General features: G+C 38.1%; 2 protein-coding genes and 3 long non-coding RNA genes across 12 annotated transcripts; 4 read left to right on the top strand and 1 right to left on the bottom strand.

Moving 5' to 3' along the window:
• Nucleotides 1-9,100: 9,100 nt before the first annotated feature.
• Nucleotides 9,101-25,374, top strand: LOC122065672 (jasmonate-induced oxygenase 4). 4 transcript variants are annotated; one of them, XM_042629499.1, is made up of 4 exons: nucleotides 9,101-9,287; nucleotides 14,918-15,439; nucleotides 15,644-15,965; nucleotides 24,887-25,374. In XM_042629499.1, exons 2-4 carry the CDS (start codon nucleotides 14,955-14,957, stop codon nucleotides 25,133-25,135), a joined length of 1,056 nt encoding a protein of 351 aa, XP_042485433.1. In that variant the 5' UTR covers nucleotides 9,101-9,287; nucleotides 14,918-14,954; the 3' UTR covers nucleotides 25,136-25,374. The 4 variants fall into 4 exon arrangements, with proteins under 4 accessions (XP_042485433.1, XP_042485435.1, XP_042485434.1 ...); XM_042629500.1 differs by lacking the exon at nucleotides 9,101-9,287 and adding an exon at nucleotides 9,316-13,748; XM_042629501.1 differs by lacking the exons at nucleotides 9,101-9,287; nucleotides 24,887-25,374 and adding an exon at nucleotides 21,076-22,580 and having other exon boundaries at nucleotides 9,314-15,439.
• A 4,194-nt stretch (nucleotides 25,375-29,568) lies between these two features.
• On the bottom strand, nucleotides 29,569-44,656 carry LOC122065670. 5 transcript variants are annotated; one of them, XR_006136069.1, is made up of 3 exons: nucleotides 44,062-44,656; nucleotides 43,629-43,702; nucleotides 29,569-36,730 (listed from the first exon to the last, which is right to left on the bottom strand). It is a non-coding gene; the product is annotated as an uncharacterized LOC122065670 (long non-coding RNA). The 5 variants fall into 5 exon arrangements; XR_006136068.1 differs by lacking the exon at nucleotides 29,569-36,730 and adding an exon at nucleotides 40,294-40,792; XR_006136070.1 differs by lacking the exon at nucleotides 29,569-36,730 and adding an exon at nucleotides 40,793-40,920.
• Nucleotides 44,657-44,844: 188 nt separating this feature from the next.
• LOC122065671 lies at nucleotides 44,845-52,078 on the top strand. Its single transcript, XR_006136071.1, has 5 exons — nucleotides 44,845-44,958; nucleotides 45,284-45,324; nucleotides 45,418-45,507; nucleotides 51,540-51,791; nucleotides 51,907-52,078. It is a non-coding gene; the product is annotated as an uncharacterized LOC122065671 (long non-coding RNA).
• A 1,082-nt stretch (nucleotides 52,079-53,160) lies between these two features.
• LOC122065667 lies at nucleotides 53,161-53,965 on the top strand. Its single transcript, XR_006136065.1, has 3 exons — nucleotides 53,161-53,274; nucleotides 53,573-53,613; nucleotides 53,707-53,965. It is a non-coding gene; the product is annotated as an uncharacterized LOC122065667 (long non-coding RNA).
• A 5,923-nt stretch (nucleotides 53,966-59,888) lies between these two features.
• On the top strand, nucleotides 59,889-60,655 carry LOC122065668. Its single transcript, XM_042629496.1, has 2 exons — nucleotides 59,889-60,094; nucleotides 60,210-60,655. The coding sequence occupies exons 1-2, from the start codon at nucleotides 59,960-59,962 to the stop codon at nucleotides 60,450-60,452; spliced, it is 378 nt and encodes a 125-aa protein (XP_042485430.1). The 5' UTR covers nucleotides 59,889-59,959; the 3' UTR covers nucleotides 60,453-60,655.
• Nucleotides 60,656-63,667: the final 3,012 nt, after the last annotated feature.

The following is a 63,667-nucleotide window of genomic DNA, read 5'->3' as shown; positions in this document are numbered from 1 at the left end:
CTCTCTCTCTATAATTCTCTTACTCTCACTCACTCTCTCTAAACATGGAGGAGAAATGGGTGTCATTAATTATAATTATTACATATTAAAGGAAAAAAAAATTGGCACAAAATTATGGAGAGATTTATTACATAAAAACGGTATCTTTCAATGATCTTTCATCGACTTTAAAGGTTTTTACTGCATGGAATTCTTCCTTATATATACCACAGAGAAGACAAAAAAATCAACTACAATATCTTAGGATTTTTCAATTTTTTGTCTCTTACAACAATAGCTCAGAATATTAGCACTCAATCTTTCTCTTATGGCATATAATATTCCTCCTTAAATCTCTCTCTCTCTCTCTCTCTCTCTCTCTCTCTCTCTCTCTCTCTCATCCTCTTTGAAAAAAAAACGTGGAGCACAATGGAGGGAGTTTCTCCATAGAGAGAATTATAAATAATTATGGAAATATTAAAAAGGTGACTATAGAGAGAGATATACCATAAAAAAAAAAACCGCTCATAAAATCTCTCATTCCATCCCTTACAAAATCTAAACATGGAGGAAAGGGGTATTTTCTCTCTATAATTCTCTTACTCTCACTCACTCTCTCTAAACATGGAGGAGAAATGGGTGTCATTAATTATAATTATTATATATTAAAGGGATAAAAAAATAGGCACAAAATTATGGAGAGATTTATTGTATAAAAACGGTATCTTTCAATGATCTTTCATCGACTTTAAAGGTTTTTACTACATGGAATTCTTCCTTATATATACCACAGAGAAGACAAAAAAATCAACTACAATATCTCAGGATTTTTCAATTTTTGTCTCTTACAACAATAGCTCAGAATATTTGCACTCAATCTTTCTGTATCCTATTTATTAGTAAAGAAACGCTTCCCTCTCCTTTATTAGGAAATAGAATCTCTCTCCCCCCATGTATTTATTAATTTTTTGAAACGTTTCTTTTTTTATTTATTAGTAAATAAAATATTTCCTCTTCTCTCCCCTTTATTAAAAAGCAAAATCAGAAATCTTTTTTTCTCTCTCACACACATGTTCCTATCTCTACCCATCAGAAAGCAAAACCAGAAATATTTTTTCTCTCTCTCACACACGTTCCGTTCCTATCTCTACCCAACATCCATTATTTCTCTCTCTCTCTCTCTCTCTCTCTCTCTCTCTCTCTCATACACGTTCCCAATCTTTCTCTTATCCTATTTATTAGTAAAGAAACTCTTCCCTCTTCTCTCTCCTTCATTAGGAAATAAAATCTCTCCCCCCCCCAAGTATTTATTACGTCTCTTATCTTATTTATTAGTACATAAAATCTTCCCTCTTCTCTCCCCTTTATTAGGTAACAAAATCAGAGAGTTGTGTCAACTCTTTGGTCTTCTCTCCCAAAGCCCACAATCTGCTCTAAGAAAGCTCTAAGAGCCCCCTTTCTCTGTTATTTCTTTGGCTCCCAGTAAGCTATTGCAAGGTTTCTTATACAGTTCTTTAGTTTCTTCTTTTCCTATCTAATGATTTAATTTAAGGTATTCATCTTTGCTCCTTGATCCTATAATGCACTTCTTATCTTCTAAATTTTTTTTTTTAATCTCAAATTTTTTTTAATCCATACTTTTTAAATGTTCGATTTTCTTCGTTCATTTATGGGTTTATCGTATCTAATGTTGGGTTAACCCTCTAACTTGTCTCAGGTATGAAAGGACCTCAGGGCTTCATAATCCTCGATCGGTTGAAGAAGTCTTTAAGGATTTCAGATGAAGGCACGCTAGGACAATCAAGGCTCTCACCACTCGTTGGGTTTTGTTTCGTTGCTTCTCTCATTCTTATTTTGAGGATTTTTTGCTTCGTTGGTTTTGATGTTTATGTTGTTGTTTTTCTTTTGCAAATGTTGAGAAATTCTTTCAATAATGTGATCCTCATGAGTTTTGTTTCTTATATGGGTTTGGCAGTGTTTTGGTTTTAAAAAAGTAATAGTGACTACGGTATTAGTTTGGTTTATGGATGCTGTTAAATTATATATTTTGAGTATTTGAGGGTTGCAATTACTAAGGTTTCACTTTAGAGTTGGTTGGATCTCAGATTCAGAGATATCTCCAATTCTATTCCTTATTTTATTTTCATGCAATATGACCAACTCTTACTTTTCTTTGAGTCCTAAATTCCCAATAACCATTGCTTAATTGGAGATTTAATTGAGCACGTAGGACTTACATTAGATGCTCTAATAATTTCTAATGGACAAACTTTTTATACTGGATGCATGTGATTGCCTTTAAATCTGTCTGAAAAAAGAAATGGCTAAAAAGGGATTCCTTCAACATTGGATATCTGTAACAAAGTGACCCTAAATTACCAAGTAAAATAATCTATCAAAGAAAGAGTTGAGACTATCAAGCAACCCATTAATACAAAGAATTAATATGTTCTACAAGTTTTTCAATCATGTTCAATTGATTTTTCTATTTTTGTGATATGCTCTCTTACATGAAAGCATTACATTGTTGTTTTTATGAACCTTATAAGAAACTCATTTTTGATTACACAATGATGAAATTGGTTATTGTGATTGCATTATCGTTAACAAGCTTCTGAACTCTAGATTTCTCTGGTTGTAACCAAGGCTATAGAAAGAGCTTAAAAAGAAAGTGCGTCAATGTCGTTCCCTCTTCAGAGACTCCAAGATTGTTTTCATCCACATTCAAGGTTCCTAAACTAAAGAACCCATCCTCGATAGCTTGTAACTAAATCTCTTAGAAAGAGAGACATAGAATCATTTTACTAAAGAGAGGCCTCTTTCTTACCATTGATTGTCTAAAAATATGTTGTAATTGTCTATCATTATTTGAAATTTAATAGTCATCTTAAATTATTAATTGCTTCAATGGATATCATATATGATAGAAATACATCTTTCTCTCTCTCAACCACGTGCATTTGCATGTGTTCTTTTATTAGTATATATATATATGATACCAGATTACAGGATCGAGATATACCAAAATCCAGGGAAATAGAGATCTCCTAGTTCTGTATGGCAATCAGGACGAGATAGGTGCAATACCTTACTCCGATCCAGCAATGAGACAATCACTAAGATAGGTACAATACCTTACTTAGAACTAATTCATGCTTGAAATTAAAATAAACAAATACAATCATAAACTTAAAACAAAGGATTGCAGAAAATAAAAGCTGCTTGACCGGATCTATTTTTCACAGTCGAGAGGCACTACTGTAGGCTTCCCTGTGAAGATAGAACAAGAAGCTGCTATATGCAGATGCAGATGCATAAAGCTAATAATGCAATCAAAAGTAATAGATTTGAAAATAAAATTTATACAATATTTGGAGATTTTGATCCAGAGTTCTTGAGTCTTTGGGTAGGCTTGGGTTGGAAGGTTTGAGAAGAAGAAGGTTGTTTAGTCTATGGTTTGAGGTGTAGCTAGCTAACCTTTGAAGGACGATCAGACTTGAAATGATCGGAGCCTGTTGTTGAAGTCCGGTGGAGCACTTGGAGGTCCGGCGGAATACTTTGGAGATCTTGGAAGAACTTGGGAGGACAAAGCTTGCTTCGGAGCTTCTCTCTCTCTAAGTTTACAATTTGGAGAAAAAAAATTTCAAGTGCTTTGGGTAGTGGGGTGGTGCTCCTTTTATAATGTAAGGATGCTCATTTGGATTATATGTGAGTTTGGATAAAATTTGGATTACATTTGGTACTGTACCAAATTAGGTACTATTTGACATTTCATTTGGCACTATTTGGAACTGTGCACTTGAATTTGTATTTTGAAGTGAACAGTTACTGCCGACAATTGTGGAACTGTTGGCGCCGAAAGATGGAGTTGTTGTCAACAAATGATTTGGAATCTTCTATGATCTTACCACGGCATTCCACGTGTCAGAGACACTGTTCTCCGTATTGGTGTGATCAAGGGGTTTATATCCTATTTGTTTGAGCCGGATAATGGCCGGACTATCCTTTGACCTGGGACAGTAACAGTACCTCCTTTCCTTAATAGGTCATCCGAGGTTATTTGACTAGGTGTGGTTTCTTCGACTACACCGGTCGACTAGTTTATGACCGTCCTAGCAGACGTTTAAGGACCAAATTAGGGTTTGGTCGAAGAAGACTTTGATTTTGTAGCCCGACGAGATCTTCGTGAGGTTACTTCTTTGAATTTGCTGGAGGAGGATGCCTTGGAGCTGGCAAGCTCAAAGTCAGGATCATCTTCATATGGATCTTGGCCATAGCATTGTTCATGGACGGGCATTGATCCTTTGAGGGAGTTGAGGCTATAGGCACCATCACTAGAACCTTCTTTGTTTGAATCGGAACCGAGTTCAACCAATCGGGCAAGGAGGGCTTCCTTCTCACTTTTAATACTTGATTTTGATGTACTTTGAAGTGTTGGAACAAGCTTGAGATCTGTGAGGCTTTTGATGAGGGACGTCCTTTCACATTTGGAGACGTCACAGTTATCCCACCATTTTACGTTGAAGGTCCGGCAAAGAACTGGGGCAATCCAGTCAGGTGACTGGTAATCATAAATTTGATATTCCCAGAAAAATATCCATGCCAATCGGCAGTGGAGAAAGAACTGGAGGAGGTGAGGTTGGAGGGTTGTATTTTGACAAAATATTTGGAAAGAATCATGGATTTGTGATGGTAGGATCTCAATCATAGGGCCATATTGATCCCACCATTTGGGAAACCAGAGGGGAGTTTGGTTATTGAATATGTACTCAAAACAGAAGAACCAAGAGTGGCGGTTGATTCTGTTTTGAAAGCAGAAAGCTTTGAACCAGGTGTCCTGGTAATCAAAGTATGTAAAGGTTTGTGGGGTAAAGGTATTTGAAAAACTTCTTGTATTAAGAGGATGACTGCCCCAATCTTGGAGTGTGAGAATTTTGCATATGGTTATAGTCGTATGTGTAACCAAAGTTTGATCATTTCTGTCATAGTTGGGTTTGAATCTGACAGAGTCAGTTTCTACGATGATATATTCGTAGAATTCTTGATTTTTTGAAGGGGAGGTGGAATGGTGATGCCATCCTTTGTAGAAAATTTGTTGTGCCATCATAATAGGTGAGTCAGCATATTCGAACAGGGGTTCTTCAATGGTGAAGAGGTCTTCTTTGCATGGTTTTTCATGGTATTGGCTTTTGAGTTTAGAACCTTGGGCTGTTTGGAGTGGTTTGGCTTGAGTAGTTTGTAAGCTAGAGCTAGCCTTGTTTGTGGTTTGGAGGGGACCAACGGCTGAGGAAATGACCACAGCATGGGAATAGGGCTTATTTGCAGAGGTCAACTGGGATTGGCTTCGAGTAACTATCTGGTTGGATGGTGCTGCAGAGGCTGCGGAGGCACCATAGCTAGATTTGGTTTTGACAATAGAAATTGAGGAGGTGGACTCCTTAGGGGGAGCCATCCTGATAAGGTTGATTTGAAGAGTCTAGCCCTGTAGGAATTCACGGGTAAGAAAGTCAGGGACAGAGTTAGATTCTCCTTTAATATATTCTATTCGAAATTCAAAAATTGACAATAAAGCTTGCCATCAGGCATATATTTGTTTTGATGCAAGATTTGAAACATCATTTTGTAAAACATATTTAGCTGCGCTACAATCAACATGAACTAAAAATGGTTTATTTAATAAAGAATTTTGAAATTTTTGTATGCAAAGAACAATTGATAAGATTTCTTTTTTAATGGTACTGTAATTCTTTTGAGTGGAGTTCCAGATATCGGAAGTAAATTGGACTAGTTGTTCTTTGTTATCATTGGGAATTTTTTGTTTGAGAATTCCACCGTACCCAATATCTGAGGCATCGGTCTCAATAATTTTAAAAGCCTCTGGGTTAGGAATGAACATACAAGGAATCTCTTTGACTAATTTTTTGATAGTTTGAATGGTCGTGGTTTGGGCCGTAGACCAGGGAGTTGGTTTCTTTTTAAGCCGAAGATATAAAGGTTCAGCAATCTTACTATTTTGAGGAAGAAAATCATGAACGTAATTTAGACTTCCTAAAAACCTTTGTAATTGGGTTTTATCAAGAATTTGATCAGGGAATTTTTCTCCAAAGGTAATAGCACGATCGATGGGAGTAAGAGTACCATTTTCGATTAGGTGACCAAGAAATCTGACTTTGGTAAGAAAAAATTCCATTTTTCTTTTGGATAATACTAGACCATTTGTTTTAATAATTTGATAGAACGTTCTTAGATGTTTGAAATGTTGTTCAATAGAATTTGAGAAAACCAAAACCTCATCAATATAGACAATGGTGAATTGCCCATAAGCATTAAAGATGTCATTCATGATTTTCTGAAATTCGCTGGGGGCATTTTTGAGGCCGAATGGCATGACATTCCATTCATACAGGCCAAAGGGAGTTGTGAAGGCAGTTTTGTAGCGATCTTTTTCTTGGATCTGGATCTGCCAAAAACTAGATTTCATATCAAATTTTGAAAAGATTTTTGCCTGATAAATTCTTTGTAAAAGGTCTTTTTGATTTGGAATTGGATATCTAACCCATTGAAGGGCGTCATTTAAGGGTTTGTAATTAACTACTAACCTAGGAGTACCACATTCTATTTCGGTAGCTTTGCGAACATAGAAAGCTGTACAACTCCAAGGAGAAGTACTGGGCCGAATGAGGTTTTTGATCAGGAGGTCACTAATTTCTTCTTTGCAAGTCTCAAGGAGAGATTGATTCATTTGAGGTGGTCTGGCTTTAGTTGGAATTTGGAGATCTGAGAGCCCAGAAGCATATGGTAAGGAAACCATATGCTGCTTACGGTGCCAAAAGGCATCAGGAAAATTAGAACAAATATTGGATTCGAATTTTGTTTTGATTTGATTAATTTGGTGAGATTTGGGATTTTTAAGACGTTCAGAGATTCTTTCATGGAGAAGCTCTGTTTTAAGAAAGTTTAATTGCTTGATTTTGTTAACGCTTTGGTTATCAGAATTTTGGGCTTGTAAGAATGGGAAGACAATCTTTTGTCCTTGAAATTTTGTGGAAATCCCATCTTGGGTTATTTTGAATGGTTTGATTTTTTCTAAGAAAGGTTGACCAAGGATTATGGTTTGGTCAAGGTCTTTGGTGAGGATAAAGGTTTGGGGAATGCAAAGGCCTTGGTTACAAACATGGGTGTTTGAAAGTTTGTATTGGACATTTAACCCAGATCCATTAGCCGTGTTAAGGCGTTGGGTGGTTCTTTTATAGAACTGGGTTGGAATAGCACCTTCGTTGATACAATTGGCATTTGCACCAGAATCAACTAAGGCAATGGCAGAGAATTTGAATGAGGCATTAACAACTAGGGTTATGCGTACATACCAATTTTGAGAAGTTATGGTAGACACAAACCCAGGTATAGTAGGGTTAGGTTCAGTAAGAACCTGATATGCAAAAGGATTTGTTAATGGTTCATCATTTGAAGTTGAGGCTTGCTGATTTTGCTTATTGAGGAAGGCAAGTTGTTGTTTGATATGTTTAATTTCATACTGCAAAGATGCAGTGGTAGTTTCAAGAGATTTGATTCGGCCAGAATGGTCGGGAATCAAAGGTTTTGATATGTTGTCAAATTTTCTCATGATTTGTTGAAGGTTATATGGTTGGGGAGAATTTTGAGTAGCAACATTATTTTTGAGATGTTCTAGACTAGCCTTTTTATGTTCAGGGTCTGTGAAATTATCAATATAATCAAATATATTTGAATTTGGTGATGCACGAAGCATTCGGATAGATTTGGAAACACAATCTTCATAACTGAGACCAATAATGCAAGATTCACAAGTGCATGCTTGAAAATTCTCATTATTAGATGAGCTGGAAGTAGTATGTTCAGAAGCTTGGATTTGATTAAGTTTGCAATTTTCATCTTCAGAGGAGGATGAAGAAGTTTCTTGAAATAGGGCAAGAATTTGAGTTTTATCTTGCTCAGAGATTTGTAAAGAATTTATTTTATTTGAGACTCTGCAAAATTTGGCGATATGGTCAGGTTTGCCACATTGAAAACATCCTTGAGAGGATTTGTCAGGTTTTGGATATTTGAAATTTTTAGGTGTCTTGAAAGGCTTCCTGTATTTATTATACTTGGGTTTTGGAAGTGAATGGTCTGTGTAACACATATTTTTTGGATTTGTGAAAATTTTTATAGTATTTGCGAGAAGACTTGTGTTTATATTTTGTTGGAGGTCTAAGAGGAGGAAAACCAAACCGTTCGCAGAATCCTCCTAATTCTTGTTTGTAAAATTTGTTTTCCTTATGAATTTGTTTCTTTAATCTAATATCAGTACAAAGGGTGAGACCCTCTTCATGGATTAGACTAATGATTTGGTCATAGGACATTTGATCATAGGGAATAATCCCATCATTTTCTTTCCTAAGGTGTTGTTTGATTTTTTTTAGAAAACAAAGTTGGTAATCCTGTAAGAAATTTTTCTTTCCAACAGGGAAGGTTTGCGTCAGGTCTGGTCAGGATTTTGGTTAAGAAGGTGTTTTTGTACCATTTGAAATCATGTAATTTCTTACATCGAAGGTTTGATAATTGTTCAACTGTTCTATCTTTGAGATGAGAAGGGTTTCCTAGAAAGTAATTTGCAATGCTAAAAATAAGAGTATTAACAGTATCTTCAATTGGAATACCTTCATTATCAAGAAGGGGAACCCCTTCGGGTGTGATTTGGAAAGCCATAAGGATTTTAGTTTTTTGGACATCGGTCAAGACATAATCCCACCAACCTTTGAGTTGGCCAGTGAAGCCTGAAACAAGCAAGGTGGCAACAACAGTATCAGGAGTATTTTTGATACGATGTGCGTTGCTAACCATGGTCATTTCTTGGAGTTTGTTCATGAGATTATGTTCAGACAGACTATCTATATTCCATTCATAGATGATGCCACTTTGGTAGGAAGCCTGAGGAGCAGTTCCTCTGGCTTCAATTTGGAGGTCAGGGAAGACCGGATGTTGGGTTGAACTTTGACCAATTTGGTTAATTTGGGGAAAGACTTATTCTTTAGAACTCGAGGAAGAGTCCGAAAAACATCCTATAATGGTGTGAATAGCTCTGTTATTAGATTCAGCCGAAGGTTCAGCTGAGAGTTGATTTTGGACTGGTGTTTGAGAGGGTATGATCTCATTTGTAGGTAAATCAGTCCTTGGCTCTCTCATTAGCTCTTAACGGCTAGATCTTGGCTTCCTACTTTTTGGCGCTGAAGCACACGCTCCCCATCCCCCTTTCTCAGGCAGCTGCGGTCGGTGGGGACAAATACCAGGTAATACTCATCTCCCGTTAACCCACCTCTCTCCTCTCCTCCATTTCTTTTCCTCACCCTAATTTTTCTCTGTAACCTTATCTGATCGATTCTATCCCTCTCTCACCATATCCTCTCCCCCCAATCTCTCTCCGCTCCTCTCTGCGTTCTCTATCTCACCCTATCTTCTTGCCTCAATCACTCTCTTACCCTACCCCTTGGCAGGTTTGTCGGATTTATCCTTGTCCTGTCCTCTCCACGATTTCTCCATCCGCCTCCCCTGATTTCTCTCCCACGATTTTATCTCTATAGCTGATTTCTCTCCCTGATTTCGCCGATTCATCCCTGGGACTCTGTCCGCCTCTCCACAATCTCTCTCCACGATCTCTCTTTTACCTTACCTGCGTAACACGATCCCTCATTGCCGATTCATCCTTGTCCTGTCCTCTCCACGATTTCTCCCTCCGCCTCCCCTGATTTCTCTCCCATGATTTTTATCTCTACAACTGATTTCTCTCCCTGATTTTGCCGATTCATCCTTGGGACTCTGTCCGTCTCTTCACGATCTCTCTCTAACTCACTTGCTTAACTCGATCCCTCTCGCACCCTATCTTCTAGTCGACTTGTCCACCTCTGCCTCTTCTCATTTCTCTCTCTGATTTTATCTCTACGACCTACCCAGAGACCTACCCAGAGACTCTCCATCTACACCCCTCTACCAGTTTACCCCTCCGCTCACTCTCATGACCTTATTTCGACTACCACTCTGATTCTCTTTCTTTCATTGTCCCTCTCCTATCCCCGATATGATTTGTGACAAGCTGATCACGGGTACTGCCCTGGCCATACGCAGAACTTTCCGGGGCCACCGGTTTGCTGTGTAGTCAGGGGTTCTTCTTTTACTCCCCCATTTATCTCCCAATCATTTGTGCTTATCTATTTATTTGTAGATTGTTTGCATGCTCTATGTGGTAGTTTTGTTATGCTTATTAATTTATTTATTTTTAGTTGCTTTGCATATGTTATGTACTGTGTACTCCCGTCATTTACTTTCCCGTTGTCTCCTTTTTCTTGTCATGAGATTTTGGTTGGATTTTATCGAACCTGTAGTTACCGGTTTTGGCATGCACGCTCTTTCTCTTTGATTTTGATGCTCGATTATTGTATTAAGTAACTATTCTCATTGCACTTAAATATCTCTTTTTATATTTATATTTATTTTGGTGCGTTAGGTTGGCAGCCGGCATCTTTATTATAATCAGCCACACACCTTTTACATGGATTCTTTTATCCAGTCTTGATTATCTTTTGTTCTTTCTTAATTTCTACCTGTTGTGTAATGTCTCACCGTCCTGTAACGAATGTAGTACACAAGTGTAGACTCAGACTTGCCACCTAGAACATTGGATCCTTAACAGAAAAAAAGCATGGAGTTGAAAGATGTTATGAGGAGAAGAAAGATTAATATTGCGTGTAATATTGCGTGTATACAAGAGGCTAGATGGAAGGGGAAAAAAGCTAAGGTGTTGATTGACTTTAAGCTTTAGTATTCAGGAGATCAAGTCACAAAGGAGGAGTAGGCATAGTTGTGGACAAAGACCTAGAGAATGACGTTGTGGATGTGAAGAGAGTGGGAAATAGGATCATATCCACCAAGATGATTTTGGAGGAAGAGACTGTTAATATAATTAGCGCATACGCACCACAGTTAGGGTTGGATGAAGGCAATAAGATACAATTTTGGGAAGACATGGATGGATTAGTGGATCAGTATAGCCAGGATGAAAAGATTATTATAGGGCGTGACTTGAATGGACATGTTGGGAAGGATCGACGAGGATAGGAGGATGTAAATTGAGGTTATGGTGTTGGGGAGAGGAATGAGGAGGGGATCTTTGTTTTTGACTTTGCAGTTGCCTATGATCTACCTATTGTGAGCAACTTTAAAAAGAGAGAGGAACATCTTGTCACTTATAGAAGCGGACTGCATAATAGCCAAATTGACTTTTTCTAACTCAAAGGGCCGATAGATTGTTGTGCAAGGATTGTAAGGTTATACCTAGGGAGAGCCTTACTTCCAGCATAGATTGGTGGTCTTGGATATGAGTCTATGTCCATAAACTCATAAGAAAGGGAAGCCTATTTGCCCGAAGGTTAGATGGTGGGGATTAAAGGGAGACACACTGGATGCATTTACTGATACAGTGATCAAACAAGGAAAGTGGAACAATGATGGAGACTCTAATGTGATGTCGACTAAGATGTCGGCTTGTATTGAGAGGGTTGCTAAAAGGTCCTAGGGGAATCAATAGGCACCTGTCGCGGCCATAGAGACATTTGGTGGTAGGATGATGAGGTCTAGGCGATCATTAAGTTTAAGAAAGATTGCTTTAGACTTGGCAAAGGACTAAGGAGGTAGATGATAAAAAGAGATATTATGCTGCCAGAAATGAAGTTAGAAAACTTGTGGGGAAAGCGAGTGCGAAAAAATATGATGAGCTTTATAATAACCTAAGCACTAAGGCTAGGGAAAAAGCTATATCAGATTGCTAAAATGACGGATATAAATGGCAGAGATTTTGAGCATGTCAGCAGTATCAAGGTTGAGAATCGTATGGTGTTTGTAAAGGATGAAGGCATTTTGAAGAGATGGGATGATTATTTTTGCAAATTATTAAATGGAGACAGCTTAAGTGGGTCTAACAGGGAAGAGTGCATCACTCAGCAAGACACTACACGGCATGCACATACACGTAACATTAGTGCGGTTGAAGTTAAAGATGCCTTAAGAAAGATGAAATCAAGTAAGACTCCTGGCCTAGACGAAGTCCTAATAGAAGCTCGGAAAAAGCTTTGGACTTTGTGGTGTATCATGGTTAACCAACCTTTTTTAACAAGATAATGAGCACAAAGAAAATGGCAGACGAGTGGAGGAGGAGCATTGCTGTACCCATTTACAAAAAACAATTGGAATATTCAAGATTGCAACAACCATAGAGGCATAAAACTTATGAGCCATATTATGAAGCTTTGGGAGAAGGTTATTGAAGCCCGCTTGAGAAGAGAATCTGATGTCTTAACCAATTTGGTTTCATGCCAAATAGATCTACTACTGAAGCCATCTACCTTCTTAGAAGACTCATGAAAACCTATAAAACTGCCAAGAAAGGCCTACACATGGTCTTTATTGATTTGGAAAAGGCCTATGATAAGAGTCCTTATAGAGTTATTCTGGCATGTTCTAGAGAAGAGAAGGGCGTTGAGCAGATATGCAGACATAATTAAAGATATGATGAAATGGTGACTAGTGTGAGAACTAAGAGTGATCAGGGGAGCGAGTTCCCAATTACTATTGGGCTTCATCAAGGATCAGCCTTAAGCCCTTACCTATTTGTACTTGTAATGAATTTTCCCTTACGTTGGAAAATGACATGGCGACTATTGAGGGGAGAGAGATACAACAAAGTGACTTCTTTAGATATTTGGGATCTATCATAAATAAGGAAGGTGATATAGAAGATGATGTGTCACATAGAATTAAAGTTGGAAGGATGAAGTGAGATGTGAGACCAGAGTTTTGTGTGACCGATGTGTCTGTAAAAAACTTAAAGGAAAATTCTATAAGACAGTCATACGCCCAACCATGATATATGGTGCGGAATGTTAGGCAGTGAAGAAGCAACATATTAATAAGCAGTTTGTAGCGGAGATGAGAATGTAAAGATGGATGTGCGGGAAAACTAAGAAAGATAAGTCAAGGAATGAAAGCATTTGAGTGGACTTGGGGGTTGCCCCAATCTATGATAAATTTCGGAAAAATCACTTGAGATGGTATGGCCATGTTCAACAGAGGCCATTGGATGCACTAGTGAGGAGGACTGATATGATCCAACTAGAAGGACATAAAAGAGCTAGGGGCGGACCAAAATGACCATAGGAGAAGTGATGAGAAAAGACATGCACAGATTAGGCCTTGCGCCAAGTATGGCATTGAACAGAATGGATTGGAGGTCCAGGATCCGGATAGCAAACCCATATAGCTGTGTCTACTTCGTTACTATTTTTGCGATTTGCTTTCTGTCACTTATTTTTCCATGTTGTATACATATATATATATATATATATATATAGACACACACACACACACACACACACACACACACACACACACTCTCTCCAGCTCGAGGGGGAGTGTTGAATATTGTACTGCTTGATTAATATAAGGTAGAGGTTGTCCATGACAGAGGCATTCCATTCCATTCCTATCTTGTTTACCCTCTCTCCTCTTCTCCATCCCCATTGTTCTCATCTCTTCTTCACACAGGCCCTGGTGATTGAGGTTTCTCATAATAAGAATTTGGTTTATTTGAGAAACATGTCTCTAATTCATGGATTTTCGTATATTTTCTGCTTCCAACCATTTTGTGTAACAGTAGGAGAAAACCTGTGCCATGCACAGGAGGTTAAGGAAATAAATATTAGGTCTGGGACCTTCTCCTTCTTCTGATCTTATGCTTTCCGTTTTCTTTTGGCTGAGGTTTACTCGTCTAGTGGTAGTGGTAGTGGTAGTGGTAGTGGAGATCAAAGTATGTGTCCTGTTTTTGTGTTGCTTTAATAATTGTATTACCACCATAAATGTTTAAAAAAAAAAAGAACTGTATGTGGATAATGGAAGATTCAGTTGCATCAGGTTTACAGAACAACTACAATTTACGGTGATGAGCTGATTGTTTGAAAAATCCAAGTACAGCTTCAGGTGAAACCAAAATAGGTATAGAACTGAGAGAGACCTCTATTTGCAGCATTGCTGCAATACCACTTCCAATCAGAATCCAAAATTGTAATTGCAGGGATCTGGAATGGAGCAAGGGACAAATCGAGATTCAGAAAAATGGAGATGATTTTGCAATCTTATTGTTAAACGTTAACAAAGAATGAGAAGAGAGAATGATGAAAAATTAAGTAACAAAATGGTGGTGAACCATCTTTGTATAGCCATCTCTCTCTTCATCTTCTGAATGGGAAAAATTGATTTGTCAATGCCAAAAACCCTTTTTAAAGCTGGATGATTTTGCATTACTAGAAGTCAAATGTTCTTCTGTGCCAAAGAGATAATGATACTTAATGACCTTGGAGATTGAACATAAGAAATTAGAGGACTAAATATGGATTCAAAGAGAAGTCGTCCGGAATCAAATCAGAGGATGGCAATTTGGATGAGAGAACCTTTTCTATTACTCCGATGTCTGTGTAGGAGATACAAAGAGGCTTTTAGGAACAGGGAAACACGAGAAAGAAAGGCGTGAATATCTGCAATATATGTGTTGAGACATGGTCCTATCTGGTGAAAGCCTATGTGTGATAGGGATAAAACCAAAACCTGATCCAGTGGGATCAGTTGGCATAGGTAGGGGGGAGATTTATTTTGAATAATGCCAGGATTAAAGAGATTTTTGGATAAAGAGTTTCATAGGGAGAGTTTCCTATTTCCTAAGAGGGATCTACTTTCTAATTTTCCTTTTTCGAATTGAGATTTAAAATAAAAATACATGCCTGTCCTGCACACTAGTGATATGAATTGCAGGATGGAACATGTGATTTATCAGGTTGACTTAAATGATTTTCATACTAAGCCATATTTGTTGGTGCAGAATTTTGCATATCAATTCTGTAGCCTCATAAGCTTTCATGGAAGTTGTTGGTGGAGTGCCTTTTTCCATACAAACTATTGCACAATCGGGTCTTTTTGATGTTCCTTCCCAATACTTACAACCACCTGAAAGTCGACCTGGATTCTGTCATGAAAGTTCAGATTCAAGCATCCCCGTGGTCAATCTCTTCCACTGTGAGACCAAACAATTGGGCAATGTGCATAAGGAGCTTTCCTGTGCTTGCAGTGAATGGGGGGCTTTCCAGGTCATTAATCATGGTGTTCCAAAGCAGTTGCTTGACTGCATGAGGAGTGCAGGACTTTCATTTTTCAAAGAACTTTCAGAGGAAAAGAGGGATAAGTACAGATGTGATCTAAACTCTGCTGCTTCCGAGGGTTATGGCAGCAAAATGTTGATGAAAGAGGACAGTGTTCTGGACTGGAGGGTTTACTTTGATCACCATACGCTACCATTATCTCGACGTAATCCAATACGGTGGCCAGACTCTCATCCTAATTACAGGTTGGTGGGTCATTTCTGTTATTTTTTCTATTTGTTACTCATTCTCGTGTCTCATAAATGGAAAATTAACTGCATAATATCCTGTAAAAGTGGTTCCTGTAATTTAAGAGTATCCATTATGAATAGAAATAGTTTGGTGCGTATTAACTCAGGATCCTCTTCTTGTATTTGATGTTTGAATATTGATTTGGATTAAATTTGCAGGGAAACTGTTGTGGAGTATAGTGAGCACATGATGACACTAGCTCAGAAACTCTTGAGTTTGATCTCTGAAAGTCTTGGTCTGCCATCCTCATGTATGGAAGAGGCATTGGGGGAAATCTACCAGAATATCACAGTCAGCTTTTATCCAAGTTGCCCCCAGCCAGAGCTTACACTAGGTTTGCAGGCCCATTCTGACATGGGTGCCATTACACTTCTGATACAAGATGATGTTGCAGGTCTTCAGGTATTGAAGGATGACCAGTGGTTAACCGTACGACCTTTATCTGATGCTATCGTTGTTCTTTTGGCTGACCAGACTGAGGTATATTCTTCATATCCTTAACTGGAAGCTTCCATTCAGTGTCCTATTATTGGCTTGCCTCAGCGTCCAGATTCTTTCTTGGGTCCAAAGCAACAATACACTTTGTAACACTTCACGAGTTTATGTTGATTTTTTATTTTTTAATTTTTAAATGAAGATGCTTATGTTATATCCTATGATTTGTTTATTGCATGTTGCTTTCCCCATATTAGGTCATTGTTAGCATAATTATATCATATTGCATTGATATAGCTTCCATTTTGCATATAAGCATAACAAAATAAAATTATCATTGCTATAGTACATATTGTCATATACTGCACACTTAGACACCTAGGCAGGCGCCTCTCCAACACTTTGGGTCACTCAGTTGCCTTGACATCTATCATATACTGATACTACTTAACCATTTCTTGTCAATTAAAATTTGGTCATTCAAATTCTGGACTATGATGCTGGCTAATGAAAGCTGCTATTTATGCCAAACTAATTGTGCAAGCTATATTCACTTTGTTTTTTTTGGGTGAATAAAAAATTCATTATCAACAACATCCAAAACTTGATCCCAACTTAATGGGGTTGGCTACATGGAGATTTCAAGCCAGGACGAGCGCGAGGATCCATGCAAAAATATTGACGGGTTATGGCTAATTATAAGTGCTGGCTCTCAACCTGACACACCACTATAAATCAGCTCCCAAAGAAGGGAGAGAAAAAGCAAATGACCAACCCTTAAGAGACAAGAGAGGGTGATGTAGATAAGTCACTTGGGCTTATTTTATTGCAAATAAGCCTTGTGTTGTGTTATGTATGTGTTGAGCCTTTGATCCCAAGGGTTTTCTTTGAAATGGACCACTTTATTGGGCCTAAAATATGGGTAAAAGGTAGGAAAACGGGATTTAATTCATTAGTTTAATTAATTGTTATTTAATTCAATAAAGGCTCATTAGGCCATTGGTCGGTTGTAAAGTCCCATATGGACTATTAGTTAGTTAGTTCTATTCCATGTTGGAGTCATAAAGTCAAGTCCTAGTCCTATTTTGAATTCCTAATTGTAGTAGGAATGACTAGTCCTCTTTGGAAAGTAGCTCCTAGGAAGTTGTGTTTGAATCATCAATGGAACCGGTTGGGAACCACCAGGTAAATGAACCAAAAGAGCTTTATGTTGCATTGAAGTTAGAAGAGATCAAAGGTGCATATGTAGATGACCCTATGGATACATCCGAAGATGTTGAAATTGAGCATGTGGAGTTCGTCATCCCATTAAAGTATCTTGAAGATCGAGCTCCTCACATTCTAGACTACATCTTTATTATCAAAGAGTTACTTGAATTTTTCTACGGCTTGAAGAGGGACGTGCACTGTGATATAATCACCCTCACACTCTACAAAATTCGAGGATGAATTTTTTCTAAGAGAGGGCGAGTTGATGTAGACAAGTCACTTGGGCTTATTTTATTGCAAATAAGCCTTAGGTTGTGTTATGTCTGTGTTGAGCCTTTGATCCTATGGGTTTTCTTTGTAATGTGCCACTTTAATGGGCCTAAAATATGGGTAAAAGATAGAAAAACGAGATTTAATTCATTAGTTTAATTAATTGTTATTTAATTCAATAAAGGCCCATTAGGCCATTGGTCGGTTGTAAAGTCTTATATGGACTATTAGTTAGTCCTATTCCATGTTGGAGTCATAAAGTCAAGTCCTAGTCATATTTTGAATTCCTAGTTGTAGTAAGAGTGACTAGTCCTCTTTGGAAAGTAGCTCATTGTCTTAGTATGATTGTAAACTTCCCCTCTATAAATAGAGAGGCATATGTACCATTATTTGAGAGATTTGAATGAAAATAAAGTTTGCAACTAAATGCTTAGAGCTGCTGAGATAGTTGTAGGTGAGAAGCCCAGACTGAGATAGTCACCTCCTCCCCACTTTCCCTTGTTTCTTCTTTGTTTAATCTTTCTATTTTCATTCTTAATTGTTGTTGTTTATGTTTACTGTTGCTGTGAGTATTAAAGAAGTTCAGGTCTGTCCAAGCATTAAAAACCAGAATCGATCAGCCAAAGAGTTCTTGTTCTTGAAGCCAATCGACTCTCATTGCTGCCCAAGTTTGAGATCTGATCTGCAGATCCTTTGGAGGACTGGTTCTAGACTCTAAGAAGGTCAATTGATCCTCTCTTGAAGACCATCTGAAGTCGACCAGCTGCTGTTCTAAGAATCTTGAAGTTTTCTCTCTCCTAGGTCAGAAAATCAAGAAAGCTTGTAACTTCACAACCAGTCGTCAAAATCTTCTCGACTTTGGAGGCTTTTGTACCCTCCCTAGCGGCTATCTATGTCCAAGAGTGCAGCTCAATCGGACTCCCACAGGCCTGGCTGCACCTCTCTCTCTCCAGCTCTATAGCAGGTCTTTCTCTCTCCTATTGGGTTAGGTTTTGCTCTTGTATGGGTATTGTATCATTGGGGGTTTATTTGATGGTCTTATTTCTTTGTTTCTTGGTCCTATTTGTATTGTTTGGGGTTATAAACTGCTGGGGTAGTTTCTTGTAATCTACTCCTGCATTAGAGGGAGTCCAAAGCAAAGAGGGGGAGAGGCCCCATGACAAAATGATATAACTATTCCTAGGAGAGGTAATACAAGTAGAAGAAGCACCATAAATCTTTCCTTTGACATCAAAGGAAATGGATTCCCATATCTGCCTCAGAGGGCTTTAGTACGGTGGCACATAATGCAAGCTTGCCTACAGAGTCACAGACTGAAGACCTGACAAAAGTCATGTCGATCCAAATCCATTCCCTCTGAAAAGGGAGGATAGCGGCAGAAAGGGAGCAGTTGAAGAACAAGTGGTTTAAATCTTCCATTCTGTTCCACGAAGAGCGAACAAGGGAGAGACTGGAATCTAACGGTGGATGAGGAATGACTTCATTGGAAGGTAGTTGTTGGAAAGGCTCGCTGGACAATGAAGCTATGACAAGGGATGTGATGCTTGAACCAAATAACCTTGTGCCAAGGAGAGAAGTTTCCCTTGTCCTAACAGCTAAATGGGCCTGAGGAGGCGGGGGTTCCAAAGAGTATAGTCACCTCTTCTTTGTTGAGAGCTGATAATGGGGGAGAAGGAGTTCCAAAAATGGTTCAAAAAGTCGACCGATATTTCAACGGTATCCAGTAGCCCATACCAAATAGCCTATAGGTTTTGACAGGTTTCGACATGTTTTATAACATGCTTTTAGGGGAAACCAAGTCTTCTATTCTCAAAAATTCGACCCTCTCCCCTTATATTTTTCTCTGTGAAGTGGGAAACTTGGGGAAACACTCAAGATTTCCCCCCTTGTGCCCAAAAAGCTTCAATCTAAGCTTGGATCTTGCAAAATCTACCCAATGAAGGCTGCTTGGACAAAAAAGGTAAGTCCCATCTTCCCAAAAAATCATTTTCTTTTCTAGAATATAGTTGTAAATAGAGTAGAATGATGTAAATTTTTTATATGTTAGTTAGAATGACCTGATGTACGCATTTACGGTTTCCAATTTTTTTTTTGCGTGTTATTTTTTATTTTTTATTTATTTTTTGTTTTTAAAAATACATTTACTTATAACATATATTTGAAAAAAAATAGTTGATGTTTGGTGTTCGATTTAATATATGTTGAACACCATTGGCCGATCTACAGCGCGGTGGTTTTGGTTTTAGTTTTTTTTTTTATTCCAAAATTCATTAAATACTTGCTGAAATTATTTAAAAAAATATAAATAATTATGAAAAATACTCTATTATGGTTTGAAAATTCAAGAAAAAATTGTTGAATTTATTAGAAATACATTTACAATCAAGATTGATTAATAATGTTATTTCTTAACTAAATAATTAGTACTAAAATAATTTAAATAGGAAAAAATATAGTGATTTGTTGGGAATTTACAATAACCTTTAATTGTTTTTATGAGATGTTATTGATGTGTATATATTAATAATTTGTCTCTATTTTGTTGGAACGATGTTGGTCCCAAGATTCCTAGTGTTGCATAATGGCTGAAAGAGGTGGGGTCATATTACCAAAACATGTTGGATGAGATTGGTAGGGCTAGGTAAGGTGTGAAGGGGCCAACTGCATATGAGATGTATAATGTCTTGCCAAAGCAGAAAAAAGAGTTGGTGGATTACATTGAGGAGTTGAAGCCAATGTGGGAGTACTATGGAGTGACCACCTATGTATACAACCATGGTTTTGCTCTAAATTTGTTAAGGACTAAATGTGGTGGGGACTTGGTGAGGCTAGGGTTGACAAAATTCGTGACAAACTATGTTGCATTAAAGAGCTTTGAGACGAAGAAGTCTGGATTGAGGTCCATATTTGCTTCAGAGGACTGGTTTAATTGGGATGGATCTAATTCTAGGGAGGAGAAGCGGCTCAAGCAACTATTGCTAGTGAAAGATTCTGGGATGACATCAAAAAAGTGAGGATATTAGATCCGATTGTCAGCGTCTTGAAGGTGGTCGACTCACAGAAGAAACCCACCTTACTAATCATATGGGCCGCTATTGAAATGATGAAGATGGAGGTGGATGCGGTGTACAGAAAGGGTAACAAGAAGTTCCTTGCCATAATCAAGGACTGCTGGGAGTGGCAGCTCACGCATCCTCTACGTAGGGCTGGCTAGTTTTACTTTATTCACCTTACTTGAACTTGTAAATTTTGACATATACTTTTGCTTACTCATTATTTTGTAGTATATATTTTCAGCATACTATCTAAGCCCCAAGTACCAATACAAGCATAGACTTGCATTGAGAACTGATCTCATAGATGCAGTTTACATCGTGGTGGAGAAGGTTTGAGTCAAACCCAACGGCACAGAATATTATCAACACAGAGATAAGTGTTGTAGTTATTAATTGATGCAATTATTAATCTAGGATATTAACGCTAAGTTGCTAACATTGGTACCAGAATACAGATGAAAGCCTTTAGGGATGGTATTGGGAGTTTCGGCCGGGCAATGGCTATTGTAGGTCGAGATAACACTGATGCTAGTTGGTCCAATGACCTTATTCTTTTCTTTCATATTTAGATATGCACCATCACAGAAACCCACCTAATAGTCTCTCATTGTCTTATGCAGCTGAATGGTGGGTGCAATATGGAAGAGACTCAAACAACTTGTCTAAAGTAGCAATTAAAGTGTTATCCCTGACATGTTCCGCCACTAGGTGTGAGTGCAATTGGAGTACTTTCAATCCATACACTCAAAGAGACGGAACCAATTGGATGCTATATGATTGTCAGACTTGGTGTATATGCACTATAATATGAGATTGAAAGAAGAGCACATATGCTTTGGCATGTAGAATGATACTACCTCAATCGAGCTTTGCCGATATCTTCCAAATAGATGACGATGATGAAGATCCCCTTTATGAGTGGGTTAGAGATCGAGGTAAGCCACTTTTAGATGAGCCTGGTGGTTGGCCTAGCAGTCATATTGCTTCAGGAATGGATGTTGATGTTGAAGAATATATGTCAGAAGAGGGCAGAATTCACTCAGAGACACCCAATCCATTTGAGTCCCACCCTGGAGTTGGAAATAAAGAAGAGCGCTGGTCACCTTCATCGTCTTCCACTTGGACCCCTAACCCGACACAAGATGATGATGATGATGACGATGACGATGACGATGACGATGACGATGGTGATGGTGATGGTGGGTATAATGGCGATGATAGATTAGCTACCCTGCGAGAGGAGGATGATAGGATGTGAAGAGATCCGGTTTCACAACCATCACTAATCAGATTCACAAGGGAGACTGAGTTCACCCATACCACGCAAGATGAACATCACGATTTTCGACAACAGAGGCTGTAGTAGAGGATCTCGCAGGAGGTTCGGGCCTGAAGATGAGACAACTGGGATGGGCCAAAGCATGTATATATCTAGCTTGTCTGGCACAATGGAAACCATGAGTTTGGGACAGAGTGGAGGATTTGGGCATTTGCTTGCACCAGAATTCATTGACTTGAGCCCTAGTCCAATACATCATGGTGATAGTGGCTTTGAGAGTGCCGGATCAGCTGCATCACATTATGGGTATCCATCATATGATGTATATGCCGGTAGACCATCCTTCAAGAGCACCGGTTCATTTGGATATGGTGGTGGGTATGGACAGTATGGTATATCTTCTACCTCATTTGAACAGGAGGGTAGTTCAGGTGGTGGGTCATCTTTTGTTGACAGTATCTTTGGGTATCCTTCCCAACCTTGTGTGCTATATCCACATACTATTACTGTGACTGAGTCATTCCCTAGGCTGAGATACCTAGCTGATGTTGATGCATTTTATTGATGGGTAGTGATAGACTACCAAAATAATTGGGCCCAAAACATGTCATGGGACGCATATGTGATGCATTCAGAGGAGCGGCAATGACATCTGCAGTGGTACGCAGCTCGTGGACTTGAACCGAGTAGACACTTTACTTGGAATTGACTTTTGAGTGTTGAGTGTTGAGAGATGACTCATGATGATGTAATTTTATTATTTATTTTGGATCCTTTGTATTATGTATTGATGTAGATTGTAGACTATGTATTTATGTAATATAGTTTCAGACTTTCAATCAACAACTCATCGTACATTACCAAACTTTTGGTTCACCCGCAAGTATGACTTTATGTATTTTTTCTATGAAACTAATTATGTGAATATGTTAGAAATGTCTAAAATAGGATGTCAACAAAAAATAAGGCAAGAAAAAAAATATATATTTTGGTTGTCAAACCAAAGCTTCCACCCAATCAGGAAAAATTCTCTGGTTTCCTCAAAATTTCCCAGGTTTTGACCGAAAAGGGTCGAAACTTGGTTGAATCCTGATACCTTAAACCTTGGTTCCAAACAACAGTGAGTTGTGGAGAGTTCGTGGCAGGAGGAGACCAATAACCCATGTACATGATATCCGCAACCGTGGAATGCTTGGAAAGCCTTGAACTATAAATGGCTCTGGCACTTACGGCGTGAAGAAGAATTCCCAAAGGATGCCAATGATCAAGCCAAAGAGAGGTGGAGGTGCCATCTACAATCTGGGTAGAGACGGCCCCAATAACAGTTGATCCAAGAGACAAGATCTTACGCCATACGTAAGAAGCATCAGATGAGGTTGTGGCTGTCTAGATGGAGTCTGAGCGGAGGAGCCCTAAGTACACCCAGTCAACCCAGATACTTTTCTTTTTTGTGACCAGCTTAGTAATACCAGCAGTGTTAACGTCCTTGATACGTCTTAGACCAAGACCACCATCAAATTTTGGGAGGCAGACGGCTGCCCAGCTCAAAGACTGAAGAAGAAATTTGGAGGAGTCAGAACCTTTCCAGAGAAAACCAGCCATAAGGGACTCAAGCTTAGAGATGCTAGAAGAAGGAAGCCCATAAATACCAGACCAATAAATATAAGAGGCTTGGAGGGCTGATCTTATGAGTTCCAACCTGCTTGCATAAGAAAGATGCTGCCTTTCCATAACTGAAGCCGTTTTCTGATATTGTCAAGCGTTGGGGTTCAATGATAAGCAGAGAGTCTACCTGGAATCAAAGGCAATTTGAGTGTGCAATATATAAACAAAACATACACAACCTAAGATATGAGGTGGTAAACTAAACAAAGAAGCCTTGGGATATAAAATAGAAAAAGGAATTTGGTTATTTAAAATGAAAGAGGGGTTAATAAGAAAGCATGTAGGAAGAACAAATTCACACCAAAAGTGTTTGGTAACATATATCTAAATCATACTTCCAATGTCTATTTTTCGTTCGACTATCCCATTTTGTTGAGGGGTGTATGAACAGCTGGTCTGATGAATCATATCATTAGCTAAACAAAAATAAATCGTATCTCAGTCTGAGTATATTCAAGTGCATTATCAGAATTGGATATTTTAATAGAACCATTCAACTGAGTTTTTACTTAAAATTTTGTTTTGAAAATGGTAAGGAATTGAGATCAATCCTTAAACAAGTAAACCCAAGTTAAACAGGAGTAATCATCCACAAAACTGACAAAGTAAGAAAATCCTAATTTATTACGAGATCGATAAGGACCCTAAATATCTGAATGAACTAAAGAAAACATAGTTGAACATCTAGACACACTACGAACTGGGAAGGACGCACAATGATGTTTTCTAAGTTCGTTGGCTTCACACTCAAAATGAGGAATTGATCTACATCTAGGAACCATTAACTGAAGCTTGGATAGGGATGGATGACCAAGTGGAGGATGCCATTGAAAAGAAGATCTTGTAGTAGTAGTCAAGGTTTAAAGTATTGGTACGTATCAGTATATTGCCAATTTTGTCATGTATAGCTTTTATTGCCAGGTGAGTTGGAAACTGATCAACCTTAGAATTAGAAGGGATGTCTTACTGTCAAATGATAATGCCTTTATTGCCCCTCCCCCCAAAACACACGCACACACATGAAAAACTAAATAGATAATGTATCATATTACAGAATGAGTGTCAGTGATTCCTTTGAGATGGTTCTTTCTTAAGTTGATGCTCATGTATAATGAGTTGAGGTGATAGGCCATTTCATGGACCATGTCAATTAGATTCAGAAGAAAAAGGAAAGAGGGGGAGGAGGTTGTTTCTAAGAAAACTAGTTTATACAGTATATTGTGTCAAATATCATAACATAAACTTCTCCAGAATATTAAACTTCGTTATGTGAGTGTTGTTAGGGCGTGGCACTGAAGTATTAAGCTCCTGTGTCTTCGAATCTATGGAAGATAATGGTCATCACAAGGCTGCAGATTCCTTTGTGCAAATGTAACTTATATATATATATATATATATATATTTGTGCTGATGTTTGTGATTATGCTTCTTGTTTGAAAGGTGCTGAAATCTTGCATCCCTTTTATCTCTTGATGGTTCCACAACAGATTTTAAGCAATGGCAGGTATAGAAGCGCTGTACATCGGGCTATCACCAATTCAAAGAATGATCGGCTGTCAGTGGCGACATTTCATGATCCTGCCAAGACAACTAAAATATCCCCAGTTGCAGAGCTTGTCAACAAGTCCTCACTGCCTCGGTATCGTGAGGTTGTCTATGGGGACTATGTTTCCTCATGGTACACCAAAGGCCCAGATGGCAAACGGAACATTGATGTGCTTCTAATTCACCATTAGAACTCATTCCACACTCATCCAACCCCAAATAATGTGGAAGTATCATCAGTGTAATCATCTGGATATGGAATTTCTTCTAATTCACCATTAGAACTCATTCCACACTCATCCAACCCCTAATAATGTGGAAGTATCATCAGTGTAATCATCTGGATATGGAATTTCTATGTCCTACGTATGCCTCTGTGTCTTCACAACTTAACAAGGATATTTGAAATTGGGAAGGCATTTGTTTTGCAGGTTGTGTTGTTTAAAAGCAGCTAGTGTTGACTCAGATTGGAATATTGAGTCATTGACTTGACTCTCCGTCCTTGAAAACTGCGACTTAGTTGCGAGTGCGGGGGTTCCATTTATTACTTTTTAGGGTCATTTACATCAACCTCCTCTCGCGTTTGCCTATATTACATCCTCTCCCCTTGAATTTGGTTTATTATGTGTAAACCCAAAATCTAACCCCATAAGAGGGGTGTTAGTTTTGGAATACAAAATGACATAATTAACCTTCTCCAACTTTCCTCGTCTCTTTCAATTCTTCTCTATCTTCCGCTTCTTCTTCATCTCCTCACTCAGAAAAACAGAGCTTCAATCTGTTCTTCAATGGAGGATGCATACTATTATGGCAAATGGGGTGGGGGTTACGGAAAGGGGTTGGGGCGGTGGGTTGGGAGGAATAAAAAGGAAAATCTAAATATGAAGCTGAAAAAAGGATGAACAGTAAAATCAAAGGAACAAATTAAAAGAAAAGGGAAGAGGATAACTTGGATTGAAGGTGGTTTCTTTTTTTTGCTTTTTGTTTTGGGATGGGGATGGGGTAGTGTTCAATAAGAAACGAGCTTCTGTTCCTTGAAGAATTTCTCAGTTATCACTTGTTCCCTTATTTCTTGGTTTCGGATACACCATCTTCAACGTCTTTTTTTCCTGTAATCGATAAAAAGTATTTGTATATAAACGTGGATAAGGAAACTAGAGTGAAAAATACCGATTATTCTGTTTTCCTCTCATCCACTACTATCTATCTATTTTTTATTTTTTTCATCTTCATTCAACTCGATTACTGCTGTGCTTTTATCTAAAATTTTTTTTCCTGTGCTATCAACTTGTGATGCATGATAAAAGGAGAAATAGGAACAGAGTCACATCGTTACCAAGATCAGTAACAAACCTCTGCTTTTGCCTGTTTGGAGCTTGAAATCAAGGATTTTAGACTCATAGAACCCCGTGTTCTCTGGTTCTCTTAGTAGGTCCAGTTCTAAGATATCCGTACTGTTGGAGCTAAAACAACCGGTATGGCTCTTGAGATCAATGTCACCTACTTGGATTCTGCATATCCGGATGTGGGTACCAAATAATCTGCTCTTTCCTTGAATATGATCTCAGAATCTTATTTGCTTATTGGGTCTGGTACTTCAAAGAAGAAGACGAAAAAGAAGAAGACAAGGGTAATTATGTTTTTTTGTATTCTAAAACTAACACTTCTCGTAGAGTGTTAGATTTTTGGGTTTAAATGTAACAAACGAAATATGAGGGTGGAATATGTAATATAGGCAAACGCGAGGGAAGTTGATGTAAATTTCCATACTTTTTATATATGTTACAAATGGTAAAATATTCATTATCTGACTTTTCATTTGCTAATAGCTTAAAGAGTAAAGGTAACTAGTGTCTAGTAATTAGGGTTGTCTTCACAACCCATTTATATAAGATTGTCAATGCCTCATAGCACTTCGCAATTTAGTTGGTGGGGATACCTGTGTGCCCCTGGACAGAAAGATATTTGATGTAGGTTAAAAGCAAAAATCTCAGCCATCAGTGAGATACCATTCTATAAGAGTTGTAATTTTAGGGGAAAATGGCACAATTACCAAGTTGTGTTTTGCATTATAAAGTCATACAATTATTTTTTCATTTCACAAAATTATCGAAAATGGAGTTTGGGTTTACAAAACTAGTCAAAATAGTGCTCCTCCAATAACAACAACCAAAACCTTATCCCAACTTAATGAGGTCGGCTACATGAGGATACCAAAGAAGGACGAGTGCTAGGATCCATGCAAAAAGATTGACAAATTATGACTAATCAAAATGTACTCCTCCCTCCATTGAATATACTTTTTGATGATTATACCCTTTCTCCTCCCGTTCCCCCATCACCATCTGTAACCCCTCCCCCATGGGCCCTTACCCTCCCCTTCCTCTTTCACCTGCAACACATCACCCCCATGGTCCTAACCCTGTTGGGACCCAACCACCCTACCCCTATTCTCCCTTCTCCGCAAGCAGTCCCCCCTACCCTTGTTCTCCCTTCTCTACAACTCCCATCTACGTTGCAACTCTAACTCCCCTCACAAGGTATACTGATCCACTTTTGCAAAGAACAGCATGGTCAACATTTTAGGAAGTTGGACAAAGAAAAATTAAAGAGAAGAGAGGGGGGATGGTTGCCGGGATGGGTGTGCCCGGTGCACCCTGTAACCCACCCCTGGCATCGTTCAGAATCCCTATAGTCCCTTATGCACAAGCAACCCATGCAACTACCGACGCATGTATGTCAACTTCTCCACGTCCCCCATTGCCCTTGCAACCCCGACCCCTCTCACATTTGTGTTCGTCAATGGCTTAATGAAAGAGTTGGTAGTCCCCGGGTACCTTGACTCTAGAGGTCGTCCTTCATAGTGGTGATCGAGAAGTCAGTGCTTCCTTTCGTCTTTATCATGGGAAAGGCACTGGGCTGATATCCTTTGCTATGTGTACTTAATGGTCTTCTTGTTGAAGTTCCACACCTCCTTGATGTACTTAATCATTGCATTTGTCCTGGCATGGTGCGCACAGTTCCACGGCATCACCGACAGTAGTAGCTTAAAGTCTCCTTGTTTGGCTTGTCCATTCCCCTATTGTGAGACAACCACTTTGAATGGAGACCCTTGCCTTCTTGTCTGATCCATGGATTTCCTGAGTATCTCAACTAGAATCCCGATCTCCTATTGGAAGACATCCAAGTCCGATATCAGTAGTAACACATTTTGTACTACTGTGTGTTAGACACAAAATCAGGCATAGAGATAAGAGTGTGTGTAGGGCTGGGGTTGCAGGGAAGGGTGGGTGAAGATGGTTGAAGAAGGAGAAGAAGTTGCAAGAGGAAGAGAGTGAGGATGGTCACAGGGGCTGTGTTATGCGCTTGGTCATGGGATCGTGTAAGACGACTAGAGGAGTTGAAATGGCCTAGGATGCTCTCTTGCGTCAAATATCTAAGCTCTCTCTTCTCTCTTATCGTTATTCTTACCTATTTTGACAAGTAGTTAAGAACAATGGAAATGAAATAGTTCCTTCGAGGGAACCAACCTCCAATGCTTTAAGCTTTAAGATAAACATGCCCTCCACTACAATTGAAAAGTATTTAAATACCAACTCCAACTCAACAACCCACTTCCTACAACTTAGGACTCAATGGACTTATTACTGTTTGAAGACTTATGCTACTTACAAACTCTACCCACTCCCCTACAAGATAGGACCCAACGGGCTAATAAGTCGTTAAAAGATTCATTCAAACTTCAAGACTTTTTCCACGCACAAGACTCCTACAAAGTAATCCCACCTAAAGAATAGGGACTGCCATGTATAACGTATGTAACGTCCCTTCCCCCTAAAATTCACCCTTGTCCTCAAGGGTAGCTCCTGGGAACCTCATCCGTAGCTCTTCCATGTTCTCCCATCTTGCATCAGCTGGCGCTAGCCCCTTCCAATGCGCTAATACCTTTTCTCGTTGCTTCCGAACTCGACGATCCAAAATATCTTGCGGCTGTATTGTGATGATATCTTCACCTTCTTGAACGTTGGGCAGCTCCCCTTGAACTTGAATATGTGATCCAATCTTTTCCGGCATGAAACATGAAAACGGGATGTATTTTAGACCCGTTAGGTAACTTGAGTTTGTACGCTACTGAACCCACCTTTTGAATTATTTCGAATGACCCATTGTAGCGTGGTGACAACTTGAGATTTTTTCGAAGCGCCACGGAAACTTGACGATACAGCTGGAGACGTATGTACACAATATACCCCACGTGCAACTGCTCCTGTAATTGCTTGAGAATTTGATCCCAATCCTTGAGTTCCTTATCCACAGATTCTACTCGAGTGGTGCTCGGAAGGTATGACAATAGTGTCAGAGGAGCATGACCATAAACTATCTCATATGGTGTCTTCCTTGTTGCAGAATGTATGTTGGTGTTGCAACAATATCCAGCCCCAGAAATCCAACGAACCCAATCCCTCGGCTTGTCACTAGTCAAGCACCGTAAATACATCTCAATCTTTCGATTTAGTACTTCAGTCTGACCGTCGGTTTGAGGATGATATGCTGATGAAAAATCCAAAAATTGTACCTTGCAAACGGAATAGTTCCTTCCAAAAAGCACTTGTGAAAATTGGTCTGTGTCACAAACAATACTCTTGGGCATCCCATACAATTTGAAAATGTTATCAAAAAATACTTGAGCTACTGATGTTGATGAGTATGGGTGAGAAATGGGAATAAAATGTACAAATTTTGAAAGACAATCTACTACCGCAAAAATTACAGATTTACCCTTAGAATTTGGTAATCCCTCTATAAAATCCATGGATAAGTCTGTCCATACCTCATTTGGAATTGGAAGTGATGGAATAGGCCAACAAGTGAGGTGTTCTCCCATTTATGATGTTGGCAAGTATCACATTGCTTGATGTGCTCTCTAATTATTCTCCTCATCCCACTCCAATGGTAAACCGAGTGTATCCGTTGGAGGGTCTTGTGATAGCCTTCATGTGTGCTAGAGTGTAATTCTTCCACAATAATAGGAACTAATGTAGAATCTTCCAATAGATAAATTTTGTTTTTGAAAAATAAAATTCCTTCTTTGTAGCACCATGGTCCCACCGCCTCCCCTTGTTGTACACGTTTTATCATATCTTGCAACTTTGGATTGTTCTCCACTTCTCATATTAGTTTGATCCACCGTGGTGTCGGACTGGATATTGCAAAATTCTCTCCCTTCTCTTCTCTTCTAGATAACGCATTGGCCACTACATTATATTTCCTAGTTTTGTAAGCAATTACAAAATCATAACTCATTAATTTGACTAACCATCTCTGCTGGCCGGTGTAATAATCTTCTGATGCCACAAATATTTCAAGCTTCTTTGGTTCGTTCTTACAATAAATTGTTGACCCAATAAATAATGCCTCCAACATTGCATTGCAAGAACCAAAGCTAGCATTTCTTTTTTATAAATAGCTATAAATAAATTTTTACCTTGCAGTGCATGACTAAAGAAAGCTAATGGCCGTTTTTCTTGCATGAACACTCCTCCAATGCCCGAACTAGAAGCATCACACTCGATCTCGAAAGATATAGAAAAATCAGGAAGTTCAAGGACAGGGGCTTGCATCATTATTTGTTTGAGCTGCACAAATGCTTCTTCAGACCGTGGCTCCCCATTTAAAGCCTCCTTTCTTCAACATGTTAGTGAGAGGAGATTGTACCGAAATTTTGGATGAATTTACAATAATATCCCGTCAACCCTAAAACCCCTCGCAATGCCTTCACTGATTGTGGCTTGGGCCACTCAAGCATAGTTGCTATTTTCTCTTGATCTACTACCACTCCTTCATAGCAGATGATATGGCCCAAATTCTTCACCTTCTGACAAAAACTACACTTTTTCTTTTTTGCAAACAATTGATGAGATATTAAAATAGAAAATACAATGCTGACATGTTCCAAATGCTCTTTCAAATTCTCACTATAAACCAAAATATCATCAAAGAATACTAGTAAAAACTTATGAAGATAATCCTTGAAGATAGAATTCTTTAGAGCTTCGAAAGTTGACAAAGTGTTGGTTAATCCGAAGGGCATCACCAAGTATTCATAGTGACCTTGATGTGTTCGGAACACTATCTTCTCGATATCCCCTAGGTATATACGAATCTGATGGTAACCCAATCTTAAATCGAGTTTGGTGAAGTAATTAGCTCCATGTAGCTCGTCCAACAATTCGTCAATTATAGGCATGGGAAATTTATCCTTCACAGTTGATTGATTGAGTGCTCTATAGTCTACGCACATACGATGAGCCTTTTTGACCGAAGAGACCTCTGGACATGCAAGACCTCAATTTGTTGGTTTGTTAGATGACGTCCTTCTACCCATCAGTTTGAAAAGGTTCTCTGTTCTTTCCAACAGAGACTCGACTGATGGTATTGACTCCATGAACTATGCTATGTTTGCACGTTCGTCTAGGGCTAACTCAGACTCTTATTCGATTGTCGATGTTGTTGCCCCATCTCGCCACGATTCTACCACCGTTGGCCTCACCTCTGGCTCTAGGACCGCCATCCTCTTGATCCCCTCTGTTTTTGAGCCTCTCCTTTCTTCTTCTCTCCCTCACGCTACAGGTTTGTCCCTTTGACCTTAGCTAACCCTATCGGCTCTGACCCTCCTTAACCCAATCCCAACCAACCAAACTGGGTCCACTCTATCCTATCTCAACCGCCCAAACCATCAACTTAATGCTGCTCCTAACCTTCCCCCTTCTGATCCAATCCTCCTACCTACCTCCTCACCTGTTTTCGTTGTCCACCTGGAGTTTTCCAACTCCATCGCTTACCCGTATCCTCTCCTCTGAACCCTTTGGGAAATCTTAACCCGAATTGTCCTCCTTCACCAGCCCTCACTGTTGGCCTCCTATCCTCTCCTCCTCCTTTTGCATCCTCGGTTATTACCTCTTTAGCCTTACCGATCAACCAGGTAGTCTATTTGCCCTTCTTTCCAGTCGACACCACTTGTGTTGCTTCCATCGTTGATGCCTTGCCTATTGCCGCCATCAACGCCTTGTCTGCTCCTGATACCACCTTGGCTCCTTCAATCTCCGTCGTTCCTGCTGGTATCTACTCAATTGCCATGTCTGCTACCTCTCCTCCATTGGTCGCCTCAACTGCTTTATCCTATGATGCCTCCGTTGCTCCCTCCTCTGCTGCTGTCGTCTCTACTAGATACGCAACAACTTCTGCTTCCAATGCCACTACTTCTCCATTAGCCGGCTCGTCTACTTCTGCTGCCTCTATTGAGATTGCCACGCCTGCTTCCTCATCCTCCACCTCTGCTTCCACCATAAGTTCATCTCTTCTTACTGCCTTTGCCACATTTGAAGACATGTCCATTGCCATACCTGCTGCCACATCTGGCCTTGTTCCTGTCACTCAAGATGGTCTCCTTCCCCCCTCATGTCAGAGCATACTCGAGGCCCCCTATTGGTCGGGCAAGCTCTCCTGGGACTTCTCAAAGGCCTCCTCTTCTAGTCACACTGTGCAATATCTTGGAAGGTACAACATCGACTCTCAGGTCTACTCTACACCTGCCCGAGCTGCTAGAGACCACCCTTGTGCGATCCCCTACAGCTATTGGTCATCTCTCCCCTCTGGAGCCTCATCCTGAACAACTGGTTCTTCCTTAGGCCCCCATGCCACCCTCTGTTAAGCTTCTGGCCCACTGGACCCTACTACTGAAGTCCTTCCCCTCTTTAGGGCTGAAGCTAACTTGGCCCCTGCCATTATCCTTGTTGTTGCCTCATCCGGAAAGCCACTTCCTCTCAACCCCAGTCTTGTCCTACCTCTTAAGGGACCACTTCTAAATCCATGCAAACCTAGGCTCCTACCCCCTCTTCCATCAAAGAGTACCATAGTCGGTTAAGGCCTAAGCCCTCCTCTAGCTCCTCTAAGCTTCCTTCCTGCTCTCCCGAGCACTCGTTGTATCTGTCCCCTTCAAAATGACCCCTTGGACCATTTGGAATCGTTGTGGTTTGAATTCCCCGGCCCAACATGCCTCCATTTGTTCCCTCATTAAATCTTCTAGGGCTGCCCTCTACTGCCTTTTGAGAACTCATGTTCTTAAGCACAATGCTTCCTGTATCATTGCCTTCATTGCCCCCTCTTGGTCCTTCCTTTCCAACAATGCCCAATGCCCTAATGGTCGCATGTGGATCCTTTGGGACCCCCTCCTCCAAGTTTCTGGCATTTCCTCCTCCCAATCTATTCATATCTCCATTTTCACCCCCTATGGCTCTCTCCGTTACTTCTTCTCGGCCATCTATGCCCTGAACCGACCTATGGATAGGATCCCCCTTTGGGGATCTTCAATCCTTTGCCTCTTTCACTAGCTCCCTCCCATGGGGCATGGTTGGGGACTTCAATGTCATCAAGGCTTCCCATGAGAAGATCAGAGGGGGTATCATTGACTCTCCTTCCATAGAAGCTTTCAGTGATTGCATCAATCATATCGATGTTAACGACCTCCAATGGTTGGGCTCCAAATTCTCTTGGTCGAACTGCCACAGTGGTCCGGCTATAATTGCTTGCAAGCTGGATTGTGCTCGTGTCAACGAAGCATTGCTTGTAGCTTTCCCCTCCTCCCATGCACATTTGAACTTCTTGGTGTCTCTGACCACTCCCCCATCTCTCTTCTTGTTCACCATCTCATTTCTTTCGTGCCCAAACCCTTCAAGTCCTTTGACATGTGGTCTCTCCACTAGGAATTTCTCCCCATTGTTGAGGTCACCTGGTCTATTCCCATCTATACTCTCTCGTCCCCTCTCCTTGCCTTCGCTAGTAAGCTTAGGATTGTCAAATTTGCTCTCAAGAGTTGGAACTCTAACTCCTTTGGTAACATCTCCTCCAATGTTACCGCCTACAAGGAAAAGCTTCTTCTCATCCAATCCAGGCTTCAACTGGACCAACTCAATTCCTCCTCGGGTGAAGAAGAGAAAGAGGTCTCCGTCGAGCTTTCCTCCCTCCTTGCCCAAGAAGAAAGCTTCTTTACCCAAAAATCCCATATCAAACGGCTTGAGCTTGGTGATTCTAACATTCCGTACTTCCACAGATCACTCAAGGCTCAGTCCAATGCTAACTCGATTCCCATGCTCCATCTTCCTCTGGTCACACCCTCACCAGTCCAAAAGATATCAAAGCCAAAGCTGCCTCTTACTTCTCGAACCTCTTCTACCCTCCCTCCCCTTCAACACCTCCTCTCATCCCCTCCAATCTCGTCAACAAATTCATCGCCGACCGCTCTCTCCCCCCTCCACTCCATCCCTTTTGAGGATGAGATCCTGGCTGCCATCCTCTTACACAAAGCTTACAAGGCCCCCAGCCTTGATGTCTTTAGTATGGGGTTCTTCTCTTCCTGTTGGCACATCATCAGAGCCGACCTGATCCATACTATCCGCAACTTCTACCTCTCGCCCAGTCAAATCCACTGTGTTAACCACGTCTTCCTCTACCTCATCCCTAAAAAAGAGGGTGCCAATTCCATGCTTGATTTCAGACCTATTTCCATCTGCAACCTTCTCTACAAGTTCATAAACAAGATCCTGACTAATCTCATCCAGGTTGTCATTGAATCCTTGGTCAGTCCTAACCAATTGTCCTTCATTGCTGGCAAGGTTTTAAAACTCAATCTCGCCAACCAAAATGAGATCTGGAGATCGAGATCTCGTTGAAACCTTGTGTCTTTCGGGCGGTCAACTCGCTGGTAGATCTCGATGGGCATATGACCTTTGTAGGTCCCGAAAACTATGTATTTATCCTATTTTAGCCATTCTAAACAAAATAGAAACATCAGATTTGCGAAAAACAAACTCAAAATGGTACTTTGACAATGTACCCTATGTAAGTATGCGGCGAGTTTTCGAACACTTCATCTAGTATGATATATTCATCAATCCACCTTCTACAATCACCATTTTGACACAACTTAATCATTAGAATATATAAAAGCCATAATTTCTAATTCCTACTGCTGATTGATGAATCATATACATTCAAGTAACAACTAACAAGTAACAATGTAACATAACAAATAACAACTAACAAGTAAACATAAAGCCATAAAGTACATAACATAGATATACTTACATAGTAAACAACTGGACATTGCATCTCCATCCTAGAAACAAGACTCTTAGTACTGAAATGAGTGATGGGCCATATCATCATAGCCTCTATGTTATTGCTGATGTTGAAGTATGTTTTGTTCTGATTGAATCACAAAAGCTGACCATATCATAGTTTGACGGAAGTAATACTCAAAGCCAGCCACAGCAACCCTATAAACATCATCACCAACAAACTGGAGGTACCAATCCTTGGGTCAATATCTCAGAAACTAAATGAGGTGGAACGTGATCCATAGCTACTGCTCAGTGCTTAACAGACAGGAATCACCATGTACGGCTAGGGCTAAGGCTCTGAAGCCCCGAAGATGCTGTCCACAAAACCTGACCCAATTTGAGGGTGTGAGTTGTGTGACTAAACCCCACACTCAGTGGCAGAGGGGTAAGAGCTGGCCTGTGGCTGTGGGTATCCAAATTGGCCAAATTGACTATAATGACTATAGTCTAAACCGGTTGTCCCTGTGCCATATATAGCTGAAGGTGCATCAAACGGCTCCCAAAGAATACAAGTACCAGCACCACTCTTTATGCTCAAGCCTCTTAGTGTGTCAGTCAAGCTCTTACTAGAGATGCCCATGGAGTCCACACTATCCTGCTCCTCTCCACCAACTAAGAATCGACCATGAAGTTGATAATGGACTGTCTAGTTGGTCCAGTCCAACCATCACACATCACAGTAACTCCATATTGGGCCCACTGAGTCTTCAAGCCATTAATGTACTCATCTAACTCCTTTTGATGAGGCAAATAAACATTCATCAACTTATAAGGAGTGGGCCCTTTGTTCCTGGACCAGCCCTTCTCGCAGTGTCAATCATGGTCTGGTAATATGTCCCTTATGCAGCATTAGCTGGGATGCTATTATAGAAAAAAAGAATTTCACATTGCATCCCCAAGTTGTTTCCATATACCCGAAGCTTGCTTTATGGTTCTTTGATATTTATCCTGCTGTCTAAATAACAAGGGATCTTGCCTCTCATCAGGATCTCTTCGGGGTGGTGATAAGGGTGTGGCAACCCTCACACTCTGAGCTCTCCTTAGAGGCACATCCACATTCCTTTGCTTCTTGTTCATTCTTTCCTCTGCAAAAGACATATCTGATGCAACTGCTCTAGAACCAGAGCCACCTACTCCTCTCTTCATCTCTACCCGCCTAACCTTTTCTATTTTATGAGAGACCAAGCTCGATGCCTTAACTTTTTGTAATTCTCTCCATTCTCCCCTTGACATACCTGATTCTGGGTTCTAATCATTATCAGTCATCAGAGTCAACATCCACTGTTGTTGGGTGAGGATGACTCTCTAAGGCTGCCTCATCGAATTCCTAGTCTGACCTTTGTTTCTCTGCCTTCTTTAACCTTCGACCTCTTAGACTACGTTGTACATCTTTTATGACTTCATATGGTGTTTGGGGGCATTTGGCAACATCATTATACCCCTTAACCAAATGCTGCTTCAACCTAGTAGCACCTCCAGAATTTACCATCTTCTGACAATATCGATACCTTGACTTTTTCTTATCATCGGACATAGGATCCCCATGTAACCATGCAATATCACCACCATGAGAAGTAGACATTGTTCCCCAACTTCAAGTCTTCAACACTATTACATAAAAGTGTTTGTGCATAAATCAGTAAATAGTAAGTAACTATTCAACATAAACATTATATTGTAAAGAATGCATGCATTAAGAGCTACTCAATAACATGTAGCTATTACATATTAATCCCCTACTTTTTATAATTTTTTCTGTAATTTTAAATCATATTTTTTTATTAATAATAAATCAAAGTTCATAATAAAGTATACTAGAGTGCAACTAATAACACCATTTTCATTTCAAAATATACAACCAATATTTACACAACATTAGAGTAATTTTCCATCGAGAACAGAATTTTTTTTTCATAATTTTTTGATTTTTCTGTAAGTATTTAATATATATTATATATTTCAAAAAATTAATTAATTAATTTATTGCCTAAAAAAAAATGGCCACCATTAGGCTGTAGATCAGCCTTTAGTGACCAACATATAAGAAAATGAATACCAAACATCGTACATAAATCATATTTTTCCAATTTTTTTTCCAAGAAAAGCATTTATTGTAACAGAAAAACTAAAAAAAAAATTAATTTTTCTTCCATTAACGTATATATCACCCTTAGTATCATGACATAAAAAAACCAATGGTAAGAAACAAGATTTGATGATGTTACTTTGAAAAAAATGGGTTTGGAAGAAGTTTGTTCTTGAGGGGAAAAGCCACCACCAATCTTGGATATCTTGGCTTCAATGCAACTTAGAGTGAAGATCCCAGCCAAAGAATAGATGTCCCATAGTTTTTTGTTGATTTTCTCTCAAAAATGGGAGCTAGAGAAAAAAAGAGGCGAAACCAGCAAGAAATCTCGCCAAGTCGAGTCGAAACATGGCTTTAATAGTATAGTTTGGCCCAAAAATGGACCGAGATGAACCAAAATGGTTCGAGACGAGTTATTGGACCAAGATCTCGAAATCTCGCTCGAGATATTGCAATTTTTCTACCTCGCCTGTGTGAACAACTCGCCTATTTAGATAAACGAGATCTCAGCGAGATCTTAAACCATGATTGCTGGTAGGAGCATTGCCGACAACGTCATGCTCTATCATGAAATTGTCAGAGGGATTTCATTACCGACACCGCAAGTCCCACTCTGTAGCCCTCCTCAAAATTGATATCCACAGCTTTTGATTCTATCTGATGGGATTTCATTGAGCAAGTTCATTTAGCCATGTCCTTCCCCTCTTCCTTTGTGCATTGGATTCTCACCTACATTCTCTTCCCCCCACCTCCATCCTGGTCAATGGTAGCTCTGCTAGCTACTTCGCCTCCTCCATGGGAATTCGCCAAAGTTGCCTCCTCTCTCCTTTCCTCTTCTCCCTTACCCTGGAGGTCCTGTCCCATTCTATCCAATCCTCCATGGACCAACACCTCATTTCTCCGATCCCCAAATGTAAATCCCTCATGCTTACCCAACTTGCCTTCTCGGGCTGACCCTACTTCCATCTCCTCCATTATGTCCTCTAGCTCTTCGAATCTCTCTCTGGCCTTAAGATTAATCTTCTCAAATCCAACTTCTCTCTCTAGTGTCTTTGACCCCTATTGAGACAACCTCCTCTCTATCATTGCCTTCTCCCTTGGGTCCCTTCCGGTCAAATACCTAGGCCTCCCTTTGATTCCCTCGAGGCTTTCTATCCATCATTGCTCCCCCATCCTTGACCAGATGAGGAAGAAGCTCCAACTTTGGAAAGGTAATCTCGTCTCTTATGCTGGTCATCTGGTGCTCATTAGATCTATCCTCCAATCCATATCTCTCTACTGGTTTGGTATCTTCACCCTTCCATCTTTCACCTCCAAATCCATTGAATACCTCCTTTCTTCCTTCCTCTGGAAAGGCTCTGCTCCTCTAAATTTCTCTACCCCTTAAGTTGGGACAAAGTCTATCTCCCCAAATCTGAGGGTGGTCTAGGCCTCTGGAAGATCATAGATATTAATTCTACTAGCATCCTCAAGCTCATTTGGAAGATTGTTACCAGGCAGAATAATATTTGAGTCTCCTGGGTCTACTCCTCCCCCCTCAAGAATGACTCCCACTGAACGGCTTCTATTTCTCCTGATGCCTCCTGGATTTGGCCAAGCATTCTTGCCAAAAGACCTTTAGCCCTTTCGACTATCTCTTATTCTATAGGGAATGGATCTTCTACCTCTCTGTGGCTAGATCCTTAGCACCCCTTTGACGTCCTCCTTCCCTTAATCACTCCCCATGTCCTCCTTCTTCTCCTTCCCCTCTTGCTGATCTCTAGTCATCCCTCCTCCCCCATTTCTCTCGGCCACCGGGGAAGAGAAGATAAAATCACGTGGCGTCCCTCCCCCACGGGGATTTTCACCTCTGCCTCTGCTTGGAACCATATTCGTACTTCATCCCCTCTTATCCCTTGGCACAACCTTCCCTAGTTCAAAGGCCACATCCCTCGCCATAGATTTACCGCTTGGCAAGCTCTCTCCAACTGCCTTCCTATGCAGGCCTTTCTCCTCTATCGACACATTCCAGTCTCTCCTGTGTTGCCCTATTGGAACGGTGTTGAAGATACTAACCATCTCTTTTTCTCTTGTGCCTTCTCCTCAACTATCTGGAAAATGGTTCTCCGCAACTACTGGCCTTCTCCTAGAAGTATTCTCCCCTTGAGTAGATAATGGATCTATGTTGACATGACCTTTGGGGGCTCCTCCATCACCAATATGGCGAGGAAATCAATCTCCTATGCTACCATCAACCATCTCTGGATGGAGCGCAATCCCCATAGATGGACTTCCAACTCTCACTCCTCTAAGAAGATTTGGAAACCATCTACTTTGATGTCAACTCTAAACTTAGATGCATCTGTCAACTTAGGATTTATGATGCCCCAAGGAACAGGCTTATTGTTGTCTCCTAAGACCTCTCTCTCTCTCTCTCTCTCTCTCTCTCTCTAATTACCTGGCATGCCCCCCTCTCCCTCCTCCCCCCTTATATATATATATATATATATATTCTTTTCTCTACTTGGTAATGAATTCGTTTATTCATCCAAATAAAGAAGATTTCGATTACTCCAAACCACAACTCAAATGGAGCTGAATTTTAGATCGAATGGAGATCTTATATAAGGGAACAAACCATCAAAAATTGAGCAATTTTGTTGGCTAGATTGAGAGGTCTACTGGTTGCAAGAAAAAGGAAACTTTCAGTCATTCTTTAAGAACTGGAGTTGGAAGCTTTAGTTGCTCCTCAAATTTAGATCAAGTGGTCCTCTAAGGTCCTCAACAAATACTCAAAATCCTACAACAATCAGATATTTGGTCTGGAAATTATGCACTCAAACATTCTTCCTTGGAAAACCCTTTAACTGAAAATCAATAGGTTGTGTGCATGTCTTCTGATCAGCAATCTTAGAGGCTTCAAATCTTCAAACAATCTTGTAATAACTCTCAAAGCACTTTCTTACAAGTTACAATAAAGAAGAAAATAAAAGAAATTAAATAGAACTCGATCGAGGGTTGAGAAGGGGGAAGAAGGATAGTTTTTGAACATCTCACCTAGGACCTCTCACTTACCTACATCTCACAGCAAATAGCATAAGCCATCTTTCATAAACAAATACTCATTAACTTGTTCAATTGATTACAATGGTCCCTCTTAAATGGCTAGGCACAACAATACAAATTAGAAACAAACTACAAAAGGAAACTAACATAAAATAGAAACTAATGATGTTAGTACTGACTTGTACTCTAAGAAACTGACATAAGACAATAAAGGACAATTCTAGAAGGTTAAATATGACTCTAGATACTTGTTAACACAAAAAACGAAGAGAAAAAAAGGGGTAATTACTGTTCACATATGCTGTTCATGTGAACAATAATTTCTAATTTTTGGTTGGCTTAGGGATCGTTTGGTTGCGTAAATCTGTTGGTGCATGTATCGATTCTGGACATAGTTCCATTGCAGGAATTTTTGTGAAACAATTATTGTGGCAGAATAACTATTTGGTTACCCCGAGTCTCTGACTTGATTCTTCCTGAAATGTTGTTTGGTTACCCTGAGTCTGTTAGTTGGATCCATCTTCAATCTACCTGAAAAACTGTTTGGTTCCCATGTTTCTGTCAGTTGCCCAATCTACATTAAACTCGGCGGGAGATGCCTATTGTAGGATTTTTCATAGACAATTGCAACAACTTTTTTCAAATGCCCGTCGATGCATGGTGGTTTCTACATGGTAATAATAAATGTAGAAGATTGCCTTCAGGAATGGTAAGGGGTGGGGGATGGGAAATCAAGCAATAAAATAACAGTTGAAGAACTTAAGCAATAAAACAACAGTTGAAGAACTTACTTCTAATAAAATTGCAAGCCACATAATCAATTTTAGAGTGTATAGAGCAGAACCAGAAAAATTCAAAGAGAAAGTGAGAGATATTTTGAAGATTGAAATGGCGTCAGCTAAGCCAAAGGAGATCGTTTCATCCAACCCAACCATGGTCTTTGGGTACTCTTTACTTCTCTAGGTTCAAGTTTAGAATTCACACAACAGTCTTATAATAAATTAAAACCAAAATGTTAAATGTCCTAAAGCTGAAGAGCTGGAATGGAATATGTGACCTCATGGTTGCATGGCAAACCATCAAGCAATTAAGCTGCATTTTGCAAATTGAGCAACTGTGGTTTTTTGTTTTCAAGTCATTATTTCTTTTTTTCTTTTTTTTCTGATTAGATAGGGAGGGGAAGTAGATAACATCCAGGAACTCCTAATGAGTGTGGACTTTTTACGCACCACAGCTCACCAACTGTGCTAGGAAGTTGTTAAAAGTTTCATTATAACTATTAATTTTCAGTTTGTGTAAGTTTGCTTCAAAATTGACAAATTCAAGGGAGTATCCCTAAATTGTGGAAACATTGGACACATAAATGGTCAATCAGGTAGAATCATATGAATTGGGAATAGAAAAAAGTTTATCTACTAATAAGACTTCAAATTTTATGAACACTACATCAAGGAGATCAAATTATTATGAACCAAATATATTTGTATATAGTCTTTCTTCAAATTTCAAATAGAATGTTTGTCTTCTATATAATACTCGAGTGAGACCCTGTCTTTTCATTACATAAATAAAAGCATGCTAAAGCCTTGAAAGAGATAAAATCTATTGAAATTTTCTATAGCCACATAATGCAACATTAGATCTATGTGGCTCCACCTGAAACAGGATCAAGTGGAATGTTGCTTGCAATTCTCACTATCGAAATAAATGAAAAATAAACAAATTCCACCAGCCATGCACCTTATCAAACAAGCAGAAAGAGGCAAAACCATTTTATTGTCAAGAACTAAAAAAGGTTCCTCATTTGAATATTAAAGCCACAAATGTCACTCCCTCATCATACAGACCACAAAGAAATTAGGTTTGCAACTAGATACAGAAAATTGTTCACTACCAACATGTTAGATCTGACCACACATTACACTTCTCTATTTCTTTCTATGAAAAGTCTCGATGGATTCGAACCATCTCATAGGAATTACCCCATGTGCTCTTCCATTTGAGCTAAAGAGTCACCTACCTATATAAACAATGTTAGCTAAGGTCTATAATAAAATTACACAATTCACACAAAAAATGGAATGATACAAAGAAAATGATAGAAAAAAGTAAACCATAACCAACAACGCCATAGGTTCTTCAAGCAAGAAATAGAAATCTAGCATTGAACTGAAATCCCGTTCTCTATCACAGATTAGATCTTCTAAAATCTCTCAACTACATGCATTTGTTATGTGTCAAGACAGGGGATAGGATATTCTACTTTCTTGATTCTCTTTCTTTCTTTCAGTGATACATCACTTGCTGTCCACTAAACGATGCAAATCTCCAAAAGCAAAATACCCTTTTGACTGTATTAAAAATCTGCAACCCACTTGGTAGTTGAGAGGGTTGGCTTTTGTACTATATATATATATATATATATATATATAAAGGTTAGAATGTTTGGGAGAAAGATGAAGATTCCATAAAAACAGCTTTAAGAGACAGAATCTCTGATGATTGATTGAATTGGAATAAATGGTTGGATCAATCTCATTAGATCCTTCTCTTAATTTCAAATTAGCCACGAATTGGTAGTAAAGTAATTAAGCGAGCTTAAATAATAACAGAAGTGTTTCAGCTACCAAAGGGAGCCTTTAGTGGTACTTTTCCCCTCGAAAATTAAAGTGATTCAATATAGCAAATGACAAGGATACAATTGTCAGCTATCATTCTATTAAAGAATAGAACTTCATTCCAAGTCCACATCAACAATATTGCCATTAATTTAATACACTTCCTTTGTTTTCTGTTGACATCTAGTACATCCATGATCTCCAATTACATATAAAAATAATATTTTTTTAATGAATTTTTTGTGAATATAATAATAAATAAATATATATATATATATATATATATATATCTTTCATGCCTTAACTCAGAGTTTCTGGATTTATATTATACAAGCTACAATAACCTTGAGTAAGGTTTAAGAATTGAACTCAAGAAAAAACAAGCCCTATATGAATGACCTGCCAACCATGGATTCTCTCTGAAGCAAAATCCAAGAAATGTTAATCTCTAAAATTAGTAAATGGTATTGCTGATCTGCAGGCTATTCTCTTGTGTTTTATCTTACTTGTCAAAAATAAGAAACTTAAAAATTATCGGTAATTTTCATGGTACTTGTGATACTATTCAATATATGAAGACTTAAAGCTTCTTTATTTAAAAAGGGGAAAAAAATAGAATCTAAAAATAATAATGCACAAATATTTTACATAGACTAGGACAGTTGATACCATGCCACATTCAACTTTCAAGCTCATAAAACCGTCAGCAAACATGACCAAGTCAAGCTGAACCAAGCTGAGGGCTCAAAAATCTCACCCCTGTCCTTTGTCGATTTAAGCCTCCACTGGTTGCAATCAGCAGATTACGGTTGGGTTCTGTGATAACTTCCGCTGTTGAACCATTGAAAGTAAGCAGTTCACATAAAAGACTTAAACCAAACATAGTTTAAAATATAAAGAGAGCAAAACTCTATAACAGTGAAACACTTTACAACATGAATCACAAGGAAGCCCAATTAACAAGCAAAGGTTAAACAAGCTCAATAAATATTGTTTATTCTATTATTGAAAGAATAAAATTAGTTTTCTATACAGATCTCATAAAAATGCAAATCAGACTTCCATTAATCTCCAGTAAGAATGATCCCCGGCTGGTCTATTTCAACGAAGTATATACTCATCCAATCTGCAGTAATTGTTGGATTAGGGCATCAGGTTAGAGCAGAAATCAAAAGATTGAAGGGTCTTACCTGCTCTTCTGGGATTAGGGCATCACAGATGGGGATTAATACCCCAACCTTCCGAAAGGGGGGGAGAGGGGGAGAGGCACAAAGACTAGAAAGGGAGAGATAATGGAAAGAGTGGGAGAAGGGGAAAAACTGAAGATGAATGAACAAAATAAAGCGTAGACTGTAAGCATCTAGTGAAGGAGGGGAGAGAGAGAGAGGTACCAGATCTGGAAAGAGTCGATGGTCTCCTTCTTAGAAGTTGCTAAAGACGGTGAGAATGACGACCAATTGCAGGAGAGGTCGTGCTCTGCGGGGCAACGATGAGTTGCTGAGGGAGAGTCGTACTCTGTGGTTTTGTGCTTCTTGTGGTTTTTAGAGATTTGAACCCAATAATGTTGATTATAAATGGAATTTAGGTATTTCTTTGGGGTAGAATCAGGTGGTTTATTCCTGAATTCACCTATTCTGCTTAATTCAGGAATGAGTCACCTTTCAGTTGAAATTGTGGAATTCTGACTCTGCCCAGGATCACCTCTAATTACACCCAAAAAAAAATTCAGAATCACGATTCAACAAAGATACGTTCTGTGGAATCACGCAATTAAAGACACCCTTAGGGGGCGTTTGGTTCGATTTATCCATCGGACCAGATCCCAGGGAATCAGTTTCCGATTTAAATTAAACCGTTTGGTTCATTTTTGTGAAAAATCGGTTCGGAGTCATGGTGGCCAGTAGAATCAGGGTAACCAACTAAAAACCATGATTCATCCGGATTAACCTATTGAGGTTAATCCGGAATCGAGTCACGATTCCGGAGGTTCGTATAAAAGCGATGGATTCAAGTTGAATCCATTTCCACATCATCCTGCGATTCTCCCGGTGAAGTCCGACCGAGGTTCAGCGACGGTGAAGCAACAGGTAAGATTCTGCGATTCTTCTTCTCCTTCTTCTCCTTCTTCTTATTCCTCTTCTTCTTCTTCTTCTTCTGCTTCCTCTTCTTCATCTTCCTCTGCTTCCTCTGCTTCCTCTGCTTCCTCTGCTTTCTCGTCTTCGTCTTCTTCCGCTCATCTTCTTCTGCTTCAAGATCTTCTTCCTCTTCCTCTTCCTCTTCCTCTTCGTCTTCGTATTAGTTTTCTTCTTCTTCTTCTTCTTCTTCTTCGTATTTTTCTTCTTTCTTCCTTCTCTTTTTCTTCTTCATTATTTGTGTCTAGGGTTTCTAACATTTACCCTCTGGCCATGCCAGCTCGCATCTGAGAAGAACACCTAAAACCGAGTTGATTGAAGGTGAGATTCCCCTCTTATTTGTATTTTTCTTTGTATTCTTGGGCTTCATTTGTGTTTTATTAGGATTATTGAAGTTCGGTTTCTATTTTTCAGGTTGTAACTTCATATCTAGGGTTTACCCTATTTCCAAATCAGACGATCGACTCCAAGGTTTGAAGAACTAGAATCGAAGTTTGATTTAAGGTTAGATTTCGACATTTATGTGATTTTTTTCTTCTTTGGAACCATGTTCTTACTGTAATGTAAATTCGGTTTCAGTTTTTCTTCTTCTTCTTCTTCTTCTTCTTCTTCTTCTTCTTCTTCTTCTTCTTCTTCTATGGTGAAACAATATATGATTATGTGATATGTTTCTTACTGTAAGTTGAATGACTGAAAACAGAATTGATTTCATTGCATCTATCGCAGGGATAAGGAACAACTAGATTTAAGATAAAATCAATAACTTAATGAATATAAATCTGATTAGGTCAAAAGGTTGAGTGAAATATTTATCAAGGGGAACATTCCAGTAAAGTTTGATTGAAAACTGATAGCTAGATTCATGTTACGAAAGAATCCTATAGGAAATAGGACAGTTAAAGAACTGCAAAATCGATGGATAGTTTGGGGCTCTAAGACAGAGCACAGTCAAGGTATTACAGAGATAACCAAACAAAGAACTGAATCCAGGAAACAGAAATTTAAAATCAGAGCCAAGAAACCAGAATTGGAAGAATAATAGTTGGAGAAGGTTTCCTAAAATTGATTGGAAAACTGAGAGATAAACAAAATCCAAAACTTGTAATTAGTAAGTCAAATAAATACCAAAAATCAGCAGAGTTAAATTAAGATTAACCCCAAAACTGGAACTATAACTAACCTGAAAATTAAACTAGAATATTCTAACAGAATAGCAATCACGGGGAAGACAGTTCAGAAAACCTAACTTGGTATGAGATGGAGGATTGAATAGAGATTAGGGAAAGATAATCATTCAGGAATCCACCTGATTGCAGGCTTGGAATCCACCAAAGTCTCACTTCTGAAACCACTGAAGCACCACTCAGAATCCACAGAGTAAACATCTAAATCCCCGAATGTCCAAGGCTCTAAGCCTGAAATCCAAAGACCAGGAAAGCAACAAATTCATCAATTCATTCATCAAAATTTGTTTTGAGGCTGTAGTACCTCACATACACTTAAAGAGTTTGAGTAAGACAGACTCTGACTCTAAAAAGAAAAGACTAAAGTGCTATTAGTCTCTCACACCCTCTCTCTCTCATTCATTTTCTTGAGGATCTGTTCACGTCAGGAACTGTTGAAGCTATCTGTTAGTGTCAAGAACTGTTGAAGCATTAGCCGGACATTTTCTCCCAGGTTTGGCTTTTATCCCTAGTGTATAGAACTGAGAACCATGCAGAAGCCTAGAAAAGGTCTCCTACTGAGTCTGAAAATTTTATTCTCCAACCTGTCTACGCCAATAAAACCAAACATGAAATAATGACTCATAGTGTTAATCCCCTAAGATTTGGAAAAGCCATTGAGATTGGAAAAAGATTAAATGATGGATACATCTGTATCCTTCAATGAACTCCATAATCTTGGAATTCACTCAACTGTGATTATTGGGTCTTTGGGCTTCTTTTTTTTTCTTTTACTGGGTTAGTAGGGAACATAATTGAAACGATTGGCTACTAGTAAGGCAGCTGTGAATGGTTGGGTAGCTTACACTTTATAATGGTTGTTTCAACTTCCATGCTTGAGAAGAGATAAAACAAAACTTCTTGTCAGCTCAAAAAATAAGTAATGATAAAGCATTATCTAATCCTCTTTCAGCCACAAGAAATATAGAATAAGTTTCTTTTTAGGTGATTGGATTTAGCTATATGATTTCCACTTCCACTTAGGTTGGAAGGCTGAACTCAATCCTAAATGCATATCAGGTATACAGCCATGGAGATCAATTTGCAAATGTTTTCTCACTCACTGATCTTGTTGACAAGCACTTTTTTTTTTTTTTTTTAATATCTTTGGTCCAAAAGAAGTTCTGGGCCTTCTGATATATAATACCATTGTACAAATAAATTTCATTTTTTATTTATAAAATTGTAATTTCTATAAGAAATTGCTAGAAATTATTTCATTTCCTTACATTTTATCTTGACAATACAATTTTCTTTGGTTTGTGTTTCACCATTTCATTTATCTAGTTTTTTTTTTTGGTTCAATTTACCATATACAACTAAATGCATTTTCAATTCATGAATCACAAACTAAACTAAACTATCAAATTTATAATTTGTTTAAAATAAGGCATTGGATTCATGTAATTAACTCTATTCTGCTTCCCAATATCCAACCCTATATTCTTTTTTTTTTTTTTTTTTAAAATATCATATAAATATATTCTACAAATTCAAATCAACTATAACCATAATATTAAGCAATTATTAGGCAATTGTAGATTACAACCATTTGAAAATGGGGAAAGAAAGATAATTAGAGAAGGTTGAGACAGAAACACCACCTCTCTCCTAAAAATTATTTAAAAAGAAAAAAATATTATTGTAATCAAAGTTGATGAAAAATAAATTGTAAATATAAAAAGGATAACTTGATAATTGAAATAAGTGTATGACATCATCTATTTATAAAATATTTATTAGGGTAGAGTTATTCAAGACCTAGTGTAGATATAAAAGGTGGTAACCGTAGCTATTTGAATGGGTTGATAATAACTTGGTTTCATGTTCTGTTTTTTTGGGTCATGTAGACAGATGAATATCTGACATGGTTTGTTATGGAAGCAGAAAAAAAGGTTGAATCTCACAACCTTCCCGTGGGTACTCAGTAACAATTTGTTTTTTCTTTGCCATTGCTTCTTTTTACCCCATTACATGATCTCTTGATGTCTGTTACGATTTAGGAAGAGTCCCCTATCTTCTGTCATGTGTTCTTCTTTTAATTTTTTGTTCTACATCAAACATGAATTGCAATTGAAAGCTTGATTTCCAAATTTGTATAGTGATTCCAAGATAGGTGAGTAGAAGACAATATGAGTACCATTTCCAAATTTGTATAGCACCAATTTATTATTTTTTCAATTTGAATGTAGATTTACTTTTACAATGGAGTTTGATGAAGGCTACAGGAGGCGAAGGAAAATCATAATCTTTGCAGCGACTGCTGTTGTTATAGCAGTCGATCAGTATATAAAAAAATATCTGAAGAAAGAGCCATACCATTGTGAACCCCTGCGTGGTATTACTGAAACAGAGAGAATTATCGGTCACACTGATAAAACATGTCGAGAACAAATAAGGTTAAGCAAGAGGGCTTTTTTTAGTTTAAGTCATTTGATTAGGGAGAAGGGTCTACTGAGGGATAGCAGATCTGTGCAAGTGAATGAACAACTAGTTATGTTTCTACATACAGTAGGACACAATGTTAAAAATCGCGTCATTGCACACAAGTTTGGACATTCTAGTGAGACTGTAAGTAGGTACTTTAACATTGTATTGGGAGCAATCATTAAATTGTACCTGATACTATTGAAACCTCCAAGTGTCGCAGTGCATCATCGGATAACAAATAATGAAGGAAGATTTTACCCTTATTTCAAGGACTGCATCGGAGCCATAGATGGGTCCCATATCCCTGCGTGGGTGCATTTAAGCGACCATCCGAGGTTCCGTGATAGGAAGGGTGATATTTCCCAAAATATCCTTGCTGCCTGTGACTTTGACATGAAATATACTTACATTCTTTCTGGTTGGGAAGGATCAGCATCAGATGCTCGAATCTTAGACAATGCATTACATAGAGACGGCGACGGAAAATTGGTGCTGCCACGAGGTAAATATTATCTCGTTGATGCTGGGTATGCTAACCAACAGGGGTTCTTACGTCCATATCGAAACGTTCGATATCATCTGAAGGAGTGGAGAAATATTGATCAGTCACCTACTGATAAAAAGGAATTGTTTAACCTGAGACATTCACAATTAAGAAATGTGATTGAACGTTCATTTGGCCTCCTGAAGTCAAGATTCAAGATCCTGAAAAACCAGCCAGAATATCCTTTCAAAACACAAGCGAGAATTGTGTTGGCATGTGTGTTGTTGTATAACCACATTCTTACACAGAATAATGTTGAAGAAGAAGAACGATGGCTTGATGAAGAGGATGAAGAGGTTGAAGAAGCTAGTACTAGTACCCAATCCACTTCTCACCAAGTAAACGATGATGTTGAAGATGATAGTTCTGATGACGAGGATCATGCGCTGGAGATTGGTGATTGGGATCTATTTCGAGAACAAATTGCTGACCATATGTGGGCTGATTGGGTTGCAGCCGATTTGTCCAACTCAGATTGAGTATTGAAGAAGTAGAATATTTGTTATTGATAATATTGCAATTTGGAATGTAAATTTTGATGTGGACAAATTTAATTTTTTTTTTTTTGCATGGTTTGGGATGACTGTATAAACATACTTGGAAGCAGATTTTATTGTAGTATGTGGACTATTATCTAAATTGCAATATTAGGTATATGGATTCCAATATTTAGTAATTGTTATTATTGCTTGATTTAAATTTTTTTTGTTGTGGGATGCATGTATGTGGACTATTATATAAATTGCAGTACAAGGTTTATGGATCTCTCAATTAGTAATTGGGCTTCTTGCTTGGTGTCAAATTTGTGCTGTGGGATGCATGTATGTGGACTATTATCTTTATTAAGCAACTATTAGGTTTATGAATTTCCCAAGTAGTAAGTGTTAATGATTGCTTGGTATTAATGAAATATACTCACATTGTATATGGTGTATTTTGTTAGTTTTGATGTGATGGAACCAACAGGAGATTCTAATAGTAGGTCACGGGACATTGCTTCATGGCCTAGCGCCGTTTCTCATTACATGTTGGAGTGTGTATTGAAGCAGTACAAGAGTGGTAAGGGTGGAGATAATGGACTGAAAAAGGAGCAGTTCATTGCAATTGCCAACCAACTGAAGGAGAAATTTTTTACTAGTTACGACTGTGAACAAGTGAGAAACCACTTTCGGATTTGGAAGCAAAGGCTTAGAGCATTGAGTGACCTACAAAAGCAAATTGGATTGGGTTGGAATGCATCTGAATTGAGATTTGATGCTCCTCAACACTTCTGGAATGAATATAGGGTATAATGGGATTCTTTAAATTGTTCTTTCTATATAATTGTGCGTTTTTTGTTTCTTACTTACAACATAAGCACATTGACATTGTCCTTTATATTGCTAGAAAAAAGAACAAAAGTATTGGAAGGAACATAGTGTGCTCCCAATTCACCTTGAAGTTGGAGCTTTGCTAAGGAAAGAGATGGCAATTGGGAATGATTCAACAGTCCCCTCTGAAGCTACCACTGAAGTTATGATGGACGTGACAGGTACTCATGTTGAGGGAATAGGGAACAATGATGGTGTTCACTATGAACATATTGAAGAAGAAGAAAGTGTTCCTTCCACTCCCATTGGTAGTACCAGCCGTTCGCGAGGAAGACCTACTGGGTCCGTCAATAGTGGCAGAGAAAAGAGGAAGAAGGGTGTAGCTGAAAAGGTGGTAAGTCCATTGAAACAGATTGCTAACTCAATTGAGAAGATGGTAATGAGTGAATCTCAGACTGAATTTGGGAGAGCCATTATAGATGCTGTTGATGCCATTCCAGACCTCAATTTTCAACAAAAGTTTAAGGCCAAGGAATATTTCATGGCCAAGCGGAATTCTGCCATTATCTTCTTGGGAACAAAAGTAGAAGATAGGCAAAATCTGCTTGAGATGTACTTGCCAGAGATTGAGAAGAATTGAGGTGATAAAAGTAAGTGTTTGGATGGATACCCGACAATGGTTTTATTGAGCAAGAAAATGTATCTGTTTGGTTTAAGTAACTTTTTGGTTTATGTTAAGTCTGTGACAATGGATTAAATGTAGTATTAAGACAGGTTAAGACACTGGTACTTCATGTGTTTCTATCTGAATGATTTCAAGGTTTAAATATGGACAACATCATTCTTATTTGTCCATTTATATAATTGTTTATTTCGTATGGTATATATAGGGATTGCAGGAGCTGCCAATTTATTTGGTTTATGTGCCATTGAAGTCTCCTATTTTTTGTCCATCACTCAGATGGAGGGTGTACTTAATAGTATTTTCTATGCATATAGAGTATTGAAAATGTTTGTGTTAATTTACAGATGACATCGAATATATCCGCTTGTGATATTGCAAAGTGTGAGAACTGTGGGAAAGGTTGCTCAGTTTTCACTTCTAAGTCAGGGTCACATGTTGGAAGGAAATTTTTTAAATGTTCAATGAATTGTCACTTCTTCATGTGGGTTGACCATCTTAAGATGTGTGACTGTGGGAACGGTCAATGTAAGGTCAGAACTGCGAAAACAAGTGCGAATTATGGTCGATATTTTTGGTGCTGTCCACAATCAACTGGGGTATGAATTTTTTAAATTTTTTGTTTAATTTAATTTTGTAAACTTTTTTCAGATGTTTAAGATTTGAATGTTTATTTTCTTGTATTCTTATAAAATGATTATATTTGCTTTATAGGTTGAAAACAAAGGTTGTGGAATGTTTGAATGGATATCAAGTTCAAGCCCAAGTTGTGATACTTACCAGACTCCACCTAGGTCCATATGCTCAAAAACATCAACTTCATCATCTCCTTCCCCTTCATCAGACTATATCAAAGGATACTTGAACGGTGCAATAAAAGAATCTGAGGGTCATATGAGGATGTTAAGAGATGTTCTTGACGTAGTCAAGAAGCTTGATTTAAACAAAAATGTATGATGAACTTTTTTGGAACTTTTTAGAAAGAAAAGTCTGAAGCCATTGTAATGATATTGAGTTCATTATCTATTTTTTTTTTTTTTTAGAAAGACTTAATTAGCATTTACTAGTACCTGGATGGACTCAGTACTATATTCGAGTATTTACGTGCTTCTTCTCTCATTTGGTCCTAAGGACCTATATTACTGGCTTCTTGCTTGGAGACTGTTGTTTATAAATACTTTGAAGCATATATATCTCCATAAACCAAATCATCCGCTGGTTTGGGCAATTTTCAGATCTGAATTATATGGTACACGATACCTATTTCGATTACATGAACTACAATAGAATCATGTCTTGTAATGTTCTCCCGGGTTTGGCCTCTTCAATTTACAAAAAAAAAAATACAAATAAAAATAAAAAAATAAAAAAAATAAATTACTGCACTACAGTATTAGACTTAAAGGTTTAGGGTTACACTTTTTTTTTTTTTAACATATTACCATAAAAAAGAAAAGGAAAAAAAAATTAAAAATAAAGTACATGTGTGGACCAAATTGTATTTTTAGGTTTTGTTTGTGGGAATTTTTTTTTTTCAACAGAACATGGGTTCAAAGACTCAAAGGTAACCAAACAGTTTTACACTCAGAATCAATGCCCAGAATCAGGGTAACCAAACAGTTTTCACTTAGAATCAAGTGACAGAATCAGGGTAACCAAACAGTTTTCCACTTAGAATCTGGCCAGTAGAATCAGGTAACCAAACAGTTTTTTTAACGAGTTGAAATGATTCCAAAGAAACTCATTCATTTGAGTTAGATCCAGAATCCATATTCCATGGGATCTGATCCGATGGATAATATCCATCGGACCAGATCCCAGGGAATCAGTTTCCAATTTAAATTAAACCGTTTGGTTCGTTTTTGTGAAAAATCGGTTCGGAGTCATGGTGGCCAGTAGAATCAGGGTAACCAACTAAAAACCATGATTCATCCGGATTAACCTATTGAGGTTAATCCGGAATCGAGTCACGATTCCGGAGGTTCGTATAAAAGCGATGGATTCAAGTTGAATCCATTTCCACATCATCCTGCGATTCTCCCGGTGAAGTCCGACCGAGGTTCAGCGACGGTGAAGCAACAGGTAAGATTCTGCGATTCTTCTTCTCCTTCTTCTCCTTCTTCTTATTCCTCTTCTTCTTCTTCTTCTTCTGCTTCCTCTTCTTCTTCTTCCTCTGCTTCCTCTGCTTCCTCTGCTTTCTCGTCTTCGTCTTCTTCCGCTCATCTTCTTCTGCTTCGAGATCTTCTTCCTCTTCGTCTTCGTATTAGTTTTCTTCTTCTTCTTCTTCTTCTTCTTCGTATTTTTCTTCTTTCTTCCTTCTCTTTTTCTTCTTCATTATTTGTGTCTAGGGTTTCTAACATTTACCCTCTGGCCATGCCAGCTCGCATCTGAGAAGAACACCTAAAACCGAGTTGATTGAAGGTGAGATTCCCCTCTTATTTGTATTTTTCTTTGTATTCTTGGGCTTCATTTGTGTTTTATTAGGATTATTGAAGTTCGGTTTCTATTTTTCAGGTTGTAACTTCATATCTAGGGTTTACCCTATTTCCAAATCAGACGATCGACTCCAAGGTTTGAAGAACTAGAATCGAAGTTTGATTTAAGGTTAGATTTCGACATTTATGTGATTTTTTTCTTCTTTGGAACCATGTTCTTACTGTAATGTAAATTCGGTTTCAGTTTTTCTTCTTCTTCTTCTTCTTCTTCTTCTTCTTCTTCTTCTTCTTCTTCTTCTTCTTCTTCTTCTTCTATGGTGAAACAATATATGATTATGTGATATGTTTCTTACTGTAAGTTGAATGACTGAAAACAGAATTGATTTCATTGCATCTATCGCAGGGATAAGGAACAACTAGATTTAAGATAAAATCAATAACTTAATGAATATAAATCTGATTAGGTCAAAAGGTTGAGTGAAATATTTATCAAGGGGAACATTCTAGTAAAGTTTGATTGAAAACTGATAGCTAGATTCATGTTACGAAAGAATCCTATAGGAAATAGGACAGTTAAAGAACTGCAAAATCGATGGATAGTTTGGGGCTCTAAGACAGAGCACAGTCAAGGTATTACAGAGATAACCAAACAAAGAACTGAAACCAGGAAACAGAAATTTAAAATCAGAGCCAAGAAACCAGAATTGGAAGAATAATAGTTGGAGAAGGTTTCCTAAAATTGATTGGAAAACTGAGAGATAAACAAAATCCGAAACTTGTAATTAGTAAGTCAAATAAATACCAAAAATCAGCAGAGTTAAATTAAGATTAACCCCAAAACTGGAACTATAACTAACCTGAAAATTAAACTAGAATATTCTAACAGAATAGCAATCACGGGGAAGACAGTTCAGAAAACCTAACTTGGTATGAGATGGAGGATTGAATAGAGATTAGGGAAAGATAATCATTCAGGAATCCACCTGATTGCAGGCTTGGAATCCACCAAAGTCTCACTTCTGAAACCACTGAAGCACCACTCAGAATCCACAGAGTAAACATCTAAATCCCCGAATGTCCAAGGCTCTAAGCCTGAAATCCAAAGACCAGGAAAGCAACAAATTCATCAATTCATTCATCAAAATTTGTTTTGAGGCTGTAGTACCTCACATACACTTAAAGAGTTTGAGTAAGACAGACTCTGACTCTAAAAAGAAAAGACTAAAGTGCTTTTAGTCTCTCACCCCCTCTCTCTCTCATTCATTTTCTTGAGGATCTGTTCACGTCAGGAACTGTTGAAGCTATCTGTTAGTGTCAAGAACTGTTGAAGCATTAGCCGGACATTTTCTCCCAGGTTTGGCTTTTATCCCTAGTGTATAGAACTGAGAACCATGCAGAAGCCTAGAAAAGGTCTCCTACTGAGTCTGAAAATTTTATTCTCCAACCTGTCTACGCCAATAAAACCAAACATGAAATAATGACTCATAGTGTTAATCCCCTAATATTTGGAAAAGCCATTGAGATTGGAAAAAGATTAAATGATGAATACATCTGTATCCTTCAATGAACTCCATAATCTTGGAATTCACTCAACTGTGATTCTTGGGTCTTAGGGCTTCCTTTTTTTTCTTTTACTGGGTTAGTAGGGAACATAATTGAAACGATTGGCTACTAGTAAGGCAGCTGTGAATGGTTGGGTAGCTTACACTTTATAATGGTTGTTTCAACTTCCATGCTTGAGAAGAGATAAAACAAAACTTCTTGTCAGCTCAAAAAATAAGTAATGATAAAGCATTATCTAATCCTCTTTCAGCCACAAGAAATATAGAATAAGTTTCTTTTTAGGTGATTGGATTTAGCTATATGATTTCCACTTCCACTTAGGTTGGAAGGCTGAACTCAATCCTAAATGCATATCAGGTATACAGCCATGGAGATCAATTTGCAAATGTTTTCTCACTCACTGATCTTGTTGACAAGCACTTTTTTTTTTTTTTTTTTAATATCTTTGGTCCAAAAGAAGTTCTGGGCCTTCTGATATATAATACCATTGTACAAATAAATTTCATTTTTTATTTATAAAATTGTAATTTCTGTAAGAAATTGCTAGAAATTATTTCATTTCCTTACATTTTATCTTGACAATACAATTTTCTTTGGTTTGTGTTTCACCATTTCATTTATCTAGTTTTTTTTTTTGGTTCAATTTACCATATACAACTAAATGCATTTTCAATTCATGAATCACAAACTAAACTAAACTATCAAATTTATAATTTTTTTAAAATAAGGCATTGGATTCATGTAATTAACTCTATTCTGCTTCCCAATATCCAACCCTATATTCTATCTTTTTTTTTTTCTGAAAATATCATATAAATATATTCTACAAATTCAAATCAACTATAACCATAATATTAAGCAATTATTAGGCAATTGTAGATTACAACCATTTGAAAATGGGGAAAGAAAGATAATTAGAGAAGGTTGAGACAGAAACACCACCTCTCTCCTAAAAATTATTTAAAAAGAAAAAAATATTATTGTAATCAAAGTTGATGAAAAATAAATTGTAAATATAAAAAGGATAACTTGATAATTGAAATAAGTGTATGACATCATCTATTTATAAAATATTTATTAGGGTAGAGTTATTCAAGACCTAGTGTAGATATAAAAGGTGGTAACCGTAGCTATTTGAATGGGTTGATAATAACTTGGTTTCATGTTCTGTTTTTTTGGGTCATGTAGACAGATGAATATCTGACATGGTTTGTTATGGAAGCAGAAAAAAAGGTTGAATCTCACAACCTTCCCGTGGGTACTCAGTAACAATTTGTTTTTTCTTTGCCATTGCTTCTTTTTACCCCATTACATGATCTCTTGATGTCTGTTACGATTTAGGAAGAGTCCCCTATCTTCTGTCATGTGTTCTTCTTTTAATTTTTTGTTCTACATCAAACATGAATTGCAATTGAAAGCTTGATTTCCAAATTTGTATAGTGATTCCAAGATAGGTGAGTAGAAGACAATATGAGTACCATTTCCAAATTTGTATAGCACCAATTTATTATTTTTTCAATTTGAATGTAGATTTACTTTTACAATGGAGTTTGATGAAGGCTACAGGAGGCGAAGGAAAATCATAATCTTTGCAGCGACTGCTGTTGTTATAGCAGTCGATCAGTATATAAAAAAATATCTGAAGAAAGAGCCATACCGTTGTGAACCCCTGCGTGGTATTACTGAAACAGAGAGAATTATAGGTCACACTGATAAAACATGTCGAGAACAAATAAGGTTAAGCAAGAGGGCTTTTTTTAGTTTAAGTCATTTGATTAGGGAGAAGGGTCTACTGAGGGATAGCAGATCTGTGCAAGTGAATGAACAACTAGTTATGTTTCTACATACAGTAGGACACAATGTTAAAAATCGCGTCATTGCACACAAGTTTGGACATTCTGGTGAGACTGTCAGTAGGTACTTTAACATTGTATTGGGAGCAATCATTAAATTGTACCCAATACTATTGAAACCTCCAAGTGTCGCAGTGCATCATCGGATAACAAATAATGAAGGAAGATTTTACCCTTATTTCAAGGACTGCATCGGAGCCATAGATGGGTCCCATATCCCTGCGTGGGTGCATTTAAGCGACCATCCGAGGTTCCATGATAGGAAGGGTGATATTTCCCAAAATATCCTTGCTGCCTGTGACTTTGACATGAAATATACTTACATTCTTTCTGGTTGGGAAGGATCAGCATCAGATGCTCGAATCTTAGACAATGCATTACATAGAGACGGCGACGGAAAATTGGTGCTGCCACGAGGTAAATATTATCTCGTTGATGCTGGGTATGCTAACCAACAGGGGTTCTTACGTCCATATCGAAATGTTCGATATCATCTGAAGGAGTGGAGAAATATTGATCAGTCACCTACTGATAAAAATGAATTGTTTAACCTGAGACATTCACAATTAAGAAATGTGATTGAACGTTCATTTGGCCTCCTGAAGTCAAGATTCAAGATCCTGAAAAACCAGCCAGAATATCCTTTCAAAACACAAGCGAGAATTGTGTTGGCATGTGTGTTGTTGCATAACCACATTCTTACACAGAATAATGTTGAAGAAGAAGAACGATGGCTTGATGAAGAGGATGAAGAGGTTGAAGAAGCTAGTACTAGTACCCAATCCACTTCTCACCAAGTAAACGATGATGTTGAAGATGATAGTTCTGATGACGAGGATCATGCGCTGGAGATTGGTGATTGGGATCTATTCGAGAACAAATTGCTGACCATATGTGGGCTGATTGGGTTGCAGCCGATTTGTCCAACTCAGATTGAGTATTGAAGAACTAGAATATTTGTTATTGATAATATTGCAATTTGGAATGTAAATTTTGATGTGGACAAATTAAATTTTTTTTTTATTTTGCATGGTTTGGGATGACTGTATAAACATACTTGGAAGCAGATTTTATTGTAGTATGTGGACTATTATCTAAATTGCAATATTAGGTATATGGATTCCAATATTTAGTAATTGTTATTATTGCTTGATTTAAATTTTTTTTGTTGTGGGATGCATGTATGTGGACTATTATATAAATTGCAGTATAAGGTTTATGGATCTCTCAATTAGTAATTGAGCTTCTTGCTTGGTGTCAAATTTGTGATGTGGGATGCATGTATGTGGACTATTATCTTTATTAAGCAACTATTAGGTTTATGAATTTCCCAAGTAGTAAGTGTTAATGATTGCTTGGTATTAATGAAATATACTCACATTGTATATGGTGTATTTTGTTAGTTTTGATGTGATGGAACCAACAGGAGATTCTAATAGTAAGTCACGGGACATTGCTTCATGGCCTAGCACCGTTTCTCATTACATGTTGGAGTGTGTATTGAAGCAGTACAATAGTGGTAAGGGTGGAGATAATGGACTGAAAAAGGAGCAGTTCATTGCAATTGCCAACCAACTGAAGGAGAAATTTTTTACTAGTTACGACTGTGAACAAGTGAGAAACCACTTCCGGATTTGGAAGCAAAGGCTTAGAGCATTGAGTGACCTACAGAAGCAAAGTGGATTGGGTTGGAATGCATTTGATATGAGATTTGATGCTCCTCAACACTTCTGGAATGATTATAGGGTATAATGGGATTCTTTAAATTGTTCTTTCTATATAATTGTGCGTTTTTTGTTTCTTACTTACAACATAAGCACATTGACATTGTCCTTTATATTGCTAGAAAAAAGAACAAAAGTATTGGAAGGAACATAGTGTGCTCGCAATTCACCTTGAAGTTGGAGCTTTGCTAAGGAAAGAGATGGCAACTGGGAATGATTCAACAGTCCCCTCTGAAGCTGCCACTGAAGTTATGATGGACGTGACAGGTACTCATGTTGAGGGAATAGGGAACAATGATGGTGTTCACTATGAACATATTGAAGAAGAAGAAAGTGTTCCTTCCACTCCCATTGGTAGTACCAGCCGTTCGCGAGGAAGACCTACTGGGTCCGTCAATAGTGGCAGAGAAAAGAGGAAGAAGGGTGTAGCTGAAAAGGTGGTAAGTCCATTGAAACAGATTGCTAACTCAATTGAGAAGATGGTAATGAGTGAATCTCAGACTGAATTTGGGAGAGCCATTATAGATGCTGTTGATGCCATTCCAGACCTCAATTTTCAACAAAAGTTTAAGGCCAAGGAATATTTCATGGCCAAGCGGAATTCTGCCATTATCTTCTTGGGAACAAAAGTAGAAGATAGGCGAAATCTGCTTGAGATGTACTTGCCAGAGATTGAGAAGAATTGAGGTGATAAAAGTAAGTGTTTGGATGGATACCCGACAATGGTTTTATTGAGCAAGAAAATGTATCTGTTTGGTTTAAGTAACTTTTTGGTTTATGTTAAGTCTGTGACAATGGATTAAATGTAGTATTAAGACAGGTTAAGACACTGGTACTTCATGTGTTTCTATCTGAATGATTTCAAGGTTTAAATATGGACAACATCATTCTTATTTGTCCATTTATATAATTGTTTATTTCGTATGGTATATATAGGGATTGCAGGAGCTGCCAATTTATTTGGTTTATGTGCCATTGAAGTCTCCTATTTTTTGTCCATCACTCAGATGGAGGGTGTACTTAATAGTATTTTCTATGCATATAGAGTATTGAAAATGTTTGTGTTAACTTACAGATGACATCGAATATATCCGCTTGTGATATTGCAAAGCGTGAGAACTGTGGGAAAGGTTGCTCAGTTTTCACTTCTAAGTCAGGGTCACATGTTGGAAGGAAATTTTTTAAATGTTCAATGAATTGTCACTTCTTCATGTGGGTTGACCATCTTAAGATGTGTGACTGTGGGAACGGTCAATGTAAGGTCAGAACTGCGAAAACAAGTGCGAATTATGGTCGATATTTTTGGTGCTGTCCACAATCAACTGGGGTATGAATTTTTTAAATTTTTTGTTTAATTTAATTTTGTAAACTTTTTTCAGATGTTTAAGATTTGAATGTTTATTTTCTTGTATTCTTATAAAATGATTATATTTGCTTTATAGGTTGAAAACAAAGGTTGTGGAATGTTTGAATGGATATCAAGTTCAAACCCAAGTTGTGATACTTACCAGACTCCACCTAGGTCCATATGCTCAGAAACATCAACTTCATCATCTCCTTCCCCTTCATCAGACTATATCAAAGGATACTTGAACGGTGCAATAAAAGAATCTGAGGGTCATATGAGGATGTTGAGAGATGTTCTTGACGTAGTCAAGAAGCTTGATTTAAACAAAAATGTATGATGAACTTTTTTGGAACTTTTTAGAAAGAAAAGTCTGAAGCCATTGTAATGATATTGAGTTCATTATCTAATTTTTTTTTTTTTGTTCATAGAAAGACTTAATTAGCATTTACTAGTACCTGGATGGACTCAGTACTATATTCGAGTATTTACGTGCTTCTTCTCTCATTTGGTCCTAAGGACCTATATTACTGGCTTCTTGCTTGGAGACTGTTGTTTATAAATACTTTGAAGCATATATATCTCCATAAACCAAATCATCCGCTGGTTTGGGCAATTTTCAGATCTGAATTATATGGTACACGATACCTATTTCGATTACATGAACTACAATAGAATCATGTTTTGTAATGTTCTCCCAGGTTTGGCCTCTTCAATTTACAAAAAAAAAAATACAAATAAAAATAAAAAAATAAAAAAAATAAATTACTGCACTACAGTATTAGACTTAAAGGTTTAGGGTTACACTTTTTTTTTTTTTAACATATTACCATAAAAAAGAAAAGGAAAAAAAAATTAAAAATAAAGTACATGTGTGGACCAAATTGTATTTTTAGGTTTTGTTTGTGGGAATTTTTTTTTTTCAACAGAACATGGGTTCAAAGACTCAAAGGTAACCAAACAGTTTTACACTCAGAATCAATGCCCAGAATCAGGGTAACCAAACAGTTTTCACTTAGAATCAAGTGACAGAATCAGGGTAACCAAACAGTTTTCCACTTAGAATCTGGCCAGTAGAATCAGGTAACCAAACAGTTTTTTTAACGAGTTGAAATGATTCCAAAGAAACTCATTCATTTGAGTTAGATCCAGAATCCATATTCCATGGGATCTGATCCGATGGATAATTCGAACCAAACGCCCCCTTAAGAAATTCAATCGGATCAGTCTGAATTGATTGGATATCACATAGATATTGGCCTTGATTCCTGATCAATATTATATGAGTGAATCACTACGAATAAAGGGTAAAATCATACGGTTAGAGCTAATTTGAATTTATTATTTTCAAATCAAAATAAAAAATTTAAATATAAAAACTTTTTTTTTTCTTTTCTTCTCTTTTAATGGTAATCATATATATATATATATATATTTTCTCATCATTTCATTTTTTGTTTCTCTTTTTTAGATTCATTTTTCTTTTCTTCTCTTGACTATCAAACATAGCTTTAGAGTTGAGTTATATGTCACTCTGAAAGCTTTTAATGCACAAATGAAAAATTTATGTGGAATAATCCTTTTCATAATTTTTTGGATATGAGGGAGGAAAGAACAAATTGAGTTTCAAGAGATAAAAGTATAGTGCCTCATTAAATCAAGCAGAATTCGGAACAACTGTCCAATCATGATTAAATATGCATTTTTGACTTTTGATTATAATTTCCTTGACTCTTTTTTAGACACAGGATGTTAGAACCTTTTATTTATGGAGGATATTCTCCTGAGGCCATGGTGAACTGACATCAATTTATCATGCTTCATCGGCACCGTATAGTAGGAAAAGAGATAAATACAGAGAGGCTCTTTTCTTTCATCGAGCAATGAAAGAAAACTTTATCTTTACTTATTATTTGGATTCTGCTATGTACTAATAGTTGAATGCTCAATTTTATATTATTTATTAATGAAATATCTTTGTGGATGATAGAATCAAAACTGAAAATATAAAACCAAATAAAAACTGAACCGAACCAATTTAATTTTAATTTTGAAAATATGTTTCAGGCTTCGGTTGGGTTTTAGTTTCCGCATTCCAGATCGATGTAATGAAGGGAACACAACCACCTATCTTTGTCCATATTTTCCCATTTTTGTTCCAAAATTATTTTTCATGCACATGCAGAAACATGCAATCACGTTTCAGGAAGTTAAAGGCATTAAGGCTGTATCACACATTATTTAATGCTGTCGAAGCTGGTGGAGTGAGAGCATCACGTAATTACATATATGGGCACACAAGAAATAAATCAACCACCCCATATTCGTAGAAGTGATTGATCCATTGTCCTGGATATGTAAGGTTGATTTACAATTTTCCTTTTGTTCCTTCATCAGATCAGTTAGTTGAGATGTTCACCAAGTCTCTTTTTGTTTATAATTTTCGTAATGGTTGTACCAAGCTGAGTATGGGTGATGTGTATGTTCACATGAGCGAGGTTCTCTAAAGCATGTCTGATTTGGTGGCCTGAACTGGTCGACTTCAACAGCGATACGAGGCAGGTTGTCGTCTCGTCATCGGGTATGTAAATGCAAATGCATCCCCTATTTGTTTGCACTTATCATAGATGAATTAACAAGAGACATTCAAGACAAGTTTCCTTAATTGTATGTTTTTGCTGATGATATTGTTTTGGTGGATGAGACAAAAGCAAGGATTAACCCCAAATTAGATTTATGAAAATCAATCTTAGAATCAAAGGGTTCTAAAATAACTAGAATGTAAACGGAATATATCATGTGTGAATGTGTAACAAGTAGGGGTGTCAATTCCACACTTGGTAGGTCTGATTGACATTGATCTTTAAAAACCCGAATTAGCCTAGCATGATTAATAAATGTTTCGAAATCTAGCTCGGTTTGACTATAATCGATCATTCCTAATGCAAGGGTGCTACCCAACGGGCACCCGACTGATTTAATAGCGCAACATGTTTAAGGATCGTTATAGCCGGTTTACTAAGTTCAACATGTTTAAAGCTTGATATAGCCCATTTTGAAATAAAATCTACCATTGGCCAATTTAAAGTTCGTCTAAGGCCTATCCGGCCCAATTGTTGGTAGCCCTGATTAAAGTCCGATATCCAACCGATGGTTTATAAATGAAATCATGTCTAGCATGAGGATCAATTACTTCAATAGGTTAGTCACGATGCAAGATTCTAAAAGGGGAAAGCCTGGTAAGGCCCAACCAAAGTCGACCAGACCTGACTGATTGACACCCTTAATCACAATTGGGCTCCACTACCATCTTTTCAAGGTTGTTGAGTGAACCAGTCTAAGAGTGTCTGGTTCGGTTTTTCATAGTTAGTTGGTTTAGTGTAAACCGAGGTTCAAATTCAAAATTTCTAACTCAAGCACATGCGTATTGAGGGCAGAAGCTGCAGAACTAGATCTTTAATAAACAACGTAAACGGTGCCAAATATATTGAGACAATCGCCTGCTTAGCAAAAATCCTCACACATAGTAGATTTTTTTTTTTTGGTAAACCTCAC

This window comes from Macadamia integrifolia, unplaced genomic scaffold, assembly GCF_013358625.1.
Source record: "Macadamia integrifolia cultivar HAES 741 unplaced genomic scaffold, SCU_Mint_v3 scaffold2086, whole genome shotgun sequence".
Classification (NCBI taxonomy): domain Eukaryota; kingdom Viridiplantae; phylum Streptophyta; class Magnoliopsida; order Proteales; family Proteaceae; genus Macadamia; species Macadamia integrifolia.
Note: the sequence above shows the minus strand (reverse complement) of the source record. Positions and strands in the feature narration are given on the sequence as shown.

Excerpts from the sequence above, each read along its gene's own strand:
- LOC122065672 (XM_042629499.1), top strand. The coding sequence starts at position 14,955 with ATGGAAGTTGTTGGTGGAGTGCCTTTTTCCATACAAACTATTGCACAA. Across the intron at positions 15,440-15,643 it reads GACTCTCATCCTAATTACAG|GGAAACTGTTGTGGAGTATA; the intron begins GTTGGTGGGTCA and ends TTAAATTTGCAG. Across the intron at positions 15,966-24,886 it reads TTTTGGCTGACCAGACTGAG|ATTTTAAGCAATGGCAGGTA; the intron begins GTATATTCTTCA and ends GTTCCACAACAG.
- LOC122065668 (XM_042629496.1), top strand. The coding sequence starts at position 59,960 with ATGAATTGTCACTTCTTCATGTGGGTTGACCATCTTAAGATGTGTGAC. Across the intron at positions 60,095-60,209 it reads GCTGTCCACAATCAACTGGG|GTTGAAAACAAAGGTTGTGG; the intron begins GTATGAATTTTT and ends TTTGCTTTATAG.